The sequence below is a fragment of the Phlebotomus papatasi genome, chromosome 3 (assembly GCF_024763615.1).
Source record: "Phlebotomus papatasi isolate M1 chromosome 3, Ppap_2.1, whole genome shotgun sequence".
NCBI classification, from domain to species: domain Eukaryota; kingdom Metazoa; phylum Arthropoda; class Insecta; order Diptera; family Psychodidae; genus Phlebotomus; species Phlebotomus papatasi.
The window spans coordinates 6,255,414-6,327,502 of record NC_077224.1 but is presented as its reverse complement, the minus strand read 5'-3'; the positions used below and the strand labels follow the sequence as shown (position 1 = coordinate 6,327,502).

General features: G+C 35.0%; 3 protein-coding genes across 5 annotated transcripts in view; all 3 read right to left on the bottom strand.

The window, feature by feature from the left end:
- Positions 1-30,567: 30,567 nt before the first annotated feature.
- Positions 30,568-45,013, bottom strand: LOC129806569 (neutral alpha-glucosidase AB). The gene is made up of 5 exons (XM_055855248.1): positions 44,859-45,013; positions 44,677-44,788; positions 43,613-44,615; positions 37,149-38,614; positions 30,568-30,995 (listed from the first exon to the last, which is right to left on the bottom strand). The coding sequence occupies exons 2-5, from the start codon at positions 44,775-44,777 to the stop codon at positions 30,782-30,784; spliced, it is 2,784 nt and encodes a 927-aa protein (XP_055711223.1). The 5' UTR covers positions 44,778-44,788; positions 44,859-45,013; the 3' UTR covers positions 30,568-30,781.
- Positions 45,014-48,148: 3,135 nt separating this feature from the next.
- Positions 48,149-57,060, bottom strand: LOC129806568 (regulator of nonsense transcripts 2). Its single transcript, XM_055855247.1, has 3 exons — positions 54,956-57,060; positions 48,422-49,594; positions 48,149-48,349 (listed from the first exon to the last, which is right to left on the bottom strand). The coding sequence occupies exons 1-3, from the start codon at positions 57,007-57,009 to the stop codon at positions 48,187-48,189; spliced, it is 3,390 nt and encodes a 1,129-aa protein (XP_055711222.1). The 5' UTR covers positions 57,010-57,060; the 3' UTR covers positions 48,149-48,186.
- Positions 57,061-65,385: 8,325 nt separating this feature from the next.
- Positions 65,386-72,089, bottom strand: part of LOC129806567 (irregular chiasm C-roughest protein-like) — a 26,772-nt gene continuing 20,068 nt past the window's right edge. Inside the window, exons 11-12 of one of the 3 annotated variants that reach the window (XR_008752179.1) lie at positions 71,684-72,089; positions 65,386-66,734 (exon numbers count right to left, since the gene is read on the bottom strand). The exon at positions 71,684-72,089 is cut by the window's right edge and continues 189 nt beyond it. Coding sequence is in view for 1 of the 3 variants with exons in the window: in XM_055855246.1 (XP_055711221.1) it covers positions 71,917-72,089 (173 nt within the window). In the remaining 2 variants the exon portion in view is untranslated. Of the gene's footprint in view, positions 66,735-71,565 lie in introns of those variants that run through there. The other 2 variants (XR_008752180.1, XM_055855246.1) reach the window with 2 other exon arrangements.

The window sequence follows — 72,089 nt, the reverse complement described above, 5'->3', positions numbered from 1 at the left end:
ACTTACACTGTTTGTCTCCCATTAGAAAATTTCCCTTGTCTCCATTTGGATTAGTTTGTTTCCAATAGCAACATTTTGCACTTGTGCATTTTTCTTGTATTTAAGAAGATTTTATGATATGTTTTAAGAATTTTCACTAAACAGTAACATTCTAGAAGAGTCAAGGAGCAAATTTATGTAATTCCCTTCAGAAAAAATTGAACTCAATGTGTTGGATCTTCTGTCAAAGTTAAAGCATCTGGAAATGGTTTTGAATTAGGACATTTACCCTAATCCAAAAAAAATTAGTACAAGTACTAAATAATTTTGTTCTACAAATAGTTAAAATTACTATATATGGATATTTAGGTGTATTTATAAATTGGATCTCCCAAATTCATTAAATACCATCAATTCCTTGTGTTTAATTTCCAAAAATATCACAGCGAATATTTTAAAATATTTTCCGTTATTTAAAGTTTAAAGTATGAAATACCAGAATTTCACAAAATTCTTCTTGTGAAATATATTAAGTGAAATTAATCTCACTAGCTAACAATTTTGCAATGAAAATTGTTTTCATGGTGTCTGAAGGAGCCACGTCTAAAAATGTCTGGAAGGCCAAAAATGTGAAGGAATATGTATTAAATGACTCAACATGAAATAGGCCAACATGAAGTGTTACGAATAATTCTCATTGCCTCAAATCTAATATTTTCCAGCGAGTTAGTTACAAAAGCACCATCATTTGGTGAAATACCATCATTACAGTGGAAGTAAAACTATTTGCTTCCTCAAAATTTCAAACGTGCGGAGAGTCACATGGAGAAGATATGTTACGCAAATCCCCTAATTTATGAATTCCATTCATTTTAAACTTTAGCAACAGTGAGAATTTCCGCAAATTATCAGTTTCCTCCTTCAGTGGGAAAAGCTCAAATTTAATTTTTCCTTCAGCCCCACAAACCTCCGACTTACCCTTCCCCTGGTTGGGTAAATGTGCGTGTGTGTGTGCGGTTGGAGAGGGCCCCACTCAAGCCTTAGAGGAACTGGATGGGGATGTTTGGGGATTGACTTGACTTGTGCGCCAGTCACATTCTGATCCAATGGGCGTTGATATTTTCAACAAGAACCACGTGCTTTCCCAGCCTGAATTCCAAAACACAATTTTCTTGTGTATTAAATAAATATTTTGTCATTTTATCATCATATTTTTTTTTACCACCCACTTCTCTATCATGTAGCTTTTGGGGGAGGAAGTAAAGAAGTAAATATGAACTATTTATTCCAATCACTCCTCTCAATCATAGCTTCTCCCGAAGCTTTCGTCAAGGAAAACTGTAACTTTTGCACAGCTTTTTTCCCATCCAACTCCCTGTTTAACTTGTACAATTCGCTGAAGTTTTGGAATTTAATTGAAACTTAAGACGTTATTTAGTTTTTTGAATAGTTTCTAGTTTAAAAGTTTCATAGTAATTTTCTTGTAGGTTGTTTTGTGCCGGAATTTCGAAAATTAATTTGTTTTTATTCCGTTTCCTTTGTAAATGATTTTCTTTTCAATCTTTGAAATGCTATTGAAAAACTGATGATTTCTACGAATTTCAAAAATTATTAACCCATTCCTTACCATGGTATTATACATCAAACGCAAATTGAGTGATTTTAGATGATTTATTCCTGGGCAATTTTTATCCAAATTGCTGTCGGGAATTGATTTTTAGTAACTTTAGTTATTCAATTTCTTCGGAAAAATAGTCCGACAGAGATGAAAATACATTTTGTCATTATTTTCTTGCTTCGCTGAAGGTCATACAAAATTTTTGCTGAAAATGGCGGATGGAAAATTCGACATCCCGTCGAATTTGTTAAAATTGGCCTAGTCCCTCTTTCCTGATTTGAATTCTGGTTACCAATTTGCTTTCTTGAATAGTTACTCTATCTAAAGCAGTAGAGTTTGTAATGAATTAATGCACAGAATTTAAATTTAGTGGCCGTTAAGACGTGTGTTTGACAGGGGCTCCCCGCGCCCCCTTAATAGATAAAAAAAAAATTCTTTTCGAAAATAATAGGATAAATAAATAGGACACTAATCCCAAAATATGAACATTCTATCTCAAGTATTTCTGGTACATTGACTGAATGGGTTAAAAGATTTCTGGTGTAGGAGATGATGAACCTGTTCCACATTTTTCTAAATATTTTTTTAACACACCGCAATAATTTAAGAAATAGTTAAATTTTAGAACTTAAATTCGGTTTCTGCACTTTTTGAGTTGTTAATTGTTTTTTTTTTTAATATTTTGCTAATATTTTCATTACGTTTAGTTACATATTTATCTATATATTCATACAACGAGAATAGAGGGCGAATAAGTACACAAGAAGCAATTTTTTCTTAATGCAGTCTTGTAGAATTCCTTAAGTAAGACATTATAGAACCAAAAATCTTAACCCTTATAATGCTCTTGGTTCCGTCACTGAGATTACTATAAGTAAAGTGGCGCACTCTTAAGATTTTAAGAGCCTCTATAGGAATTTCAATAGAAAATTCTCACTTTAAGTCTCTTAAAAGTGCACTAGGGTAAAGTGATACAATTTGGACATAGTGTTACAAGTTGGACAATTCGCCGGTAAAAGTTGGACAGGGATTTTTTCTTGATAAATACAGTAGGGGAATGTTGGCATAGTTCGCACAGAGTGAATCTTCAAACAACGCAAATTTTCTCTTTGTTTACAAGGAGCTAGTTCGTTATTTCTTAGCCATAGGATAGATAATTATTAAGTTCATGAGACGAGATGAGAAATGGTAAGTTAAATATTTACAAACAAAGAGAAAATTCACATCGTTTGAAGGTTCACTCTATGCGAACCATGTCCACTTTCCTCTACTAACTTTTTTTTAAAGTACAATGAACCAAATTATAAAACTAAAGCATTAAAAATATACAAATAAAAATTAAGTACTAAATTTATCAAGAGAAAAATCCCTGTCTGTCCAACTTGTACCATGCTCCAACCTGTACCACTGTACCCTAAAAGGCTTGTCTAATACTTTGTTCTTTAAAGCAGGTATTTTGCTTCTTGGGTAGGTTTAGCGTATGAATAGTGAGTCACAGATCAGGTAATCGTCGCCGATTACTTTCTATGATCGGCTAATCGGCAAGAAATATGAACCGTGAGTGGCAGATCTGTTTATCTTCACAAACAGATTGAGAAGCACAATTACATTATGACATTATGATATGGCTCTCAGATATACTTAAACATAGGAGAAAAATCCTAATTTCAAAGCTGCCTCACTTTCAAGGGTGCCCCACTTCCCCCCACCCCTGAACGAAGTAGATGATAGTTCACAAAGCGATCATACTTCTAAAAGCGAAATAATTCTTGTGAATCTACCAGAAGTAATACCCAATAAAGAATAATTTGTAGGATACAATGAGGTAATTTGAAATCAGACCTCAATTGGATTTTTTAGATTTCAAGCACTACATTCAAGAGTAGGGGGAACTGGGGCACATTTGAAAGTGGGGCACCTTTGAAATTGGGATCAATCTGTTCTCAATCTGTTTGTACAGCTAAATTAAATCAAGATAAGGCTCAATTTTATTTAAAAATAGGTGTAAAATCCTAATTTCAAAGGTGCCCTAGTTTCAAAGGTGACGCACTTTCTTCTACTTCTTCATGGTCTTTTACTTCTTTCCCATCTATAAAATATTGAGAAAATCACAAAATTCCAATTTAGGTTCGATTCCAAATAATTGTATTGGAAAAATTGACACATAATTCTTATTCCGAACTTATAACTTAGTTTTGCGTACCAGTGAATATACGATAGTGCAGAAAACCTGTTACAAAAGCCATATGAATTACTCATATAAAATCGAATAGTATTTATAATTTAATAACTATCTTGATCAAACTGGTTACAATTTTGTGGAAATTGATCTTAAATTATTTCGAAAAGTAACATTGATTTATAAATACAAATAGAAATAGAAAATGATCACACTAATTTACAAAAATCATAGCAATAGTGGTCCCCAACTTTTGAGTCTCCAGCAAATAGTTGACATTCCTCTCGTTCAGTAATAACTTTCCCGTTTTGAGATCTCTCTCCGATTAAGGTTTCTTCTGTACCGATTCGAAGGTATTATTGGAGAGAGCTTATCTAAAGACCAGTTGGAAATTCGAACGTTTGTTTAAACGGTTTAAAGTTTAAACCGATGAGTTATACAAAAGTGAGTAAGCTCATCAAAAGAACCCTTATTTTAATGAAATTGCAATTCAAACACTCTGCTCCCTTAAGGGGGTAGTGTCAATTATAAGGTCTAAAGTGGTATATATATTTTATTGTTTAAATCGATAGATGAACTATCTAAGAATATTTAAAAATTTCAGAAGCTTGTTCGAAGTATTTTCGAAGATACAGACCCGAAGGCAATTGAATTGAATTGGCAATTATAACATTCTTTGTTTGCCAGAAGAAAAATATAGTATTTATTATTGCCTATAGTAGTGAAAAAAAATTGTTAAATTACTAAGAAAGTGTCACTATTTCTTTAAATGTGCCTGATCCAAATAAGACAGACTATGTGGAGCGAAACTCAGAGAGAACCTAAAGATTTGACCACTGCACTGATGAAAGCTTGGAGACTGAGCCGAAAGCTCTGGAAAAAGTCGATGCATTTTCCCTGAGTGATTTTCCACTTCCGACGATTTCCGGACCACAATTGATAATACTAGTTTTCACGTCGGTTTTTTCTTTACAATGAGTACATCTATTTCTAATATTTATTAACCGATTTCAATGAAGAGTTTTTTCCTATTTCCTATTTCAATCTATCAAGTGTTTTCCGGTCCAGAACTTTAAGCATAAAGACTAAGCTACTACTGTATAGGACTATGATCCTGCCAGTCTTCACGTATTCGTCTGAGAGGTGGGTCCTTAGCAAACAGGATTGCGAACTCTTAGCCGCGTTTTGGAGGAGGATTCTATGACGGATTTTTAGCCCCATATGTGAGGAGGGACGATTCCGGAGCCTATACAACCATGAAGTGTATGAGCGCTACCGAGAAGTAACTCTCGTCAAGCAAATACACCTCAATAGGCTCCGGTGGGCTGGTCATTAGGGCGTTTCAATTAGGAAAAAAATTTTTTGGCACTATTCTCACGGTGTTGTATTTGATGAGACAAGAAAGTTTTTCTTCGACGACCATATGATCAGACGCTGTTTAGAGGTGGCTGAACGACCCTCTCTGTAGTGTAAAATCCGGTAAAATCAGAAATTTGTTCTACAGAGAGGGTTGTTCAGCCACCTCTAACAGCGTCTGATCATATGGTCGTAGAAGAAAAACTTTCTTGTCTCATCAAATACAGCACCGTGAGAATAGTGCCAAAAAATTTTTTTCCTAGTTGAAACGCCCTACTGGTCATCTGGTTCGAAAGGATGAGGACGACCCAGCCTGGAAAGCCCTTATCCGGACTCTATGATTCGAGGAAACGAGGTCGCCCCAGCCTCCGATAGACTAGAATAGAATATGACCAGTGATAAGTGATAAGCCCAGAAAAGCTTATGGTAGCTAAGATTCTTAACAGTCAAACTCGGGGTGCTTGCAACTCGGAATGCGTAAAAATTCTAAATTAATAGTACACTGACCAAATTTGTTTTGCTGCTCATTTGCTTTTCTTGTTTTTTTTTTAATATTCAGTTCTTATATTTATTAAATGCATTTAAAAGAAAAATTGTCGAAGGTAAGTAAAATTATGGCGAAATTTGATTTTTCCGGAGACAAATCCTTAGGGAACTGAATGGATCGAGTGGTTGGATATCTCAGAGTGCGAATCCCTTTTAGGTTACCAAGGGTGTAATGATAACTTTTCGACACTATCGAATCAATAGTATCGATAAAGCTCTATCTGTTAGATTGAGCAAACGTCGACTTTTCACGCATTGTTAGGCCATTCATTATGACATTTTTAAAAGAATGTGACTGCTGATAAATATCTATATTACTTACAGGAAGTGCAACTATCTTTTTAAGTTTTCAGAATCGATAGTCGATAGTATCGAAAATAAGTTATCATGCCACCCCAGGAATTTTTCTGGCACGAAAGGTATTCGACTTTCGTCAAGAGAGCTTCACTGAACTAGATTCTATGGGAACTAAGACTGATAAACCCATACTTTTGAATAAGAAAATATGATAATGCATGTCTAGAAATCCTTCTTGTCGGCTGGACTGACCTAGTTCGTCTATTGAATAAGCAATATTTTTATTATTATTTCTTTTTGATTTTCTTAGATTACAGACGAAAAAATTATAAATTTAAATGTGATTGACTTAATTTCTCTGTCCTTAGGATGTTAAGCGATTTCTCACATTTTTTTTCAATTAATATAAAATTGAAAGACTTAAAACATAAAAAAAATTGAAAATTTAAAAGAGAATGTATTTATCTAGATCAGATAATCCAACAAGTTGAAAAAACTGGGGTAAAAAAAACTTTGTGGATGTGCTTTACTAATTCCAAAGCATAAATTTCACTTTAATAGAGGTACTTTGAGGCAGAATGTAGGTATGTTTTTTTTTACAAAACCAATATCAAAAGTTTGGCATAATACACGAAATATTTTTCCGCCTGAAAGTATCAAGGCAAAAATTTTTCTTTTATACCAATCATGGCTGAAGAGTTTCCCTTCAAGCAACTCATCCGTTCGCAATTCTATCTGCGTGAAGCGGAAAAAATTCAAATTGAGCCAATAAAACTATTTTTGATATGGTAAAAGACATAGGGAGAGAAACAAATAAAATAATATTGTAAGTTGATATAAAATCAAAAAAAAAAGAGAAAAAAACACAAAAAAAACTTTCGTCAATTGCTATTGGTAATTTATAGACGAACGCGCCCAAATCGATTTGACTCGTATATCACTTTGACTTTTATTACTTTCCGTTTCCAATTGTCTCTACATTTTTTTTTTCTACTGCTCGCTTCCTGTTCTTCAGATTCTTTTCATTTCCCGCCAATTTAGCGTGCCTTTATTATCCTTGCAGAGAAGAGAGAGACTGTGGAGGACTGTCTTGAGGAAGGGATGAGCCAAAAAAGATAAGTGGAGAACATCAATCGATTGTGATAACCTAATGATTTCTACCAAGGCATTTATTTGCCCTCTAATTAGAATATATCGAACCAACTAATAAACAATGACTTTGCTACGACCAATAATGCCTATATTGATGGATTTGAAGTTACAAGGGGGTCTCCTCGGGGGGTTTGAGGCGACAAGATGACTTGTGGCACGTTGCTCAAGGAGAGGCAACGAACGAAGTCTTTTCCTTATGGTAGAACAGAGAAAAATGGTTCCACTGGGAAATGGTAAGATTGTAATTAAATTTTTGCCATCGTCGTCCGTGTCACTCTCTTGCAGAATAATAAACGATCGCGGAAGTTAATTATGAAAGACGCGGAAAATTTATGATTTGCTTTCACTTTTCGCCACGAGTCCACCCAACAAATACCCAACTGAAAAAATGATTGTCTATTTGTCTCAATTTGTTGCTGGAAGCGCGCGCCAGGGATATTATTCCAATGTTGGGTGTCCCTATACAACGATGCTGTTTTCTGGGAAACCTGGTAATGAAATTTCTGTTTGACCGTGGCGTTTGGGGCTCTATGGCGGTGAATTTGTCATCATTATTTGGACCACAGGATCATTTTGAGGCTGACTCCCCTCTGGATGTTAATTACAAAAACCGCCCCCTCGAGCTTTCCACCCGGTAATTGATGCAAAATTAATTTTAAACACCACCACCAATTTACCTCATTTTTTTCCGCGCACACAACTTCTTGCATTTTACACCTTCACAGACTTTGTGTATTTTTTAATATTAAGAACTGTGCCCTATTTCTCTTTTCATCTTACTTTATACGCTGGAAATTCTCACTAGAAAGTTTCCAAGGGGCTTCTTTATTGCCATTTGAAGCACTGGTTGAATGTCTCATTTTGTCACTTTTGGGATTCACTTAAGTCGTTAAAACTAGATTCTGAATAAAAAGTTTCATTTGAACACTTGAATTAAAAAATAAAATGGGTTAATATTTTGGCTTAAAGTTTGTTGTCCAAGTTTGCTACATTTAATCTTGACTTAGGGTAACGTTTGGTATTTCGGGACACTTTTTAGCACTTTCTAGTTTCAAACAGCTTAACGACTTCTTAAATATTTTTTTTCTTTGTTGATACAAATATTTATATACCTTATTCTATCCAGAATAAGATTCTTATCGAAAAATTTTGAAAAATGCATAATTTTTTATTCAAAATAGCAAAAAATGTAAAGAAGTAAGAGTGGTATATTTCGGGACAGACAAAACTCGCTATTATGCAAATAAATTTCACCGAGCTTGATTATTTATCTTTAAGTAGAAGTTCTAAACTTCACTCTTTCATAAAAATTTTGTTTGAATTTCACTTTTAAAGTGACTTAAATCGAAAAAAATAAGCACTGTTTGTGTTGACATCTGCAAAATTGACCACACTGAAAGTCTTGTAAAAAGTGAAATGTGACACTCAGAATTCACGCGTATTTCATGCTTTAAATTAAATAAAATTTCAGAAGTTTTATGTTTCTCTGATACGCAAAGAGCTTAACATTCCATATAGAACTTAAAAATAAATAGAACACAAATATTTATAGGATATTTTATGTCTCCCAATATACCCATATTATGTCCCGAAAAGCACCTTGTCCAGAAATACCACACGTTACCCTAAAATCTTGTCTTTTCTTATCAGGCAGATCAACCCATTCCTTACCATGAATTTGTTAAAATTGGCGTCATTCCTCTTTCCTGATTTGAATTCTAGTTGCCAATTTGTTATCTTGGATAGTTACTCTATCTAAAAGCAATAGAGTTTGTAATTAATTTCAGTTTAAATTCAGTGACCGTTAGGGCGTGTGTTTGACAGAGGCTCCCCGCGCCCCCATAATAGGTAAAAAAAATTTCTTTTCAAAAAATTCATCTACTAATTTGTAGGAAAATAATCCGACAATATGAACATTCTATCTTAAGTATTTCTGGTACATTGACTGAATGGGTTAATTAAGAATATTTATCATTTTACTGCTCGAACTCAAAGAGAGAGCAGTTATCCAGTCTTTTTTTTAACTTGTGAGACGGCTAGTATAGCCAAATGGTAAGAGATATCGATTTCCGGTCTTCGACGACCCCCCCCCCCATAAGTCAACATTATCTTGCATAGTCTTTTTTGCACAGCCCCGTTCGTGGCGATTCCGGGACCGGATTTGACCATTCTCCTTTAACTGACGTGTCTGCAAGCTCATGCACTTTTCAATCGACGCGACGATAACTCAATATAATTTTTTTGGATTATCGTCACATTTTTCGGTGAGGACGCCTCTTTAGGGTAACCAGTGCGTTGGCCATCATTCAAACTCTTTCGACCACGCTGCTCACCACGCTTCACTCTGCTATCTAAAATTTTACAATGGAAATCGAAGGAGCAGACTTGCCTAAAGTAGAATTCAGTAGGGAAATTCTATAATTTTCGTGGCATTGTCACGCGTGAGGTCGAAATCTGAAAATTCCATTCGAGCTTTTTTTGTTAGATCATATGAGTTCGAAAATGCAATTCATTGAATTTTTAATGAAATCCCTTTACTTGATGATTTTATGAAAACACAGTACGTCTTGGTTAATGTTTAACAAAATTCATTATCATTTGAATTGCCAGAAATCTCAAATATGTGACTTCTGACAATGCCACGTGAGCTGAAATGGCAATATCACGGCTACAGAATTGCATTTTCGAAAAAGCTCTATTCTCTGGCAATGCCATATGGCAAATTTGGTTTGAAGAGTTTTTTCGAAAATGCGATTCTGTAGCCGTGACATTGCCACGGCTAAAAAGGTGTCTAAAGACGAAATGTTCAGCTTTTTACAATGTTAGAAAAACCTAATTCTTTCCGTACAGAAGTAGATCTTGAAAAATTTGAAAATCTATTTGAAAATCTAAAAAAGAGACTTTCTTACTTTTTAATACTTTCGCAAGATGGCGGAAGTTACATCTTGTTCGAATTTCGAAGTGCTAAAGTGTCAAAATGTGACGGTCTTCACATTGTTGTGAGGGAAAAAACTGAACAACAATCTTTACTGTTCTCGCCCCAAGTATTTAATCACTCCATAATCACTGAGTAACTCTTTTGCGAGCTTTTTAGTGTGATATTTGATAAATTTTCTCTAACTTGTTCGAAAATTTAGTATGAAAATTCGAAATTAAATTTGAATTCTTCGAATATCAACGACTTTTTGTGCAAATAGAGTTCCATTTACCTTTCATCCAAGACACTATTGGAGAATCAAAATCTACTTGTGATTGGGCTATTTTATTGGGAAAAACTAAAGAGATCACTTTCGAGGTAATGTCATTTGAGGAGGAGTCATCGAAGACTGGAAGTTGATATCTCTTACCGTTTGAATTTTATATGGGTCAAAAGAGTGAAAAAGTATTTTTAAATTAGGACCATTACCGTTTTTAAACATCTGAATAGGATGGGTGTCCAATGTAACATAATGTGCAGAGGATGCAATCAAACTGAGGAGACGGTCACTCACTATGTGTGTGACTGCCCCAGCTTATGCAACATCAGACGGGTGCTGCTAGGTAAAGCGGTATTGTCTGATGAAGACCTATCAAGATTAAAGCCGCCCTGTTTAATGGAGTTTATCCGAAAAACGGGCTGGCTTGAACCATCTTGCCCTTAACAGGGATTAATTTAACCGGGGATGCATAATGGGCCCAAAAGGAGGCCTGGGTGCAGCGGTTCCGCGAGGAACCGCCCCACTGTAATCTAATTTAATCTAACCGTTTTTAAATTAGGGCCATTACCGTTACTTTACCAATTCACCACCGATTGTGACCGATGCAGTCTTTTAGGAATTAAAATGTCTTTCAAAAGTTTTTAAATTTGTCCAAATCCGTTGAAAATCGGGCCCTCCAGGGTGGATGACCTTTGGCCTTGGATAATCCAAGATGGCGAATTAACCGGTGAAAGGTGTCTAAGTACGAAATGTTCAGCTTGACTAACTACAAAACATATCTGAAAATCATTGAAAACGCTAGGGCCTTTTGCAAAGTCGAAAAAACATGTTTTTCGAGGGGATAGAAAGGGTGGCGGGTACTTTGGGTAAGTTAGTTCGCTAGAGCATGCTGACTTGTGGGGGGTCACCGAAGACCGGAAGTCAATATCTCTTATCGTTTAGCATCCAGGATGGTGAGAATTTGAAAAAAAGAAATTGGATTGTGAAAACTGCTCTCTCTTGGAGTTCGAGCAATTAAAATTCTCTCTCAATATTAAAAGAACATTTTTAAGTGCTCGGACTCCAAGAGCGAGCAGTTTTCACAATCCAATTTGTTTTAATAAAAATGTCCCCTCTACAGAAATTGTTTAATAAAAATCTTTTCCTTTTAAATAAAATCACTATAACGTATGGGACCTATCGTTAAAATGATCTCAACCTCTTCAGACTCAGACATAATAAGTATGCCCTAAAATTTCATTGTATTCGCTTCCTAAACACCGAAAATGCAGTCCGGTCAAAACATTTTCGATTATAACACAGGTCAGGGAATATCGAGGAAGGAGTGTGATTGTGATTATCTCTGTAAGATTATCTCCGACGAGGTTGAAAAGTTAATTTACACTGAAACTGTAAAACTCTATTAAATATAAGGACTTAGCTAAATCAATAAAAGAGGAAATTTTACTCATTGATGATTGAATCTTAGAACAATAACAGGAAAGATGGGAAAGATTCTAAGCTTTTTAAAGCTTAAAAGATCTCTTACAAAAACTCAACATAAGTACTTTATCGATGTTGTGTTGAATTGCATGGGCATATAATGCCTTTAAGGACTCTCAAGAGCAAATACGCAATAGTTAAATGAGATTTCGATAATGAATTATTCCAAGCATGGCCCACAGAAAGATGCTGATAGAATTTCTCCATTTGATTATGTTGATCTTTGTCCCCATTGCACATTCTCTTTGATAAGGAGAGTCAATTAAAGATGTTTATGGGTGCAAAGAAGCGCTAAAGAGTCTGTGAAAGTGCATTTGAATTTGTCCAGGAACCCTCCGTCTTGAAACTTGATCTGCAAATCACTTCAAATGGGAAGACTTTGGAGGGCACATAAATTGTCATCCCCTCATTTTGATTGCCTCCAGAGAAGTCATCCTCCGTTTGTGAAGTGTGTGTGAGGAAGGAAGAAATAAATGGAAGATGAGGTGCTGATATGGGGTGAGTATCACACCCCTCGGCCACTTTTATTTTGAGTTGGGGGACATCATAAATAACTGGCTTGTTTTCGCCTGGAGGTGTGGGATTTTTCTTTTTTTTTTCTTGTGTTAGGGGTGAGAGAAAGTTCAAGACGTGGGTTTTTGATGCTTTGCCTCGTTTCTCTTCTGGGCAATTCCCACTTGGTGGAGTTTGTCCCAAGAGCAAAAACCAGAGAGTCTGGGCTTGAAGTATGAGGAAGCAAGAATTCTTATACAAACAGCAATCGTTTGATTTGGCGTCGTATTGGATTTTGGAAAGTGGTGTGAAGATGGAAGATGGTAAAGCCAAAAGTGATACAATTTCAATGATTCTCCTTCTTTTCAACAATTTGGGGGTATCATAAAGGCGAAAAGGATGATGTTGGTGGGGCAATTCATTGAAGAGACACGCAAAAGGGATTTTCTAGGGCGATGGATGATGGTGTTTTCCTCTCGATTTGCAGAGTCACCCCTCAAACTATCTTTTGCATGTTTTCTCTTACGACTTTTCGCCTTTGCGAATCATCACCATCTCAATGGGTCACTTTTGCCAAACACAGAGGAAGCAAAAGGCACGAAAAAAAAATGTTATTGCTCCCAGTATCATCTCTCTTCCTCTTCCGGGGGATCCTTTTTCCTGGTTATTTATTGCATGATTCCATCTTCCTTCTCTATTACTCCACGCAAGGAAATCCTTCAATGGTCTGTTGAATGGGGGATCCCCAGGAAGGGTGAGACATAAGCAGTTGAAAAATAAATTGAATAAACTGTGAATCACGCTCATAAATTCCCACACCCTGCCAAACCAAGTCACCCCCCCATATGAATGTGCCAGAGAATTGAGATCCGGTGATAAGGAGATACTGTAAAATTTTCTCATAACACCACCCACATGGACAACAAAAGCCCGTCCACCAGTCATCATTTCAATCGATTGCTCCCGGAGAAACCTCTCATGACACAAGAAAAGGTCACGATTTCGGAAAATATCTCCTTCCCTGAATTTCAAATGCTTTCACCCCATTCCAACCCCAATCCACCCATTCAATAACTATGGCTAAAACGTTCCGACTTTCTTTCTTTTTTTTTTTTTTTTGAAGAAGTTTTTCTTATACAAAAGTTGCCCAAAATTTTCAATTTTGAAAGTTTACATTGTTGGAAGGTGCTTGAAAGTGAAATAATTGTTGCAAAAATGCCACAAAGTTGAATTGCAATTTTTGTTTAACAACATTTTCGTTGAACCTTTAAATAAAGTTAAATTGTAGGGGAAACTGGGGCACCACCATACACTGCGAATTTTAATCAGAAATTCGATTTCAGAGGACAAGCCTCATAGAAACGTATAGGCATTATAGGGATGCTTGTCCACTGAAGGAATGGTCGATATAGTCATAGCTCATAGTCCAAGTAAAGCGTGTGCACATTAAGATTGTTCCCAAGAACATTGCTTTAAAAATGAAGTCTTCTACATAATTTTAAAAAAAAAGAAAAATATGTTTTGAAACTTTAATTCATTGTAGATTTATTAGATATACAGTAGAGTCTCTCAAATTCGAACGTCGTTTGGATTCAAAATGTAAATTGTGAGGTTATGTTAGAAAGTTCGTATTCTAGGTGAATGAAAATCATATTTATGTGCTTCTTCTTGAATGTTTACATACATTATTATCGTATAAAATGAAAAGGAAGTATGTTACCACTAAAACTTGCGAGAAAGTACGAGAATTTGATTCAAAGTACAATTTAATCTGACACAAATTTCGTTAGTTTTGAAAAAATCGTTCGAATTTGGAAGGGTCAAAAATACCCCCCGAGCGTTCGAATTTATGAGACTCTACTGTATTAGTTTTGTTATTCAAGTATTTTATTGGCGAAATCTCGAATCTTCTTCTTGAGTCCTCCCATCAAATTCAGTACAAGATCATCGTCGCAGTTCTTGGTTGTTTCATTCCATTTTTTCTTGAAGTCCTCGATGTTCTCGACGCGTTTAGCCTTCTTCTTCAGATCGTATTTGATAATAGCCCAATTTGTTTCAAATGGACGGAGATTTGGAGTGTTTGGCGGATTCATTTCCTTAGGTAAATAACGTACGTCGTTCTCCTCGTACTATTCTTTAGTTGCTTTGGAGTAATGGCACGACGCCAAATCTGGCCAGAAGATCGGGGGTATGTCATGGCATCTGTACAGATGCAACAGGCGTTTTTGGAGGCACTCCGTGATGTAAATTGATGAGTTCATGTTGCCCTGCATGAAAAACGCCTTGCACTGACTTCCACATGAGCAGATCGCCATTCAAACCATGCATTTTTTGGAAACTTTTCATAATTTTTGTACCTGTACTTTTTCTTACATCCTGTGCGAGACATCCATCAAGATGCACACACTAAATATAGGCATCATCTTATCGTGCAGCCTTCGAGCCCGTGTTTTAGCTGACTGACTTTGTGCATCCGTGCGACGAGGGACTGCTTGGGCCTTAAAAGTCTTTAGTCCATTCATCTGTTTGATTTTGTGCACAAGACTGGGAGAACATTTAAGTTTTTTAGCCATATCCCTCACAGATGTCGAAGGATTGTTCTTGTAGAACATGATCACCTTTTCTCCAAATCTCGATTTCCAATACCCCGTTTTTTTCCATATCCAGGTTTCTGGGATGTGATTTTACTGTCGAGGAATCTCAGAATCACCCTCCGGACGGTCTGGCGTGAGGTATTTGTGAGTTTTCCAAGGTCCGCGTAATTGATTCCAGGATTTTTTAGATACGTGTACGCGATCAGTTCCCTTCTCTTTTCCATTATTATTTTATAATAATAATGATAATGCTGGCACAACATTCCATGAAGGAACAAGGCCTTCATGGAATTAAATGAGATTCGAACCCGGGACACTTGCATCATAGAGCGAGTGCTCTACTATTTGACCAATTAAGTGCTCTTATTATTTCGTGTCTCAGTCAAAAATGAACAGAATTTAATGAGAGTTTCACCAAAAGAAAGGTAAAAACACGTGTTACAATGTTTACATACAACGAGAATTCAGAGATAGTGAAATCTGTCATAAAAATATCAAATAATTTGGTACAATCTTGTCGTGGACATGCTTTAGTACGTAATTTAACTTATTCGAAAAGACTTAATATTATGCTATTTTACTGCTCGAACTCAAAGAGAAAGCAATTATATTATCAACTTTTTTTCAACCTGTCACCGCCCTAAAGCTTAAACGGTAAGAGATATCAAGTGCCGGTCTTCGGTGACCCATAACAAAAAACGATGTCTCTGGATTTTTTTTTCTTTTTCCCCTCATCCTCCTCCATCCTCAACGATCCCACCAACACCAAGTCGAACATTTTGTCCAAACATAGGTATGACCTAAAAAAATCGCCATCTTGAATTTTTGAAGAAAAAAGTTTTTACTGTTTTTACTACTTTATGGCCTCTACACATTGGGAGAAATTTTTGTCAAAAATTGCTTTTTTGAAGGAAATTCCCTGCAGCGTTGTAGGGGGAAACGTCAAATTTCTGTCAAAAACGCAATTTTTCACAAAAAATGCTCCCAATGAGCCTGATCACAAGTAGATTTTGATTCTCCAATAGTGTCTTGGATGAAAGGTAAATGGAACTCTATTTGCACAAAAAGTCGTTGAAGTTCGAAGAATTCAAATTTAATTTCGAATTTTCATACTAAATTTTCGAACAAGGTGGGGAAAATTTATCAAATATCACACTAAAAAGCTGGCAAAAGAGTTACTCAGTGATTATGGAGTGATTAAATACTGGGGCAAGAACAGTAATCATCGTTGTTCAGTTTTTTTCCTCACAACAATGTGGAGATCGTCACTTTTTGACACTTAAGCACTTCGAAATTCGAACAGGATGTAATTTCCGCCACCTTGCGAAAGTATTAAGAAGTAAGAAAGTCTCTTTTTTGGATCTTCAAATAGATTTTCGAATTTTTCAAGATCTACTTCTGTACGGAAAGAATGTGTAGACACCTTTAGAAGATCTATTTTTCATCCGATTTGGTTAAATTTGAATTTTTTGGAAAAGCCTTGAAATTTCTAATCCGATTACATCGCAATCGGTAATAAATCGGATAAGTACCCATGAATTACCTATCTTTTTTTTTAAATATTCCTTTTTCTGTCCCTAAAATTGTTACCCATGTAGAGGCGAAACGGTAAGAGATACGAACTTACGATCATCGGAGGATCGCTCCTTAAGTCGATCTAAGGAACATTATTATGATTTTTATTCCCCAACCAACCCTTCCAGCCCCACCAAAACCATGTTTTGTTGGTTTTTCTCGAAAACAGGTCTTACGATTTCTTTTATATTTGGATATGTTTTGGAGGTGGTCCAGGCGAACATTTCGTCCAAACGTACCTATGACCCCTATGACCTAATTAAATCGCCATTTAGAATTTTCGAAACTCAAAGTTTAACTGATCTTGAAATCCGTAATGAATCGTTTGAGTATTCGTAAATGACTTGCATTTCTCGTATTTACATTTTTTGTTTGGCTTTATGCTTTTAACTCATGCTAAATACGTTCTTAACCCTTTAAGGACGATTAAGTAAATACGAGACCCTTTAAGAACGATACGGTGATCCAAAAATGAAATTTTCGCTACGGCTTTCTAAAGTTATGTTTCGCCCTAAGACATCAGAAAAACTGTTTTTTTTTTCTGACCCTCAATTTTTGAGCCTCTCGTCCTTAAAGGGTTAAATGATTATTTATTTACCAATTTCTTTATTTTGAAATGCTTTTGTGATTTATGAAACAATTTGATCTCTACGCTGAGAAAAAACGGGGGTGCGATTAACTTTTTTTCCTCATAACTTTAACACTTTTTAGGTGTAAAAATATATCAACATTTTTTAATGTTAATTTTACACCTTTTTAAGGGTAAAATCAACATGAAAGAAGGGTAACTTTAACCCCTAATACACCTAAAAAGCATAATATTTACACCGATTTCGGATCAATACTGCAGGATAAAATAAACATTTCCGGAATGTTATTTTAACTTTAATGGATTTCTCTCAGTGTAGTAGATCAGTAAGCACCAAATTCCGTAAAGCTGGGACGGTTTGCCATCTCTTTTTGTATGCATAAAGCGCGAAAAGCCATTCCTCGCGGTTATTCTCCAACCTGAAAATTATGCATAATCCCAGGACTTCCTGTAAATTTAAATGAAGTATTTTTATAAAACAAAAAAAACATCTAACAGAAAAAATATCCCAGTTTAATATTGAACAATTTATCCAGAAAGTATACTCTAACAATATTATAAAGTATTTCCACTGAAAGATGGAAACATGGAAATGTTCAATTTATTCTGTGCAATGTTCAATGTTAGTTTCCACTAACTTGAGCCATATCTGACTGTTGGGAAAGTTTCTTGAGAGACCGTCTAATTGAGGATGTAAAGTGGAGGAATCCTTTTCAAGTCACACCAATATATTGGACAATTTGCCAGTGACATACATGAAAGTCAGAGACTTTGGGGATTCGATTGAACACAAAAGAAGTACATGCACAGTGGATATTACTCAAAGGAAGTGAACGCAATTGAGTGATTTTGTACAAGGAATAAATTTACCATTTCCGAGTGGTCTTGTTGAGGTAAAACCCATCTGCCTCTAACTCTCCCAGTATTCCAGGAGTGTATCGATCAGGGGCTTTGTCGGTTGGCAAGATAGCTCTTCTGTGGAAGTTTATTGTGGATTAGACAAATGGAATTTTGCACTGTGAGAAACTTTCTCACGGAGGTCGGTACGAGTGGAGGAGAACGTCATTATTCAAAATGACAAGATTGATTTGCAATTTGAGGAGCAACAACGGAAAAATGTTATACATTTTGCCTTCTGGAGGGTGTCACACAGGCCAAAGTCTCGGAGTAAAATCTATAGGGCGGAATATGGGTTCTGGGTAATAAGGAAAAGGACACAAAGTTCATACTTTTTCGGGGATACAAAAGTTTCCTATGGCATATAAAAGTTAGTCCTTTCCTTCCACCAAATGGCATCTATCTTTCGAGTGTCTCCTTCTTCTTAAGGTATTGTCAGAAAATTGAATGGGACAAGTTCAAATCGTTCCTAGGCTGGTTTATTGGTGGAGTAATTTAATTAAATTACACAAGAAATTTCCATAGGAAATCCAACAGCGTTTTGCGTCACGAATACAGTATTTTTACTATGAGCTCCACAACAATGACTAAACTAGGTGTCCCAAAAATAAGTTTAAAATTTAAAGTTAAATATGTAATTACCTTCATAGAAGATAATCAAATTGTGTTACGCTTATTGAGACTTAAAAAAAAAACCTACGTGTTTATTATATTGCTAAGTCTATAATCTAATGAATAAAGAGAAGCCTGCAAACTCAAATTCTCTGCTTAAACTCTAATTATTTAAAAAACAAAAAAAAACATTTAAGGGGTAACATCTACCAGAATGCCTAATCATGTACTGCTACGCCGCAATTTTGTAACTAAAATTGAGGAAAAAATATATTTTTTGTGCTCCTCAATATAAACCCTTAAAAATTTCATATTTATCAATTGATTAGCAAAGTTACAAAAAAAATCACAAAAAAACATTTTGATTTTAGGCGTTCTTAAGCTTTTCCCAGTTCTAACTTCGAACTTTGAACTCCACATCGCTCCTTGGAAATTACAAGGGGCCAACTAATTTTCAGCCATTTTTCAGGATACACCATGAAAGATTCAACTTTGTGTAAATAAGTATCTCAATTTAATGACCGAACAAAAATAATTTATTTATTTTCTATTTGCATGAGCACTAATATAAACATCGAAACTTTTATATTTTTACCTTTCAAAATATATTTTTTAATGAGTTAGCTCCTTGTCGTTCTAAATGATCCGCAAATTTTGCTGAAATTAGTATGACAAGGGATCTACTTGCTTGAGTTAGCCCCCTGTTTCACAAAAAATTGAACGATGAATATATTTTATGCCCCTTTACTTTAAACAAAATTATGCGAGTAATCAAAAAGATTAAAATTAAAAAAAAACTTTTCTAATAACGAAATTTAATGACTTATATCATCTGAAAATTTATTAAATTGTCTTTCTAAGTGCATTAGAATCTCAAAATCGCCAAAAAGTGAGTTGGCCCCTTGTAATTTCCAAGGAGCGACATAGAGTACGATAGGGGAAAGCGCGCTACCTTCGGACGACTCTACCTTTGGACAATTCTATTTTTTCTCTATGTTCCTTATGAATTTCACCCATAGCTCTTTACTGACAATTTGAGGCATAAGACTAGCTATTAAAATATAATATTGTAATGTGCCAAATTAATTTACAATACATTAAAAAAAATTGTTCAAAAACAATCGTCCGAAATAGCGCGCTTTCCCTATATGTATGTTTAACTCTTTCGTCTCTTTTGGGACTCTGAGTGCCCAAAGCAGCATATGAATATTCAGTGAAAAACAATGTTTTTTAATTATTCAGAACTGAGAAAAATTCAATTCTTTTGGATGATTACAAACTAGAATGGTGTCCAAATGTAAGATATTTTTTGTAGGACCTCAATTAATTCCTGAGCTTAGATATTTTCGATTAAAAAAATGTGAAATTGGCTTGCAGCATATGCTGCGGTCCAGAAAGAGTTAAGACGTTTAGACCAAAAGGGTTCTATTGTGCTCGGATGCAAAGAGAGGGCAGAAGGGAGGAAAATGGGGCAGTAGTAGTCATGGGGTAGGTGTAAACACTGTGATTTTTTAAATTAGATATTGGACTTCAGAAGGTGAGATCCAGGGTGGATGAAAAAAATGCAACAATTTTCAGAGTACATAGCTGTCAAACCACTGCCTGGTGACAGCGATTTCATATTTTGCATAGTGGTAGTTCATTTTATCGGTTAAAAACCTACAATAGAATTTTCGATAATATTTTGTAAAACTTTTTTAAACCGTAATGGAACTCAAACGTGACAATTTAATGTCGCTCTATTTTGCAGGAAATGAGCTGTCAATCGATCAGGAGGATTTGGAAATGTGGAGGCCCAGTGACCATTTGTGGTAGGGGCCACAAAAATTTTACGTTTTCCAACAGTGCAACAGTGTGAGCTATGCCAAGTCCTAAAGCCTGATTTTGTTTTTACTACTTGAAGAACTATACAGAGAAAACAGTAGAATTACTCAATTTTTTGCTTATAAATTAGACAAGTTCACTGAAATTATATCATTGAAATTTTGAGTGATTCGAACTCTGGTTCAATTCATTTATATAAATTTAACAGATTGATACAAAAAATACGCAAAACAATAAATTTTACTAAATTCTCAGAATCGAGAACACAATACCTTTAAAAGCTTTAAAGGTACATTTAAAAGTATTTCGTGTTGATTTCATCCAGAAATATTAAGAATTAGAGTAAGAGCTCATAATTTTGAACAGTTTCTAAACTTGGACACTTTGAGGGTAAAGTTGGACACTAAAAATAAGTTGATTAAAATTATGGATTTTTATTCCAATATTTGATGAATAATGAATTATATCTAAGTATTTATTCTTTTTGGAAGATTTTAACACTAAATACGTTAAATTTTGAATATGATTTGAGATAAAATTGCTTTGTTGAAAATTCAGTGAGAGCAATTGCTTACGAGAAATATGATATGATGATTTAAGTGATATTATTAAATATTCATTGATTATTGTATTGATTCACATTTATAGTAACTTGTTGAGTTGACCTTGAAAAAATCGCGAGATAGGGGTTCGTGACATTAAATGCTCTAATCGCTAATAGCAATTTTATTTGCAGTTTTTTTTTTGTTAATAATTTTTATTTCCTGACAATTGTAACCATGGTACACTTCTTAAATATGGAGGCCCGGTGCCGTGGCCTCAAGGAACCCACCTAAATCCGGTACTGGGTACATTGTAGGGGGAGGTGGGGCTACTTTGAAGGTGCTTCGTGAGGGCCAAAAACAAATGGTCAGTAAAAAGTCAAAAGTAATCAGCAGAAAATCAAATTTGATCAGCAAATAATTCGAAATAATCAGCAAAAATTTTCAATTTTGTTAGTAAAAAGTTAAATTTGGTCAGTAAAAACTTCGAATTGATCAGTAGATATATTCGAGTTGATCAGTAAAAAATTAAAAATTAATCAGCAAAATATTAAAAATGGTCAGTAAAAAGAAAATATGGTCAGTAAAAAATTAAAAATGAGCAGCAAAAAAAATTAAAAAAGCAGTAAAAAATTAAAAATGAGCAGTAAAAAATAAAAAGTGGTCAGCAAAAAATTAAAAGAGGTCAGTAAAAAATTAAAAGTGGTCAGTAAAAAATAAAAATCGGACAGTAAAAAATTAAAAATGAGCAGTAAAAAATAAAAAGTGGTCAGCAAAAAATTAAAAGAGGTCAGTAAAAAATTAAAAGTGGTCAGTAAAAAATAAAAATCGGACAGTAAAAAATTAAAAACGAGCAGTAAAAAATAAAAATTGGTCAGCAAAAAATTAAAAGAGGTCAGTAAAAAATTAAAAGTGGTCAGTAAAAAATAAAAATCGGACAGTAAAAAATTAAAAACGAGCAGTAAAAAATAAAAATTGGTCAGTAAAAGATTAAAAGTGGTCAGTAAAAAATAAAAATTGGTCAGTAAAAAATTAAAAGTGACCAGTAAAAAATTAAATGTGGTCAGTTTGCTGCCCTTCTTTTATATTTTACTGACCATTTTTTTAATTTTTTACTGATCATTTCGAATTTTTTGCTGACCAAATTTGACTTTTTACTGCTCGTTTATTCAATGCCCTTCATGAGTGATGTCAGAGAAGAGATTTCTACGAAATTTGAGAAAAACGATGTTTGTTTAGGGATCGTCTTTTGTAACACCTGGACCGGTCAACCGTGCCTATTGTCCAGAGAAGCAAATGAGGCGGCACAGGCTCTTTCTCCACTGGAGCATATATGTATATAGCAAATGATTTATGATTCTGTGTGTGCGCTTTCATTAGTGGGGCGCCCATCAGCGAATTGTGGCTGAATTTGTAATTCTAACTCTCTGCATATTGTAACTGAGCTGTGTTCTTTTGAGGGTGGCAGGAATGGTCCATGGCGCCTGGCAGGACAACCAAACACCAAAGGGGCGGCAGTCATCAGGGGGTTTGTTCAATAATACAACAAACTATATTCTCTGTCCCGTTGTCCTTTATACCATGTACTGTCTTCCTCCTCTGTTTCCGTTTCAAACTCCTCATTTTCACAAACTGAAAATTCTCTCCTCTCCCAATGAATTTTCCCACCACCAAAAATCCCTTTTGCAGCAAAAGACTGGAGAAATTTCCAATTTCTTCCAATTAGTTTTGCACACACTGACAAATATATTTCACTTTGAGGCCGTATAGTGGATGGATCAGAAGAGGAAACCCCTTTTATGAATTTTCATGGGTTCTTTGGGTAAAATATCCTCAGTTGTCTAATGAAAAGTCTCCTTCTTCAAGGAATCTCACACCAATTTCCACAACCCAAATGATTGTTCATTTACAAGAGGCTCTCGGGGCCCCACGCACAGCATCCCACCCACAAAATGAGACTGCTGAAGAGGGTGCCAAAAGCAAAGTGTATTAACATTCTCTGATCCGAGCGATTAACCCACTTTACACTGTGTCTTTGCCCACCACCCTCAGCCCAAAACTCAATTGAATGTTTATTTCCACATAATTCCTGAGGTACACTGTTATAAATGGCAAAGTAAATTGCTAGTAAAATATTATTAGGGGAGGGTTAGGTGATTAATATGATTGCCACTCACGCTTCGTTCGGCTGCCGATCAGCCGATTTGTCACACGGTTCACTCACTTAAGCTTAGAATCATCCCCTACTGGGAGGGGGCAGTTCCACACATGAATTTTAAATTGAAACTTGAACTTATTTTTACAAAAAGGCGATAAGTGCAATGAAATTTTAGTGTCTCCTGTCACTTTCAATTGGTCTTAAGGTTATTATATAAATTTTAAAAATAATACCCTTGTTAGGGTACAAAGTAGGGTGTCAATAAATCCTGACACGACTTCTTAAAGTCGTCAGTTAAATCAGCATTTGTCGTAACTTCATTTTTGCGATTTTGGGATATATACATATTTAGAATCGGCGTCATTTTGTTTATTAAACTCACTTGAGAAAAAGAAACATTTATAGACCCATTAAAAATTATTTTAAACAAAAATTATCGTAAGTGCCCTTAATTAATAAAAATTTATCAGAATTTGTCGTAACTTCCATTTTTGGGGAAGTTACGACAAATTTTCATACAAAATTTGCTCTAATCAGCATTTGCCGTAACTTTTTTAGCTCGCTTGCGAAGCTTGTAATTTGCAGCGAAAATTTAATATTTCTCATTAAAACGTTCACAAACTCTTCCATATATCCAAAGATAGTGCGAATAATGCAACATTAAATCATTTTAATTCAATATTTGTGAGAAAAAAAGTGAGGAAAAATCCCTGCCCATCTGTCATTATTTCAAAACAAAACAAGCGATGCGGCGCACAAAATTTATCAAATAAAATTTATGAAATAAAAGCTTTTAGTGACAAGGACCACAGTTTAATTGACCAATTTAGTGAAAAAAGGCACTCATTATCACTAGAGCAATTAAAATTGATATAATGTGTTTTTGAAAATTGTCGTAACTTCCAAGATCTCCATACATTGGAAGTTACGGCTTTATAAACGATGCAAGTTACGGTAAAATATTACTGTGTTTCTTCTAACATATATCTCAATATCTCAGCTTTTAAATCATTTTATAAAGATTTTCTCAAGTTAACTTACAGTTTATTAGTGCCACTTTTATTATTTTGACTCAAAAGTATCGCATTCGGGGCTCATTTTTAAGAAAAATAATATTGAACTGAAAATTTCGTCTCCTGAAAAGTTGTCAAAAGGAAGTTACGACAAATGCTGATTTAACTGACGAAGTGTCAATAGGTGTTCTTTTCACCCTAGGGATTTATTCTTGAAAAGAGCAACTTTATTTTAAACGGTCAGAATTAAAATTGTTGATATTAAAATTTATCGATAAATTGACGAGACTATTGAGATTTTGGAGCACAATAATTCGATTGTATTTCGCTATTTAGAAAAGCTTGGATATGTTCAAAAGCCCGATACATATGGGTGCAACATCTTTTCACTAAAAAAAAAGAGAACTATAGAAACTGTATGAAGTGTATTATCGGTTATTATAGTACTTTTGGTCGTAAACTTTTAACCAAAGACCTCTTTATCCAATTCCGTAGTACAGGATTCACAGGATCCTGTGTTGTGGTTGAACGGGTATGAAGTCTTTGGGGTTAACGGCAATGAAGTAAGAGCGTGGTGGTGCATACGGTTTTGAGAGAAACAGAGAAACCTTAAAAACATCTCACTGATCTGACCGCTATCCTATCGGATGATCTATTTTTCAGAGTAACTTAAGTAACTTTTCCATATGTGATAGAAAATAAATAAACTTTTGAAAAACAATCATTTTTGATACAATCATAATTTTTTTTTGAAATGCATAAATAATATTTATGGATTATAGGCAACTCATTTGCACAAAGAAAAGTTTTAAAAAGTTTTTTTTTTCATTGTTTACATCTTATTTCTCCAATATAACTTTGTCAAGAAATTCTTGGGCGATACTGTACTTCTGAAGTACTAAATTAGTTGTAGCACTCGTACTTTTGGTCTCTTACCTCTTTTACAGACTTTCAAAAACAGTTTCAATAAATTAAATACGACAATATATATTTTTAGAGACTCTCTTTTCCAAAAGTAGCTTCACTGGTTTCTTAGAAAATCCCAAGAAGAAATTCTGTTTGCTCGTAAAACACATATAATACTAAATATCGTTAGTATGTAAGAAAGCTGCCGATAGAAATTCAAAAGATAAGCAAAATATTAAAAAAATACAGGTAAAAATAAATCTCCTGAGAATTTTTTAAGTTTTCCTAATTAGATTTTTTATAATTATTAAATAAATTATTGATTACTAAGTATGAGAAGTGCATAAAGTGCAAGAAGTGCTGGAAGTATTACAGTATTTTTGGGAGTTTTCCGAAATGCTAAAAGTGTAAAGGGCTCTTCCATACAAATTGTGGAAGTGTCTGGAAGTGATGTACACATTTCCACCCCTAATATATCCCCCTTGCTTTTTGAATTTCGGATTGATCTTAAAATTTTTCAAAGTCGACTTGTGAATGGTTTAGATCATTTGTCCTCAGGGTTGGGCGAATTTTTTACATTTTATATCATTATTTACATAGTAAAAAAAGCCTTTAACATGTGATACATTTTTAACATGTAAAATTAAAATGTAAAAAATGTAAAATTGATTGACACTCATCAAATATCAAGTTAATTTTTTTTTACTCAATCAAAGATTTCGCTGTAATCAGAAAAATATTATATAAAGTTTGTCATCTAAAATGCATGATGTAATTTACTGGCAATACCAATTCAATTTCTACTACCTGGTTAAACCAATATAATAGTAACCATCTAAACGATTAATAATTTTTGAACTTCTATATCTACATGCTCAGGGAGTTTTACAATTGTTCCGTGGTTTCTGCTAATCATAAATATTGTAAAAATCATTGAAATTAAGATGTATTTCCTTTTCTCTTCATAACGATATTTTTTTTTGGGGATTTTGCTATATACCTTGTCCGAGACATCACATTTCAGAAAACAATGTTCATGAAGAAAATTAGTGTCTCCTTGCTAACACTGATTCTGATGTAATGAATGTTTCTGTGGTAATATTCTAAAAACCATCGTGCTTTATTATTAAAATAAGACTAACGTATTAAACAAAACTTCACACAGAAATTATGATATTGTATCTATTTTTAATAAAATCTGCACAGAATCCGAGTAAAAACGATCTTAATTGCTAAACGTTGCGTTCGAAAGCTGTGAGGATTTTATATTCAATTTTAACCGTTTTGTGCTGATACTGTGCGCTCTTTATTTGCAATTTTAACATATTCGTGTTAAAGCTCTGAGTGTATTACATACAAGTGAAATCATTTTAAGCTTAAGTTGTGGAGGATTTGAACATAATATTAACCAGTTTATGCTGAACCAGTGCCGGTTCTGTGACAACTTTTTTTTAAACTTAAGCTGTGCGGGTTTTATGCAAAAATTATGATCGTTTTTACTGAAGATTGATTTAAAAATATATTTTTTGACTTTGTTCTTTGCGTGGTGCGTTCAACCCCTTTATGTTATATCAAGAACATAAGATCCTTAATTTTTGCTGCATTTCTGGAGTTTTTATTGTCTTCTTAAATATACAAGAACAGCTAAATAATTCTTCATCAACTCTTTGATTTGAAACACTTTCTTTTAACTCTAATTTCTGGTTAAATGATGATAAAAAATATATCACTGTATTATATTTGCATTGTAATTATTGAAAGTATACCAAATTGCAAGTTCTTTCACGTATCATTATATCAAAATCTTTTAAAAATAATTTATATAATTACTATAAAACATTATTAAAAAATATTTTTTAAATTTTAAAAATTGGTTGACAAGTCATGTCATTTGCATATTTACGAATAGTGAAAAAAAATCATATTTTTATGTTTCATTGCTTTACATGATTACTATTAATATTAATTTCGATTGTATTTTTTGTTAAGGGTTAAAAAATTCAACATGTTAAGGATTTAATATAGAAAACATTCTGAAATATCTATCTGTGAAAGATGGATAAAGTTCTTTTTAAAAGAAAAGTTATTTTATCACAGACAGTATGTTTTATGTGTACAAAGTCGATCAATTACTTCACATCTATGAGTTTTCTAAACGAATTTTAGTTGATGGTTTTCCCAAAAATGATTCCTTAATATTTCTCATTGATATTAGTCATGATATTGGTATTGCTTACAGGAAATGTTCAAAAGATTCAAAAATGCGTAAGGGAAGTGTACCAGGGATCGGCAGTGTTCCTCGGATCGTCAGGTTATTATCATATGGTTGCAACGATTCAAATGGATTTTTAAAAACTATTAGCTACTTTTACTATTTAACTCTCACAGGAATGCAGTGCATTAGCTCAGATTTAAGTTATAAAACCAATTTTCCGTGAGTACCTGATTAAATTCGTGACGATCCGAGGTACAGAGAACATAGTTGCAATTAAACTTATTTTTTATTAATTTATTGTAAAAATTAAAAATTCAAATGCACAGATATAGTTAACTCTTTCGCGTCCCACTTTTATTCAGCAGATGAATTCATGCAAAATTGAGTTTTTCCTAATGCTTTATGATCAAATATAATAGTTCAGAGAGGAAAAAAATTTTCCATTGCGTGAAAACTCGGAAAACCCCCGGGTCATATATGACCCTGTTGTCCTCAAGGGAAGTGTATTTACCATTTTCAAAATCTATATCACGGGCTTTTTAAGAGTTTTTTTTGCTTGAAGTTACTAATTTGGCCAAAACCATGGCAAACTGGATTGTTTTGATGAACACTGTACTCCTGGTGTTCAAGGAATCTTCCTGGTATTCCCTTGAACAGTCACTGTCACAATATTTTGAGTGGTATTTGGCAAAAATAAACTTATCCACATATTTATTCACTCACAATACAATTGCACAATATGAGACGCTTGCAGAATACTCTAAAATATTGCAAAATATGTTATAATTCATCAGATATAAGATTTGTCCAGGAGCAAGATGTCCCACCTGCATTTCACAAAGAAAAACAATGTCCCAACTACATTTCGCTGCAGGTTTGGGACGAAAACACTGTTACCCTTGGGGACTATAGGGTCATATATGACCCGGAAAATTCTACACGGCTTTTCTGGAAAATTGAAAGTAGTTTATTATATCAAAATATGCAATATACAATCTTTGGATATTCTATTTTGTATTTCTAAAGAACTTTTTGCTGAAAAAAATATATGAATATAAAAAATTTTGAAAAAGAAAAGTCATTTCACAAAGTTCGAAATTCGTGATTTTTGATCTCAAATATTTTCTTTTCCTGAATATCTGGAGTCTTGAGAAAATTAGCCAAGAATCTTACATCCTTCTATTATGATGTCGTGCACAAACCGATAGATTTCAATTAATGTAAATAGTCAAAAGAAATTGTTTTTTCCCCGGGTCATATATGACCCTAATGACGCGAAAGAGTTAAATGGATCACTAAATATAAATTAGCATACACAAAAATACCAAGTAGTATTTTGAGGCTTATATTTTCAACTAAATATCGTGCATGTCTCTTAACATTCCAATCCGGGGTGCTCTTCCCTTAATTGTTTTTTTTTTTACATTTTACATTTTTTTTACATTTTTACATGTAAAATGTAAAACATATTTGTTACTATGTAAAGGCACAACCCTGTTTGTCCTTAATAATCCCAGTTTCCCATTAACTTAGCCGTTTCTCTGTTTAATCTTTGGCTTAATCCTAGAAACGGATTAGTCAGAAACTGATGGAAATGTAACCTCATCATAATTTTTTATTATAATTATGTTAAAGCGTCTCTCGGCTTAACCCTCTAACGGATAAGACCGCCTTCAAGCGGTCTTCTCAAAAATCACATTTACAGCGACAATAAAGGTTTTATTTATTTAAAAGTGCTATAGTGTCCTCGGAAATAGTCTTATAAACATCTCTTGAAAGTTTGAACTCATTTTGACTCTTCGTTTTGTTGCTATTCCCAGTTTTGTGTGACAGGTCAGACAAAAAGCAACAAAAAATATTTGTGCAAAAAAACTCATTTCCAATTTCCATAAAAATATCGATTTAAAGTTATCTGACTAAAATAAGTTTATTTTTTACTGAAAGATATGTCATTCTACTTTGTATATTTTATTTAAAAAATATGAAAAAACTAAAAATGTGAATTTTAGAAGCAAAAAAGAGTTTCAAAAATTTTTTATATTTTATCACCTAGCGCCTAAACTAAAAGAGATAATGAAGAATGGATGGCTTTTTCGACTTTATTAGATCATAATTATCCTAGAAAACATTGTTTTAGAACTTTTTTCGCATATTAAAGAAAACTTTGTTAGAGGGTTAAGTCGTAAGTGGTCTAGGGCATAATACTTAAGTCTGAAGCCAGCATTGTTGACTATAAATATTTTTCTAATGAATATGCTACAGATTAAGCTCTCAGGTGAGCATTGGAGATTGGTTATCACTTGCCCTGATTAACGTTCCTTTGACCTTCGGAAAGTGTTTAAACCTTGATCCTGAAACCCTTCCGAAAGGGTTAGAAAGTTCTCTGAAAGTCCAAAAAGAAGCTCAACATTTCTTTGAGTTTCTCGCAAAGAAAAAAAGGGAACTTGATAAAAGACTAGGGAGAAAAGTCATCAGACTGAAACTAAGGGCTAAATCTCATTTCCTCCCAATTCAGTGTCATCTTAACGAACACCTTCCAATCTCGTCGTGTGAGAAGGTGAGAGTCCAACTGCCTTCCTGTATTGATTACGTGCTCTGGTCAGCAAAATGCCCAAATGCCAGTGAAACATTAATACCCCGTCCCACGTCTCCTGCGACAATTTCTGTCTGTCTGGAGAGAGAGTGAGGGATTCGGGATGGGTGAGGAAAATTGATATAAGTTTGCCAGTTTCCGAGACACAACAATTAAGCAACACCGCAGTGGATTAGTGATACGCACAATTATAGGCTCATTTGTCTTTTGTGTGTGGAGCAGTTGGGCAAGGAGGGTGAATCTTGATCACACGTGGACTTGCGTGAAAGATTCTTCAAAGCCACCCCCCTGTTCCCCCTTTGCTGGCGGAGAATTGAGGCAAGGAGGAAGATTTTGTGTATGAGAGGTACGAGTGTTTTCGAGGAGGGTGAAATTGTCACAACAAAATAACTCCCCCATTGAGCCCAAAACCACCCTCTTCAGCCCCTGCATACGCACGCAATTGAAATGAAGGGCCCATTGGGACAGAGGCAGCATCTCCCCCGTTGAGCACGTTCCTCTTGGGCGACACAAGATGAATTCTAATCCAAGATTAGACACATAATACGTGATAAGTAGTGCAAATATTGATTCACATTTATCCACTCCTCTCACTCTTTGCCAGTCTTTTGTCTCAGCCACGCTCATTTGGGGACTCTTCTTGACTAGCTTTCGGATCACACACAAAAGCAAGGGACCCCCTGCTATTCACGATGATAAATGTTTATTGAGAGACCAAGAACACCCTCCAAAGCTACCCCAATAAAAGAACTTGACTATTTTTGGGAAGTTTCTTTTAATCCAAAAAAAACTCATAATCATCCTTTCATTCTCTATTTTTTTCTCTCTACAAATGCAATGATATCAAAATGAAACTTAAACTTTATTCTTCAACACTATAAAATCTCTACAATTGGCTCCTCTCCAATCCCCAATCTCAGTTGAATCAATAGACACAGGGAATTAATTGGGGAAATGTTGATAAACTAATAGTGCAGCTGAATTGTCCACTCTTGTGACAAAATAACCCCAGGCTTCCGGATGATGACACTTTCACCCTGCTTCATGACCTCAAGAGTCACCGACTCGGACAATCTACTCATATCTAACGTTGCGTATTTCGGTACGTGATCCAGTCCGACAATCACAACGCGCTCCAACCACGATTTTGTATCGTAATTGGCCTTCTCATCATTTTTCCTGTAAGAGAAACAAAGACATTTTTTTTCTGCTACAACTTACTTTACCATTCAATTGGTATTCGGGGTATTTGGCTATCAACAGAAAGGACATGGGATGGATGAAATCACAGAAGAATGAACTGATATATAAAGAATACAAAGAAGAAACTTCTTTTTTTCGTTTCCTCTGAAAGTACGTAGAGTTTATTTTTTTCTAAGTCCCTCCCACTAATAATTTTATGTCACGCCTCTTAAAAGAATTATGATCTGTTGCATTCTATGCTTTTAGACTTTCAATGCTTACTAAAGGAGTATTGCAATATCCTCCAGAGAAAACTTAATTCAGATCGTTAAAGGGGTAAAGGGACTCAAAGCACTACATCCATCAAAAAATAGGCCACGCCCCCAAAACCATACTACAAAGCTCAGCTAAAAAATATAAGTTTTCATTGCAAGTACGTACTTAATAAAGCACACTAGTTTTGCGAAGGGCTCGAATGGCTCGAACTTGTGGTCCAGATGTATAGTGCAGAGTGAGGAAGTGTTAGGCAGTTGACATTCTTTTTGAAACACAACCATTTGCCAAACATTTATGATTTAAAATTAGTTGAAGATTTAATATTAGGTGAGATTCTTAATAATCTCACCTACTATAATCCTAACAAAATTTCATGTCGCTATTTTTAAAAAGAAGATTTTTCAATTTTCAAAGTTAAATAACTCAGAAATTCCTTTATGCATCGGGCTAAAATTTTAGTATGTTGTAGCCCTCGATTATACCTATCAAACAAAAAAAAACTTAAGTCGATCCATAACCCCTGACCCGAGCTATAAGGGGTCAAAGTTCGAACATTGACCGGCGTCTATCTCCGGTTCTAATTAACATATCGACCTAAATTTTACCTTTTGGTTTCGTCTCGATGAGCACTTTCAGATGGAAGTTCAAAAAGTCACCACAGGTGGCGCTGTGATAGCATCAAAATTCATCGAAATTCAAAGTCACTTTTATAAAAAACGGCATTGTGCAAGTTAATGAAATTTCAGTATGTTGTAGTCCAGTCTAGGACGTTTCCAAAATGGTGCAAATGTGCGCTGTGGTTAAAACAGAACCGGAGATATGAGGGGTCAAAGTTCACGAAATTCAAAAAATCATATCTCCGGTCTTATATGACCGATTTTGATGAGTGAGGGCTTAAACGAAAGATCTCACAAAATACTACAACTTTCTAGAACATTTGAACTTCGTGGGACCAACACCAGGGGCGCCACAGTCGAAAAACCAATTTCAATATCACATAATCTCAATTATCTCGACTGTCGCTGAACCGATTTTGATGATTACTTCGACATAATTGTAGAGCACATTTGTCTCTACATTTCGTCCATACATCATTTTCCGCTCAGACTACGCTATCACTCCGATCTTGCCGTTTAAGTGTGAAAAAAATGATTTTTCCCATAATAACGCTTTGAAATCACTCAGATGCCAATTTGACTGCTTCTACTCGACCAAGACACTTAAAATAGGATTTGAAATGAAAAGTCTCACAAAATACAATAATTCTTTGATATAGTTGAAGTTCACCAAATGAACACTTGGGGCGCTCTGGTCGAAAAAACGAGTTCAGAAACAAACAACCTTGATTATCTCGGTTTCTGAGTACAGTAGACTCTTCGATATCCGGCTGACTGGGGGACAAAATGACATTTAGGTTTTTTGAATGATCAACGGTTTTTCTATTTTGTGCAGTGTGAATTTATTTTCTGTTTGAAAAAGAAAAAGAGAATTTTCTTCATGGTGTGCTTATGTTTCATTTTTTATCACAATTATGTATTAAAAACTTCGATACAATGTTAACCCTCTAACGGGTAAGACCGCCTCCAGGCGGTCATTCTATAAATCGCATTTACTGCGATAATATTACTCATTTGAAGTTGAAATATCTACAGTGTCCTCAGTTATAGTCTTACTAACTTATTTTCTAAAGCTGAACTCATTTTGACCTTTCGTTTGCTTACCATCTTCAGTTTTGTGTGACAGGTCAGAGAAAAAACAACAAAATGTCGTTCGCAACATTTTTCGTTTTCAAATGCAAAAAAGATTGTTTTAAAGTAATCTTACTGTAGAAATAATCTTATTTCCTGAAAGATATGTTATTCTAGTTTGTATATTTCGATTGATAAATGTGAAAAAACTAAAAGTAAGAGTTTTAGAAGAAAAAAAGGAAGACCGCCTGTGGGCGGTCTTATCCGTTTAAGGGTAAAATTTTCAAAAATTACCGATTTTTTTATTTAATTGTTTTGGTTGTTCTGGTAAAATATATTATTATTTTGCAAAATATTAATCATGGAAAACAATTGGGATTACACGAAGACTGTCCAGAATAAGTAAAATGGTCGATTTCTTCGAATTAAGCGAAATTGATAAAAAAGCAGACTTCAACAGTGATGATGCGTTTCTCAATTCGTCCTTTAATGCCCCAGATCGTGAAATAAAACCAGAAGATGAGCAAAGTATTTCAAAGGACCTTCAAATTATACAAGAAGGTGATGTTTTCATAGCTGATTTGTGACCTATTCAGTAAAAATCAGTCTTATTGAAACTCCTTGAGCTTCATTAACCTCTAATAATAAAAATTATAAACGTTTTTTCCTAAAAATTATCATTTCTTAGATAATCATACAACATTCATTCATAAAAAACGTTTAAAATTAATTTATTTTACTATTTGTTCACTATTTTTCAATTAAAATATTTCAGTCTTTTTTATGCCTTAAACGGATATGACCGCCCCCAGGCGGTCTTTACCTTTTCTCACCTGGCGCTCAAACGGAAAGAGATAATGAAGAATGGATAGTATTTTTGAGTTCAGTGGACCATTAATTACCCTAGACAAAATTATTTAACTACTTTTTTTGGATATTAAAGAAAACACCGTTAGAGGGTTAATAATACTTTAATTCACTCTGGACAAACTTCATGTTTAGTGAAAATAATTTTGAATATATCAACCGCCAGTGTTTGGCAGCTGTCACCCGGATATCGAAGTGCTGGATATCGAAGAGTCTACTGTAATCGATGAGATCAAGTTGTATGGCAAAATTCTAGAGAACATTCTGGTCTACATTTCACCCGTATACCACTTTTCTGTCACTACATCCAAATTCTTGATACAGTAGAGTTCCTCAAATTTAAACATTTGGGGGGGTATAGCCCGTCTGACCAGGTAAGCGTGGATTATAGCCTAAATTAACCCCTATCTTTCACACCTTACTTTTAAGAAGCTCCCATACAAAATACCCCTTACCAAATATACGTGAAGGACACTGTTTTGCGTTCATGGTAGTTAGTAGTAGAACTACGAAAATTATGTTTCCGGCCTTGTTGCTCAGCTGTCAGCGACAAGATGGAATATTTTCCAAAACATTTTATTTGTTTTTCAAATTCTCGCAGATTCTCAGTGATTTTAGTGTTTTTTTTTTAATAATAATAATAAATGTGCGTGAGTACGTTTCGTGTAAAGAAAAGTGTCGTGGTAACTATAAACAAATTTCCAATGTTTGAAATACGTGTTTTTATTTCCTTTCGGGGGTATTTTTTAGGAGAAAATTTTTTTTAGAATAGTTTTTGCTTTTCTAAAGTGTTAAATCGTTCATCCTGGTTAAATAAAACATATCCCTATCTTTGTAGCTTCTATCAATTGTATAAAATTCGAAGGTGAAATCAGGATGTGAAATTGACAGTTTCATTCCACCGCCATTGATATCCGTGGCAAGATTCAGTCCTTAATTTGTGCCTACCATTCGGATCTTGCCGATGAGGGCTAAAATAGTGCCTAAAGCTGGCTGTTAATTAATGGCTCAAGGCTGGGTCCCCCTTATCCTGTGTCAGACGGGTTATGTAACTTAGAAAATTGAAAAATCTTCTTTTTAGAAATAGCGCCCCTAGCGGTGGTTTTATGAACTTGCGATGTTAGAAGGGGAAGTGGAATTTCACGAGGGCTTTCCAAAAAGCCCTCACTTTTTAAATTCTGATAATTAGAACCGGAGTTATGACCATTTTAAGAATTGTTTTTTGGACCCTTATAGCTCGGGTCAGGGGGGTCGGGGGACCTTAAGTTTGGTATTGATGGAAAGCCCTAAGGCCCAGCTATAACATACTAAAATTTGAGCCCGCTCGATGCCATAGGGGCTGAGCCATTGAGAAAACAAAAAAGGGGGGTCTTTAAAATGGCGGAAGGAAGGGTGGGGGGTGGGGGGTCAATGCACCAAGTTGCAATTTTCATACGATATATAACCTTTGCCGAAAACCGCAAGTCGATATCTCTTTTAGTTTAGGAGCTATTAAGCTCCAAGGAGCGGCCGGACGGACGGACGGACGGACGGGAACGGTTTTTAGTCATCCGTATATTCGTGAACAGGAACTGGCCAAACACATTTTGGCAAATAGACTGGATTGGTCAAATATCCAAAGCGGCGTGCACAGTGTAGCCCAAAACAGTGGAGAATTCTGAAAGTCGGTGATCAGTAATTTTGACACATGTTTTTACGAAGCTGCAAAGCCAAATATTCCTGAGCTGCAGATATGGTAGCAAAAACGACTCCCGTCGAGCAAAAGATTTTCACGGTAAATATTAACCCTGATAATCCCTTTTATAACCTGGAATAGTTGTCTTTTCGAAAAGAGACTTGAAGAGTGCAAAAATGCATAAAATATTGCACGTCAGAATTACGATTTTAGGCCCATTTTTTATTTTTGCCTTTTGGACCCAGAAAATCCTTGGAGGCCTGGGAAGCTGTGGTGACCCTAACTGAGGCCACCTTGCTGCCTCTGGATCCAGTTGATGTTTCCTCAATTACACTATTTTTTTTTTTTTTTTGAGTTGCTACACTTTTTATTAAGGAAGATTGTTATACAGTAGAGTCTCTCAAATCTGAATCTCTCAAATTGGAACGCCGTTTGGATTCAAAATGTCAATTGTTGGGTTATGTTAAAAAATTTATGTTGTGGATGATTGAAAATCATATTTCTGTGCTGTTTTCTGAATATTTACTTACATTACGAGAGAATAAAATGGAAAGGAAGTTCGTCACCACGAAGATTTGTGAGAAATTCTGGGCATTTGATTCAAAGTGCAATTTAATCTCACGTAAATTCCGTTAGTTTTGAAAATATCGTTCGAATTTGGGAGGTGAGAAATGTCAAAAATACCCCCCAATCGTTCGAATTTGAGAGACTCTACTGTACTGCCCAATGGCATGGGCTACGTTTACACTGTGACTGAACCAACCTCTTGAATCTAGCTACCCTTTTTATACTAAAATCCTCCACTCGTACCCTAATTCTATTCGACATTATTTCCCATGGGAAGGTGTCCAATTAGTGATTCAGGACGAACCTCTAGATAACGATCGTCTGGAGACGATCGTTAAGTGCCTATAAAAATATCCAACTATCCACTTTCGCTATCTCTAGAGTTTTCTCCAACACTTTCTATATCCTTAAGAAAGGGGCTTAATTGAGATGACCGAGGATTACACCTTTTTGATCGTTTGTCATCCTTGTCCTCATTTCTTTTCAGGATTTTATTGCTTCTTGGCGCGGGCTCTAATTTTACGACCGTCTCGAAGAGAAAGTAATCTTAAAAGCTTGTCACCATAGATCACCCACTTTACGAGTTTTCCAGGAATAGAGGGTGCCTTTGTTTTCTTAAGCCAACAAATGCATCCTGTTTTTGGCCACTCATATCTCGCCCATCGTGATTTTACGAACACCTGCCTAATGGCTTTAAGGTGTTACTTTGTCTTTAGGCTATAAATTTCTTGAGGACCAATTGCCTAGAAAACTTTCTCACGGTGCTAGACATGGTCTATCATGTCTATTCCTGAAATTTCACGAAAGAACCAACGCGATCATGAATATTGGAAAACTGAGTTGTGATGCACAAAATGCGCCACAACAAGGCCTAGGCTTCCAAGTTTGTCAGGAAATGTGAGATGTAGGATTAGCTATTAGAATATAATAACCATGGATGAAATTCATTTAGTAACTTGGAAAAATCAACTTTTACGAAGCTGCAAAACCTTCTTCTAAGTACCAAAAACAAAACAGAAAAAATCGGTTATAGGTGATACGTGATAAGGGTAATAGGATATAATAATGGAAACTTACTTGGCAGTGAGTACGTTGTCCTTGAATTCCAGATTTAGGTAGGTGTACTTCCCGTTGCGGTAGTCGTACGTCTTCTCGTCATCCAAGTAGAGAGTCCCTCGGGCTGAGTGTTCTTTGTCCAGAGCCACCATCAGAGTCACCGGATCATGCGTCATGAGCGTTGCTGCTCGTCGGATACGTTCCTTCTTCGGCAAAATCGTTCCTCCGCGTTGGTAAACCGGAATCTTAAGATTGGTCACGGGAACAGTTTCAAAACCGGCCGTTGTGATCTTCCTGAAGTCATCGACGTCATACCAAAGATCACCCTGTTTCTTCCCGTCGACTGACGGGAAGTACACGTCCACCTTGGACACTCCTTGCTGAAGAACCGGACGAACGAGTAGGACATCTCCGAGGAGGAATTCATAGTCAATGGCATAGGTCTCCTTGTCCAGGGGATAGTGAGTTAGAAGAGGACGCATCACAGGACGCCCGGTGCGTTCGTGCTCGAAGAACAGTGTATACCAGAAAGGGAGGTAGCTGTAGCGTCGCCGGATGGCATCCCGGACGACCATCATTGTGGCTTCCGGGAAGAGCCAGGGCTCCCTCCGACGGGTATCAATGTGAGAGTGAGCTCTGAAGAAGGGTAAGAAGGCACCAGCCTGGTACCACCTTTCGAACAATTCCGCATCGGGATTGCCAAAGAATCCACCGACGTCGGCTCCACAGAAACTCATCCCGGCCACTGCCTCTGACAGACACATCTTCACCGAAGCCTGCAAATGACCCCATTCAGCTGCATTGTCTCCCGTCCAGATCGCCGCGAAGCGCTGACTTCCTGCAAAGTGAGCTCTGGACAGAATGAAGGGTCTCTGGACACCGCCGCTGCGACGCACCAGGCCATCAAAAGTCGCCTCGATGTGCTTATGTCCGTAGAGATTGTGCACATCTCGATGTTCCCAGCCGCCAAAATGGATGTTGTCCTTGAGCATTGTCACTTCCGGACCATTGAACACCGAAGGTTCATTCATGTCATTCCACAAAAAAACGTCCGCAGTCGTCGTATCGAACTTATCCAATTGATACTGATCCGCATAATACTGACTCACGTCCGGATTGAAGAAGTCGGCATAGCTCGTTGCTCCTGGCCAGCACCATCCTTCATAATCTCGCTCATCCTTGTTCTTCACGTAGTAACCGCGATCGGTGCAGTCATTGTGGAAGAAGTAGCCAGAATCGCGTTTGATGTGCGGATCAATGATGATGACAAGATGACGACCACGCTCCGTGAGATTCCGGATCATATCCAAGGGATGCGGGAATTTGTGCCCGTCCCACGTGAAGTACTTCTTAGCGTCTGTGTACTCAATGTCCAGCCAAATGGTGTCCAACGGAATGTCATGATCGTCGAATTTGTCGTGCACTGAAGCAACGTCAGCTTCGTCATTGTAATTCCAGCGGGATTGATGGTAGCCCAGGGAGAATATCTAAAAGGCATTTTTTTTTGTTACGAATCAAAAGATTCACGATGAAAATTCCGTTAATGCATTTTCTAAGTTACTGCTCAGAAAACAAGCATGGCAAAGTGTTCCAGTGATCCTATAGATTTGCTACTTGATCGAATTTACAAAAATCAAAAATTGGTAAAGGAATGATCATTCTTCTAGAATATTCTGGCATGAGTTACAAGTGTTACAAGCATTCTAAGAAACCAAAAATGTAAATACGACAAATAACAGCCATTTACGGATACTTTACCGATTCATCACTGATTCGAAGACCTTTCCAAAAAATCCAAATGTAACCAAATCGATTGAAAAATAAGCCGTTCAGAGTGGTTAAACCTTGACCATCAAATATTCAAAATGGCGGCTTTTTTTTAGGGTATAGATATGTCAGGACGAAATAGTCCAGAGGTGTGCAAGAACCGTTTGAAACCGAACAAACGTCAAATGGAACTTGTACGTCAATAGTCAAAACATTACGTGAACAAACTTATTTTGACGTTTATTCGGTTTCAAACGGTTCTTGCACACCTCTGAATTAGTCACCTAAACTACCTCCAAAAGGCATTGAATAAATGAGCAGTAAAAAGTTAAAATTGATCAGTAACAAAAAAATTTGAAACAGTGATATTATCGTCCAAATTTTGGCAAAGGGAAAATAAAGAGCTTTACACTTTATATGGAACTATTTTAAATGTTAAATTTATAAATTAGGTCCATTTTTGTAAAGATTTAAGGTTTTTACTGATCATAATTAGATATTTTACTGCCCATTTTTAATTTTTTGCTGCCCATTTAGAACTTTTTACTGCTCGTTTGTTTTTTGCCCCTACAAAATATATCCAAAAATAAAAGAAATAGGTGCAGTTTTCGAAATAATCCGAAAAACATAGCGTTGGGAGGAATGGACGGGGTGGAGTAAAATAAAAGTCATAATGATCCCTGTGTCAACTGGAGTCCACCGAAGATTGAAAGTTTGTATCTTTTACCGTTTAGCCTTCATGTGGGTAACAAATTACGGACAGCAAAAAGAATATTTTAAAAAGATAGGTAATTTACGGGTACTTAACCGATTCATTACCGATTGTGACCGATGCAGTCGAACTGGGACTTTCGAGACCTTTCAAAAAAAGCCAAATTTAACCAAATCGGTTGAAAATAGGCCTCCTAGACTGATTCAAAAATTCCTTCAAAAATTCAAGATGGCGATTTTGCTCATATCCAAATATAAAAGAAATTGTATTAGTCGTTTTCGAAATAATCCAAAAATACATGGTTTTAGGGCTCTGAAAGAATGGAAGATCGGTCAGATCGACCTCTTCCACTACGGACAGCCGAGCAGGCGACATCATCGCTTGCTCCTCCACCATCAATTGCCCAGAAACCAGCAAGTCTCCAGGACCTCAACTACCAAGACTCCAGCATCACAGCCACTAGCAATCCGGCAACCCCGTAAACCAACTTTCTCATTGCATCCACACAGCTTTTCCCCAAGTTCCCATTCTCAACTACCCGGTAGAGTGCCCCTTATTGGAGGACACAGTGAAGTATGGGACATGGTCCATGCCCCCAACGGAAGGACTGAAGTGAGGAAGGGCAGGGAGTAGGGAAAAAAAGAGAATCCGAATAGAAATTTTAGAAGAACGAAGAAAATAAATGATTATCTTATCAGCAAAATTCTGTCTCCGAAAAAAGTCATTTTTGATGAAGCCTTAGCTGTATTGGCTAACCTTATTACTGATCGGTTACACAACCGATTTGAACGTTTTTATAAACCACTCAAAATATTGCTCAAAATAACTTAGGACTAATAATAAAATCGACTCCAACAGATGCATTAGACTTTAGAGATAATTCAGGGCGGCTGAAAAAAATGCAACAACTTTCAGAGTGTATAGCTGTCAAACCGCTGGAGACAGCGGTTTCATATTTTGCATAGTGGTAGTTCATTTTATTGGTTAAAAGCCTAGAAAAGCATTTTCGATAATATTTCTTAAACCTTTTTTAAACCGTAATTAAACTCAAACGTGACAATTTAATGTCACTATATTTTGCAGGAAATGTGGAAGCAGCTATCGTTAGGGTTCTTCAAAACCTGAATGTAATTAAACTTTCTATTTTTCGAAACATAAATTGGTACAGAGATACTAGTAGCATTTTAAAATGCTTTGGTGAAGGTCTAAAAAAAATTGCTTCATCCCTAGTCATCGTTCTTAAAGTGAAGAAGCAAATTGAACAAAATCTGCGTCACATTTGCAAACAAACGATCTCTAAGACGCATAGATCGCAAATAACCATGAAATAAATATTGTTAAAGGGCCTCTATATGTATAGCCTTAAAAATCCTGAAAAGAAAGAGACATCGTCGATCTTCAAAAAAAGTTATGCTTGATCGACGAAGGAGTAAATTCGCTTGCACGTTCATGGTCAGTTCCAGAATTTCATTTTCTCTGATAAGAAAAATTTTCAATTGAGCAATTGATGTGGAAACAAAATGATTGTGTCTATCTGAAGGAAAGATCACACGATAATTTAGTTTTAGACGTTCGAATGATCACCTGTAGTCAAGGACCACCTATTTGAAGGTCTGGACTTCCTTGAAAGACAAATTACCGCTTTCCACTCGGGTTTTTGGGCAATACCGTCAAAACGATTGCTAATGTGTTTCTGGAAATTGTCCTGGAAGGAGTGTTGGAGTCGTGGACAAACAAAAATTTTAAGAAAGAAGGCTCACATTCGTGCAAACTGCGATAGCACTTCCGACAGACTTAAGACTATAATTAAGTCAAAATAAGATCGTATTGAACAAAACCGATAATATTCTAAAATTTTGATGTATTTACTACCATTTTGACTGTATTTCAAAAAACGTGAACAAACAATGAGGATTACAGCGCTTTAGTTTGTTGCATTTTTTTTCAGCTTAGATACCTAGAGTTTTACCTCCTCTTACACTTTTCATTGAAATAGAAGCTACAAAAGGGGGTTTAACGCGATCTCGATTTGTAGACACTGAAAGGAAGTGTTGTAGGGCACTGTTTGGCTTTGAAAGAAACATCTAACAGATATCCTTTTCTAGAAATTCCTAGTGACTCTACATCACCAGAGTGTTTCCGAAAAAAGTAATTTTTAGCGAACCCTTAACCGATATCTATGGACTTTTTTTTACTGCTCGAACTCCACGGTTAATCCCTCGATTTTATCACCCTCCAAAATTTCTAGCTTCCACCCCGCGGAGACCACATTTCTCAACAAATCTTCACATTTTAGACTATTTTTGTGAAATGTCGTCACGCTGTTTGTCCGTCTGTTCGTCTGTCCGTCCGGCAGGCGTCAGCTCTAGAGGCTAAACGGTAAGAGGACATTTTGTACCTTCGGCGGACCCCATGTAAACCGCCCCAAGTATCGTAAACATGCCCCTGATTTTCCCCCACCCCTCCTCTTTCCACCTCAAAACAAGTTTTTTTTTATTTGCTCGAAAATGATTTTTTCCGGTTGAATAATTCCGGTTTACGGTTTTTCAAGGTCAAAAGTTAAAAAAGCTCTAAAGAGCACGTTTATTAAGCGAATGGGGTCATATACGGGCTCGTTGGAAAGATCTTGGAATTTCCGACAAAACCGAACCGGTTCTGAACCGCTAATCAACCGGTTCATAACCGATAACTTATTTTTACTTGAAATTCAATTCTATTGCTCTTGAGGTGTATTTTGAACGCTGTTTTGAGTGATTTATAAATCGGTTCAAAATTGTTCTCAACCGGTAGTGAACTGGTTATGAACTACTAATAATTAATTTTTGCCGGAAAATCAATTATATTACTCTTAAAATTATTTTGGAGATCTTTTGAATGATTTAGGGCAAAATCACATCGGCAATAAAATGCTCACCGTATATCGTTAATAACCGCATTTTCTAGGTGAAAATAATATAAGAAAATTAAATAAATAAAACAAAAATACGACAAACGGTGAGCAAAAAAACTGGGAAAGTGCCCATGCTTGATACCATTGGAAGCTTCGTAATGACTAAATTTTTCCTATGTTTCTCGACAAACGTGACTTTGCAATTTATTTTAAAAACTGGCAACTTTCCCATAGTTTTTAAAATATGGTTGCGATGAGTCACATATATGTTATATTACATAGAAAATTTAGTCATTACGAAGCTTCCAATGGTATCAAGCATGGGCACTTTCCCCTACAAGAAATTAAGCGTACAGTTTTTTCACTCACAGTTTATCACATATTCGTTTTATTTCTTCAATTTTCTTATATTATTTTCACCAAGTGCCACCGAGTATGACATAAGGTAATACGGTAATGGAAAATTTGCGTAAAAATTGCAATGAAAATGCATAAATTAACCAACTACGGTGAGGCTACGGCGAGCATTTCAGTGTCAATGTGATTCTGCCCCTATGAATAAATCGGTTGACAACCGGTAAACAGTAGATGATGCGAAAGTACTTTTGAAAGAATCTCAACTACCAAAAGCTTATCTGGGCTTATCTTTGGTGTTTAAATACAAAAATTAAAAAGACTCTAGAGACCTTATTTCTTAACCAATTTGGACAAGTTTAGGTGCGTTGGAAAGGTCTTGAAATCCTTGGGATACTTGAACCGGTTCCAATCGGTTATGAACCGGTAATTAAATTTTATTTTAAATTAAATTGTCTAGCTACTTTTGGCCAATTTTGAGGTGACTTGCAGATGGGATAAAATTGTTTTGAAGCGGTAAATATTAAAAAATGACTCAGCAGCAATTTCAAGACAATAATATGACCCTTGTAGTATTATTATCTGTTTAAAGAAGCTCAAGCAATAAAGCACTTTTTTGTTGGAAAACAATAAACTTCTCAATTTCTTAATTGCTAGATAAGTTCAATTAATATTGATATGGGATATCTTTTTGGATTGCAATTTCGTTTTTTCTGATATTAGTGAAATTTTCCACAAATGCGCATTTAGGATTGCACTAACCTGGGGCAGAGGAGCTGTGCCAGTCAGATCTGTGTACTGCGTGAATGCGTCCATTGGAGTGGGCCCCAGGAGGACGAAGAAGTCCACAATGCCACTTTCGGACATAAAATGGGCAGCTAGGGGCTCCGTTTGACTAGATCCTCGAGACACAAAGTTCACAATTGACGACATGACGTTCTTCTTGGCGTTGGAATTGTAGATGTCCACCCAAGTTTCTGCGGCATTCTGCCAGAAAACTCCCGCGGTATTGCCCTCCCCGTGCCCGTAGATCACAGGGATTGAGCCGTAGAGGGCCATTGGACTGTCCAGTTCGTACTCAAAGACGTCCAAATTGTACAGACGATAGGGTTCAGATCCCAAAGTTGGTTTCAGAGCGAACGAATCGGCATGTTCAGGGATTCCAAAGAGAACCTCTGCCTCGGGGAAGGTAAAGTCCATGGCAATGGCTTCGGGGCCATTGGGTTTACTGTCGTGATGGGACTTGAAATTCTCTTCCCAAGATCCAGGATCATCATCTTCGGAGCTCTTGGGCCTTTCGATATTGTTATCTTCCTCTGGAGCTCCCTCAGGGGCCTCCTCGGCCTCTTGGGGCACAGGTTCAGGCTTCTTCCGGAGATGTTCGAATTTCATGAGACCCTTGGCATTGGCTGACACTTGCAGCACTTCCCCGTGGAAGAAGTCAATCCGGAAGGGAGATGCCACGAGAACTGCGCGATTTGGCCCTGTTTCTACCTCAATGGTACCCTCACCCTTCTTAACACTGACACTCTCTGTGGCTGGATTGCCATTGAGGGCATCAACGACGCGATACCGAGGCTTTAAAGGGGATTTCTCATCAATTTCCACGTGGAATTTATTCCCTTTCAAACCAACAACTTTCAGCACAAACACTTGATCATTGTCTTTGTTCAAGACATCTACAGTTACATGGTCAGGGAATGTCTTGGCTGTGGACAATTGCAATTCGTAGGGAGAATCCCCTCCCTCAACTTTCCGGCAGCGTCTAACAAACATTCCCTCAATTAATCCCCCAGGAAATTCTTCAAATAAAATTTTATCCTTACCTGCAGAAGCTACTTTGATCGCAAGTCTTAAAATTATTCCTATCTACTCCGCCGGCGAATGTGACCAGGAGCCCCAGGAGCCCCAAAACTAGGAACCTCATTGTGTTTTTTCCTGTTCCGGGAAGGAAATATTTATCAATGAAAATCTCGCCTTTCTCTATCCCAATTACCATCCAATTTACCTTATCAGCTACTTAAGGATGTCTAGAAGTCTATCTTCTGACCACCTATCCACTATCACTAATAATTTCCACGGAATTTCACTCCAAAAAATGCTTCAATTTGCGCGAAAGCTCCAATATTCCGGTGACAAAAAAGCATAAACGTCATCGATGTCAAGCTCGGAGTGCCATCTATCTGCGAAAAGCATTCCCAGTATTCGAAATCCACCATTCCAACCGTCAAAGCAAAACACCGTGAAAAAGCTCCAGGACCAGGGCCGTACTCTCTAAAATCTAAGAATTTGTTTGATTTTGTGGGAAAAGCCAACTCTCCGTGTGGAACTCGCCTATTTGGTATCCACGATTTTCGATTGGAAAATTTCTCATCAAAAACCGGTGAGAATTCTCGAGTGGTATTCCTGATGAGAATTTGATTAATTTACATAGAAAATAAGCAAATAAATCAAAATATCGCGGTTTTTTAAGTTTTGCAAGGGGGAGATATTAGGGTCGGAAGTGGTGTACTCGGTAAAAACTTTTGGATACTGACCAAAATATTGGAACAAGTTTTCCTTGAAAATTTTTTTTTTTGGAATCAGGGGTGAAATGATAACTCTGTCTAATTGTCCCATCGCTAGTGTCGAGTGTCGATTATGGGCGATCGAGACGATAACTTGCATTTTTTGTCGCTAGTGTCGATAATTATCGCCACTAATTTATCGACAGCTGTGAAGCTGTCGATTTGTACTCTCAAAGTGAAATTTATTGAAAGTTTAAGGTTTTTTTCGGCAGTAAAAATCTTTTTAACACTTTTTAATTTATCTTTATTCTTTAGAAAAATTTCACCAAAAAAGCTGTGGAAATTTCCCAAGAAAACCACAAGGAATTCTTAATGAATTTTCAGTCTTGGAAAATTCGTTAGTTTCTTAGGGAATTCCCAGAGAATTCCTAGAGAAATTTCTGTAAATTATTTCCTTTAATTTTTCATGGGATTTACTCCATAAATGTCAATATTTCTGTAGTGAATTTTCCCCTAAATATCTGCAAGAATTCCCTTATTGGAAATTAGAAGGGAATAAATGAAGAAATTACTTTTCTGGGATGTGGAAATTTCCCAACGAAATCACAGAAAATTCCGTTCGATTTTTTGTGATTAGAATTCCCAGGAAATTCCCAAATAATTCCTTCAGAGTTTTCCATTGATTGTTTCCTATAAAATTCCTTAAGATTTTCAACAGAAATTTCGTTATTCATGGATGGAATTTTGTCCTAAAAATCCCCGAAGATTCCACATAGGGGAATACGGACGAAATCACTGGAGAAATTTTACCTCGTTTAGAAGCAGAAATTTCCTATGGGGATCACAGATATTTCCCAAGGGGATTTTCAGTTTCGGAAAAATCTGTAACATCCTAGGGAACTTTTGATGATTTCTTGTGAAAATTTCCTTAGGTGATTTCCAAAAGAATTAGACTTGAATATCCTTAATCCTTTTGTAATTATTATAGCTTATTATAAATATTCATCTTTTAAAAATTGTTTATTTAGAATATATCGTGTTCAATGTTATTGAGATTGTACAAGAAAGGCATATTCCTCGATATTGTTTATGGGGGATAGAAAACAATCTCTCTGTATATTTCACCGATATTAACTCTCAACCAACAAAACACTTCATTAAATATTTAAGTAATTATTTATTGTTTTTTTTTTGTGGTACCCAGAGTTGTAAAAGAGACGAAATACAGCTGAAAATGAAGTGCTTGGAAGTCTTTGGAAGTGGGAGTGTTCGAAAATAAAGTTTTCTCTGTTTAATTCTTAATTTTACAGACTACTATACGCTATTTTTAGATCAGATTTTAAATTCGAGTTGCAAAAAGACATAAGGAACGAAAAGATTCCTTTGTAGTATGTTAGTCGAATTTTGGAAAGGCCTAAATGATGGACTTCTACAGAAAAAGCATTTTGGGTGTTTATTATCATGTTTAAATGACGGAAAAGTGACTTGGGATGATTTACTTTTCAAAGTAACTAAAGTAACTTTCAAATAAGGAGCTCAGAGCAAAAGAAACGCTATTATAATAGGGAAATGCATACGATTTAGAGTTGTTTGCTCCGCACACCTAAAATGTCACAAGAAACTTTTAGCCAATAAAAAATGATCAACTTTTAAAAAAGAATATTTTTGATACGATCTTAAATAATTTTTTTGAAATACATAAATAATATTTATGGATTACAGGCAACTCATTTGCAAAAAGACAAATTTTAAAAAGCATTTTTATCATTTTTCCACCTGATTTCTCGAATATAACTTTGTCAAGAAATTTTTGGTTGATAATTTCTGAAGTTCTGAAGTGCTAAATTAGTTGTTACACTCGTACTTTTGGTCTCTTACAGACTTCCCAAAACAGTTTCATAATTGGAGTCTTGCTTGCTGATTTGGGTGTTTTCGGGTTAAAGCGCTTTTCCTGATGTACGTCCTCTTTTGGTTGCGCTTTATTGGTTCTCTTAATTTTAGTGAAAATTCTTTTTTTCTTTGGAATCGTTGTTTTGGTCACATTCTTCATCCATTGGTAATTTTTGTGTTCATTTCGCTCCTCCGAGTTTTTTCTTTGCATTTTTTTATTTCTGCATTTTTGAGGTTTTTTCTCTTTTTCGTATCCTTTTTCTCTTTATTTGACCTTCTTTTTGGTATAATTTTTTGCGCTCCTTTTGAATTTATTTTAATATTCTATTTTTTTTTAATACTGAAGTGAATTGAACTCGGTGTGACGCCACGGGCCTAGCTGCTCCTGTCACATCTACCTTGAGCATACTTCGGATTGTTTTTGCAATAGGGCTTTTTTTATATCTACTTGATTAGCAAAAAATTAAAATATCGTTATCACGACAAAAGACTATACAGCCTCTGAAGCAGCATTTCCGCCGTTTGGCTTACTAGGCTGGTCATCAACGCTAAGACGGCGACGGACGCAAGAAAATGAATGCCTTATTGTTTTATGGATTTTTGTATCAATTGTGTATGCTTAAGTGTAATAAAAATATTATTATTATTATTATTCAATCATTCATTTACTGCAGTATTCAGTTTTCTTGCGACCAAAAACATCGGCGGAATGTCAAAAAACGATTTCCACAAAGAGTTCCACACGAAAATCTCGCGTGATTCTCTCCGATATTCGTGGATACGGAGAGAAGGCAGGTGGGAAAAATAGGCGAAAATGTCACGGACAGAAGCTCGCGTAAAATCTTCTGTCACAAAATGGAGGATACAGGCCCAACTTTCTCAATAAATTAGTAAAAATAACAATTTTTTTGCCGCGATAGATTTTATTTTACGAATTCTCTAACTGAAAATCAAATCTGCGTCCGGAGCACCTTTCTGATGTTTGAATTTTTGGGGTTTTGCCGATTTCTGCTGACGATTCTGGGCAGCACAGCGTTGAGACTGAAGCAGAGACTCTTGATAGTCTTCCTCCTCAATTCTCTCAGTGATGTTGAGTGTCAACCTGCAAAAGTAAATTTTTGGTCAAGATCTGAGTCAAGATCCGGAAAATCCTTCAAAAAGCCGGAATACTCACCTTTTAACTTTCTCATTCTCCTCCCGAATCTTCTGTTCCTGCAGCTTCAGATTCTTAGCCAAGTGACTGTCAGCCGGAGCGGCAAATGTCCTAAATTGCTGCTTTCCCGCCTTATTCCCGCGCATCATCAGCACAAAAGACACTGTATCATCCTCTTTTGGCTGCTGTTCCTGCATACTCAACTGCTCATAAGTCTTCTTCCCGGTTTTCGCCATCATCGGCACGGGAATGTCCTTCGTGCTGGGCTTTGCTGGATCCCTGAGCCGTTCTTGATAGCTATCCATAGCCATCCTCTCGAAAGCCTGTTCAAATTCCAAATCTTCCTGAGTCTTCTCCGGCGTCTTCCTTCCCTCTTCCTGCACTTCCATTTCCTCCATTTGCTCACCATCTCCCTCCTGATCCCCATCCAATTCTTCAGTCGCCTCCCGACTGCGACGTTCAGTATCATCATCAGAATCTGCCACAGCCTCTGAAGTCTCCTCAGCAGTATTTTCATTATCACTGTCTCCCTCATTGATCACCTCCAATTCACTCTCTGCACTCTCACTCAGTTCATTGCTATGCAGCGTCGGATACAGCTCCAGCTTAAGCTTCTCCACAGCCTCCTTGGCCTGTTCATAGGACGTAAAAAGCTTCAGCTTTGGCCTGACATTGGCAAAGCAATCCCTGTACATGTGCTCCACGAGAATTGGAAATAAATCTCCGCTGGTGTCTGTCTCAAAAACAGGATCACTCTTCTTGAACCAGAAATACTGCTGAAAGAAGAGCAAGAAGTAATCCAGACCCTTGCGACTGGAACTATTGAAGTACTGCCCACAAGAGTCCAGAAGGACACAGGCCAACTTCAGCCTGAACAAACTTCCCGGGGGATCCATAACGGACACCACAGAATGGTCCATTGATACTCCCAGTGAAATGATCGAGTAGAGAGTATTGAGGACATTGTGGCTATCGATCAGGCGATAATTGTACAGTTCACCCAGATACTTGGCCATGGCGATGCGTCTTTGGGCTAATTTGGGCGAATGGATCTCCAGACCAGCCCGAATGTCCTCAAAAACACAATCAATGACCTTTGCCATCGCTTTGTCTTGGTAGGAGCTCAAACCCGCGACTAAATCTGCCAGGCAGCGAATCAGATGATATCGGATGTTGTAGGCTTTGGATAAGCATCTGAAAATTGAATCAGGGAAATAACATTGATTGAAGTAGGCTGCAAGGTGCCCCATTAAATACAAAAGGATGGAAATCATTTTATCAATGGGGGTCCGTAAATCGTCGGAAGTGGAAAATCACTAACAAGGGAAGTACTCGAGTCATCAAATTCATATAAATCTGGAGCTTTGCTCAACTACGCAGAAAGGCATCAAATTAAACGTGGTTATGACCGGAAAATTCGCCATTTTGAATTATTGAAGGTCAAAAGTCAACCACATTGGAAGGATCATTTTTCACCCTATTTGATTAAATTTGGATTTTTTAGAAAAGTATTGCAAATTAGAACCCGGCTGCATCGGTCTTCATCGGTAATGAATCGGTTAAGTACCGAGTTTTTGATTTTCAAATACTTTTGTGATTTATGAATCAATTTTCTGGCTATATGGACCCGAGTGAGTCCGACAGCCTTACATAAAACAGAAGAAGAAGAAGAAGAAGAATCAATTTGATCTCTAGTATACAGTAGACTCTCACTCAATCGGCTCTTTTTCAATCGGGCGGAAAATTTTGTTGACAATTTTCACGTTCAATTATGAAGCTAATTTGCTTAAATTCGCTTTAGTTCTTCCTAATTTATCGTGATCCTTTATAATTGAGCGCTTTTTGTGGAATTTACAAAGGCTTTGACGCCGAAATCTATCGATAAACCGGATGACATTTCGCCCCAAATGCCCAATTGAGAGAGAGTCTATTGTATCAGTGATACCAAAAGATTATGCAAAAAAACTAATTCACGGTGAGCTCTATCTCGTGAGTTCGAGCATTCCGCAAAGCTGGGACATTTTGCCATCTCTTTTCTTATAAAATACTTCTTACTCATTCCAATTTACTTTTTCATTGATCGAATTACACATCAGAAAAGTAGCAATGTATCGGTCTTTAAGAAGCGCACGCTGCCAATTTGGATTTTCTTTTGTGATTCTGAAATTTTAAAAGGCAATTTAATAAATTTACAGACAATTATAGAGACCTAATTTGCTATCTATGATACACTGAAAACAAAGTCTTGTTAAACGGGAAAATGCATCATGTTCAAATTTTGTCAAAATGATTTTATTTACCAATTTGACAAAACTTCCTTTTGACAAACTTTTAACAAGATCCAATTGGCTGTCGATTTGACAAGATTTCCATATTGGTTCTGTTCAGTAATAACCTTTCGAAGAAGCCAAGTCAAACCTATTCGAAAATCTATCGGAAGCCTAAACCGCAAGTTCTCATTCTCACCGCTAAAGCGCGATTGTTCTGCCATTTCGAATTTCGGTATTGACACCACAATCGTCAACAAGGTCAACGACCGAGTGTAAAAGTTTGCTACAAAAACTGTTTCTTTGTGTAGTTTTGTTGAATTTCAGGATGTCAGAACGTTTGAATTGCAATTTAATTAAAATAAATGTCCTTTTAACGAACTTTCTCATTTTTTTTAAACTGATCGGTTTAAACTTTCGAACTTCCAACGGGTTTTCAGGTAAGTTCTCTTTGATTTACAGTAGACTCTTGCTAATTCGGCTCGTTTGAGATCGGGCTACTTTTTAATTCGGGGGGGGGGGGGCAGATAAACTCGAAAAAAGTTTGTTGACATTTTTCAAGTTCGATTATGATTATCAAATGAAGAAAATATGCTCAAATTTGTCATTATTTGTCTTAGTTTTGATGTGATTTTACATTTTTAAGAGGTTTTCTTGAAATTTATAATATCAATGAGCATGTAAACGCAATACGAGTAATGCAGATGAACAAAAAATCGTTGCATTTCAAATAATTTGAAGCCCGAATTTCTCTCTAATTCGATTGACATTTCGGTCCCAAATGCCCGTATTTGAGAGAGTCTACTGTACCTTCGAATCGGTGCAGAAAAAAAACCTCAACCAGAAAGAGCACTCTAATCGGGAAGGTTATTACTGAACGAGAGGATTCTGTATTGAAGAATATGCTTTTGACAAACTTGTTTTGTTAATTTGACAAGACTTTATTCCGGAGCAGAAATATTTTTGAGAGTAACGAGATCGAAAGTATTCGATCTAATTGGAAAGCCTAGTCATGCTTTTTCTTTTAAAATCAAACCATATTTCCGATTTGTCACATAAAAGCCTATCGTAAAGTTATTTAGAGTAAGGGCAGAATCACATTGACCGTAAAATGCTCACCGTCACCGTCAAAGCCCTCACCGTATTTCGTTGATTTACGCATTTTCATTGCAATTCTTACGCAAATTCTCAATTACCATGTTACATTATCTCATACTCGGTGGCACTAGGTGAAAATAATTTAAGAAAATTGAAGAAATAAAGCGAAAATGCGATAAACGGTGAGCAAAAAAACTGTACGAAAAACTGTAGCAAAAAAATCCTACAGTTTTTTTTTGCTCACCGTTTATCGCATTTTCGCTTTATTTCTTCAATTTTCTTAAATTATTTTCACCTAGTGCCACCGAGTATGAGACAAGGTAATATCGTAATAGAAAATTTGCGTAAGAATTGCAATGAAAATGCGTAAATCAACGAAATACGGTGAGGGCTTTGACGGTGACGGTGAGCATTTTACTGTCAATGTGATTCTGCCCTAAGATGTGTAAAATATCTGGCAGATTTATGAGCAGGCTTTAATGCAAACCTGAGCTAAAATAAAAGCCGAAATGAATTTGGTGGTGCCAGTTGGGATTCTTCGAAATGCCGCGAAAATTCACGTAGAGAAAATGAGAGGTTTTTTAATGTGAAAATTGTTTGATTACTTAAAGTTAAGTCATTTTCACAACAAAATCCTTTTAATAATTTATTTGAATAGAGTTATTTGAGTTAATTGTGAATAATTGTCAATATTACAACACAATCATTGAGATGAAATTTTGATCTGGAAGACTCATATTCTTTTGAGCTGTCCCAAAATTCAGAATAGGTTTGAGAAAAACCCTTTTGTACAACACTATTTTGGTTAATAAGGAATGCAAAAGTACATATTACAAGAAGAGACACGATCTGCTAATAAAGATAAAATAGAAAAGAAACTATTTTGTCGCATTTTAGAGATTTTTTGCAACAAATTTCAGATTTGTCAAGTGAGTTATTTGTGTCTCTAGCTTTCTCTCACAGTTGAATTGCGCGCGATTTAAGAACTTTCCATTTGAAGTGATATTTGCATTTAATTTCTTTGTATTTCTGCAAGATTCAAGTAAAAGGGTGTTTAGTGAACAGCTATCCGTCTTCCGACAAAGATATCAAGAAGATAATTTATTTTATGACAGTTTTTCTTTCTATTATGTCTTTTTGGCGCAAAAATATTCATCATGGCACCGTGAATAAGCGGGATTAGTGTTACCAGCACGTCAATCTGCAATTTCCATTAGAACTATCAACACAAAATTTCCGATACTACACGACTTTTAATAAGCACAGGTCTGCTTTAAAGCCAAATTTTACGGGTTAAATTTTGTCTTGGTCTATTTTGGGCTTGATACGGTTTGTAGGCCTAATGCCCTAAACATACTTACGACTTAAGTCGGGAAACGGGTTAGCGTAATTATAATCAAAATAATAATCACATTATATTTCCATCAATTACTGATTAACCCTTTAAGGACGACTGGATCACCCGTGACCCATAGAGAAAATAATTTTTCCTGACTATCTGAAGTTATTTCTTTCTAATGTTTGTACATAATCATGAAGTAGAAAGATGTAGGAATCTAGGATATTTTTTGCAAATCTCCAGCTATTTGCTATATAAAAAATATTTGAGCTCAAAAATGACGAATTTTCAAATTTTCACATTGGTGCTTGAATTTAAATATTTTTCATATTTCTATTTTTTTAAGCAAAAACCTCTTGGGACTAGAAACTATAATAACTATACATAATAGTTCTCAACAAAGTAAAAATTATAGTTTATTGGTATTTTAAGGAAAGCTTCATAATTTTCATGGGTCATATATGACCAAATCGTCCTTAAAGGTAAAAAACACCGAATTTGTCTCTAGTGGATTTTCGAAGATTTGAGGTTACACTGTTTCATGTTTTTGTTTATGTGTACGCAAAATAGTTAATTATTTGTGTAATATTGTGTGATATATCAATTAGCTGAGATTTCCCAGTGCAATACTGACTGAAGAAGGTGATATTTTGATAATTTATAAGATACTTTTGCGTTATGTTGTAAATTCATGACTTTTTACTCTTGTACATGACTTCAAAAATGGGAAAAAAATTTCATGATCAATGACCCCGAAATCATCCATATATTATGCCCGGAAGATAGCGATGATGCCGACAATCTTCTCCTGAACGAAAGCGATATAATATAATTGGAAGAAGACGTGGAAGAAGTGGACTTTGAAGTCTTCATCGAAAACGCATCAACTCCGGAAGAACTCCCGGATCCACAGCAATGTGCAACTGTACGTCTCAAATTCCCAGAGACAAACAACATGGCACCTACCCATTACCATCAAACATGTTTCGAAGAAAACTGAGGTGCACATGGTGCTATCAGAAAAAAGGATTATAAGACCAATTGTATTTGTGAGGCATGCGACATTAATCTCTGTGTTACCTTACCATTGAGAAATTTGTTTCGATGAATATCATAAAAATTAAAAATAAAGCAAACAATAATACATTTTTTCATAAAAATTATTGTTTTTGTGTACCAGTCTTCAAGATTCTTTGAGACCAAAAATTGAATGAAATTTTTTAAAATTAATTTTTCATCGTTTTAATTTTTACTCGTACTCTAAATATTTTTTTATTATTACAAATATATTCAAGTTATTTATCTTTTAAAAAATAACAGAGCAAACGAGTAAACTAGTGGTCTGGAAAATTTTGTGTTTTTTTTTTACCTTTAAGGACGATTGGGTCATATATGACCCATAGTTTTCCAGGACTCCTAGGGATGGGAAAGTTTCTTTTTAACCATAAATCTTTTATTTAAGCTAAAATATCGAGGGAAATTTGATTTCATTGAATTTCGCTCAGCGGAAAGCTTCTGGTTCTTAAAGGGTTAATCCGTCTCTCGGTTTAAGTCCTAAGTATGTCCAGGAAATGAGGTTTATACGGCGTAACTTCCCTAATGTCTTAGCCAGCAAGATATTTGGAAAAAAAATGAAGATTGGATACAATGGACTGGACACAATAGTATATTCGATTTTGAAAAATAGTTCAAAAGGCTTGCTATTTAATTTAGAAATTCGTGTAAGACGGCGGTGGACATAAATTTTGCTGTCTGACGACAAATTGTAAAATGATTTCCTGATTTGGCAAAGCCTACTTAATTTGTCAATTGATGTGTTTAATTTTGGAATATTGAAGTAAATTTTCTTACCTTATGGCATAATCACTGATCTCTTTGTCGTCCCAGTTGATCCTCCGCATCATCTTGATGATCTTGTCCACATTGGACTTATTGAGAGCCTCAAATACCAAATACCGGATGTACATCTGCATCGGAGGTCTCTGTTTCCGCACGATGCCAACACCCTCTGGTGGCTTCACCAGGTAGTACACACTTTCGATCTGTGCCGAATGCCTGGAATCCAGTGCAGTGACCACCTTGAGGCGCATCATCTGCTCCAGGTAGACATTGGTCCTGAGCCGACTCTCTGTGCAGTTGTAGAGATACGTGCCGCAGACTTCCAGGAAGGCACATGCCATCTCAATGTTGTGATGCTGGAAGTCATGCAGGAGGAACTTGAGGCAGTACAGAGCTTCAATCTTCGAGTACATGCCGAATTTTGTGAGTTCCCCAATGAAACGCACCACCTTGATCTTGCTCTCAATATTGATCTGATCCTTCTTGAGAACGTGGTAGCGGAAGTCATTTTTGAGGAGCAGAGCTAGGTCTGTGGCCACGTCCGGAGACACAATGTTGACTGTGGCCACGAAACGGGCAAACATTGGAAGGAGATCTAGGCGAGTCCGTTGGACGCCAAAGAGGACTTTGGCCAGTTTCTTGCGGTTGCTTTTTGTGTTGAGATGCAGGAGGAACTCAATGGCTGCGGAGTCGATGAGTTCCTTGTTGACGCAGTTCATGAGATTGTGCGTGAATGTCTCGAACTGATGCTTGGTACTCTGGGCAGGATGGGGAGCTGAGATTTTGGGCAGGGGCTCTTCTGGAGGGGGCTCAGGCGTGGACGGAGCTGGGATGTCAGTGTCTAGCGGAGGCTCTTCTACAGCCAATTGATCGGGTTCTATGTCCATGTCCAGGACTTCTTCGGTCATCTGAGGCTCCTCGGGAACGATTGAGGGCAGTTTTGGGGCGAAATTTGGCAGGAAGAGTCGCAAATCCGGAAGATCAACGTAGAAGCTCTTGGTCTCCTCATCACCCCAAGGATCCAGTCCCTCAGTTCCTGGATCTGCACACTCGAAGATGATCCCTCCTGAGGACTCCTCAGATTGCTTAGGCAGCTCCGGAAGGGGTTCATTGAGCAAGTCTGAGAGGGTTTGAGTAGAGGAAAGGAGCTTTTCGAAGGACGATTGCATAAATTCAAGTTTCTCCCGGCGTGCATTGGACACTTCTCCCTTGGACGACAAGGCATTCTGGCAGGTCCTCTCCATGGCCACCAGTTCCTTATGACGCTCCTTCACGTGCCCCTTGAGCGCAGTATAGTAATCCCTCAGCAAGTTCCGGAGATTCTGCTGCTTGTCCGGAAGCAGCAGAGTCGATGTTGGAAGGACCATCTTGTGCTTCTCAGCCAGATCACTGATCCTCTTACTCACCAATCCTGCATACTCCTCTCCGCAATTCTTGCAAAAGGACAATATAATCGAAAGATTGGCAAATTCCTCCCGATCCTGCTGAATCAGCGACACCAGGACATTCCCCAACAAAGCCAGGCCACTTTTATTGGAAAAAATCCCCACACTGACCAACTCAGCAAATAGCCTCAAGTCAACTCTCATTTTGCTCGGATTCACCAATTTATCCGTAGCTTTGATATTGAGAATCTTCTGCCAGTGCTCAAAGAAGAGCTGTGAGAATTCCCCATAAAGCTGATGGAGTTTGCTGCAGAGTGTGACCATTGCAGTGACATCGGTTGTCTTGAGCTTTGCCTCGACAATTGCAGCACAAATCTCCGAGATGTACTTGGTCAAATTCAGTCCAGACATATCCTTGGACAGGGATTCCAACTGGGCAGCTGTGAATTGTTTCAATTTCTTCACAAAAGCCGTATTCTTCTTCACATTGGAATCGAGCTTGAAGAAGAATTCCTCAGAGGGACGAACACTGCCCGTATTCTCGGTCCTCAGGGCACTTTTCGCAGCAATCCGATTCTGCACTTCCGCAATGTAAGCCTTAACATCTTCAATTTCCTGCACATCTTCACTCACAGAGGCTTCTTGGGCCTCAGAAGTCTCTTCCACTTTTTCCTGCACCATGTTTACATTTTTATCAGAGAACTTTTACCACGCTGAAGAAAAGACAAAAACTGACGTTTAACTTGAAGCTCGGGAATTGCTGTTTTGTTCACAGCTACTGCAATTGATTGAAAATTGTAATTATGTTCCAAAAACATTAGAAAACAAGAAATATTCAGAGAGTGTGAAAGAACCTTTCCATTGTATAACATTAAATTAAAAAACAAAAATGAAAAAAAATTAAATGAATTAATATTAAAAAAAGCATGTTTGCGTTAAACTCACTTAACCCATTCGTACCCATCGATTAATGTATTAATCAAAAAATAGACGATTTTTGATTATTTATTTCTGCGCAATTCATGTCCGAATTTCTGTCGGGAATGGATTTTGCAATTACTTCGAAAAAATAGTCCGACAGCGATGGAAATACATTTGTTGTTCTCTTCTGTCATGCAAAATTTTTGCTCAAAATGGCGAACGGAAAATACGACATCCCGTCGAATTTCTTAAAATTGACCTCCATCCTCTTTCCTAATTTGAATTCTGATTGCTAATTCGTGTTCTTAGATAGTTACTCTATCTAAATCAAAAGATTGTGGGAATAAGCCGACGTTAATTGCAATCAATAATAGGGAAATCCGGAAGCCGTCGGGAAGAGACAATCACTCAGGGAAACACATCAACTATCTCCAGAGCTTTCGGCTCGGTCTCCAAGTCTTCATCAGCGGTCAAGTCTTGTAATTTTTTCACTAAGACTCGTTCAGGGTTTTAGTCAGGATTACAACAGGACATGAGAGGGAACGGAGGCACTATTCTTACACTGTGTTTTTAATTTTTAGTAATATTTGGCACAATTTTGGGTTTTCTTCTTCGTCTTGTGTCTTACTGGGAATTTCTCTTTGTTAGCACTGATTTGTAATTGTCTCTTCCCGATGACTTCCGGATTTCCCTATTATTGATTAAATCAAAAGAGTTTGTAATTAATTAATGTACAGAAATTAAATTCAGTGACCTTTAAGACGCGTGTTTGACAAGGTTCCCCGCGCTCTCATGATAGATAAACTTTTTTCTTTTCAAAAAAATCATCTATTAATCTGTATGAAACTAATTACAAAATATGAACAAACTATTTCAAGTATTTCTGGTACATTGACTGAATGGGTTAATAACATAATAATAATAATGGTGGCACAACGTTCCACAGAGGAACTAGGCCTTCCCGAATAAGAAATTTTTTTCTTATACAGTGATGCGGTTGTCAGTCCCATGCCCCGTGGAATCAAGTGCAGTTAAGCTCACTGGATGCAATTCAAACACCTTTAACGCCAGAAAATTTCCTGGTGACCTAAAGGGAATTCAACAATATTTGCATCATAGAGCGAGTGCTCTATCACTTGACCCATTGAGTTCCTCCACTTAATAAAAAGGAATATTGTAAAACCCTAATACAAAACATTTTAAATAAAGAAGTAAGTGCCCTCAATATTAAGGCGTTATATTTAGGAGAACGCATTAAATTAACGTTTTTTATGACTCCGAGTATTATCCTTCTGGAATATGAAGTCTTGGCGACGGTTTACTGGAATTAAAGGTAGCAGACTACCTCTGGCTGTGAGACCTTCAATATAATCCTGACTTTTCGAACAATGCTCCAAATCATATGAGCGCAGAATCTTCAAATTGGATTCGAGCTCTGAATATCAAAATCTTGCCGTGGCCACCTGACCTCTTGAACTCCTGACTTCAATCCAATTGAAAATATTTGGGGGATTCTTGATTTCCATATTTACGTCGATATTCGCCAATACACTTACGTTTTGGAAGAAGAAACCCCTTTCAAAATAGATCACATTGGAAACCGACCACAATCCATACCTAAAATATTCCAACGGCATAACTTTCATTTTTTCTGACTCTTAATATTATTTACTAATAGTACTTAGCTTATATTTAATAATTATTAAAAGATTAGATCAGTTTTAGTATGTGGAGCTACTTTTGATATTAGATAATTTTTGTCCAAAAAGCTAATTTTTTGACTGATCCTTAAATTATTATTTTTTTTAACCCATGTATTTACTCAAATTTTTTTTAAACTATTCTTAGGTTTATATATGAAACTATTTCAGTCAATATAACTCGATATTACAGCGTTTTCCCAGTCCAAACCAGGTATATTTAAACTTACGAAGGATGTATTTAATTTTTTAAACGGTAGTGTTTTAGGTGACTTTACGTAATAAAAATTGTACAAGTATTATGGTTGTAGTGATATAAGTATTGTCGTTTTGTGAATTGATATAAATTTATATATATTTTTTCTTATAAAATTACAAAATTTAAACTATATTTTCTGAAATTTTCAACTAAAAATCTTTAAAATTCAGCCGTTCTGTCCTTATTTTCGGAGACTTGTTTTGAAAGAATATGTTTTTCCTTGGACAAGATTTCTCAGAGTGTATTCATCAGAAATAAAAAAAACAAAATTTTATACAAAAAAAAATACAATTTTCGGCTTATTTTACACCAAGTTAAGATGTTAGGGAAAAATGCTGTTTTTTCTTAGAATGCACGACCCACGTAACTGCTAAAAATAAGATAGTAATTTTAAAACCTGACTATAATTCTTGCAATATTATATAACATTCCCCATGTCTTACTTTTTTATTTACTATTTTTATCCTTTTTTACACAAGGACATTCCTGAATACATTGTATTTATGCATGGGCTACTGATCCATGCAAAATATTGTGGGAAACGCATTCAGTGGCTATTACATCGTTCAAGATATTCAAAAAATAACCGTGGGTAGAAAAAGAAATAATAAAAATATTACTGTATTTTATTCAAATTTGTTTTATTTATTATTTATAAGAAACAAACTGAAAGAAAATTTAGCTTAAAAAATTTCAGATAAGAAAAATCAACTAAATCAATTTAACGATTCAACTAAGCCATATTAAACAGAAACAAATTCTGCCCACAAAATTCAACTTTAGAAATATTAAACTAAAAATTTTCAACTTAAAAAATCAACGGATTAAATTGAACTATAAATATTCACCGAAAACTACTATACGGTAATGAATGTACTCCCATGACACGCGATAATCGTAGTAATTATTTTTTACTGTGTAGTCACAAAAAAAACACACAAGGTGAACTACACAGCTGAAGATACAGTCACAAAAAATAGAGATAACACTAGTAGATGATCTTTCCAAAGATTAGGGAATAATGTCATCCCACCGGGAATTTTAATATGAAAGGACTGCTGAAATTATTGTATATCCAGTGGCTTCTCTCGAGACCACTGCGGTTGTACTTTAACAATAAATCTACTGACTGTTTTTGGTCGTTTTTCGGTGTAATGACAAACCGCGGTAGGGTAGGATACTCAACAAATTTGTCTTGGAAAAGAGCAAAAAATAAAATTTAAACACTGAAAAATATATTACATGCATATTTTGAAAAATTCATAAAGTTTGATAGTGAAATTGTGACTGAAATATACCTCTGTATCTTAGCTGTTAAATTATTTTCTAAATGCTTTTTCAAGTTACTTGTCATTTTATTAGTAATATTTTTTTTTATTTTGATTTAAAAGTATGGCATTCAGAGCTCACTTTGAAGAAAGGAAGTTGAGTGACAGGCTTCTGTACAGTAGACTCTTCGATATCCAGCACTTCGATATCCGGGTGACAGCTGCCAAACACTGGCGGTTGATATATTCAAAATTATTTTCACTAAACATGAAGTTTGTCCAGAGTGAATTAAAGTATTATTAACATTGTATCGAAGTTTTTAATACATAATTGTGATAAAAAATGAAACATAAGCACACCATGAAGAAAATTCTCTTTTTCTTTGTCAGACAGAAAATAAATTCACACTGCACAAAATAGAAAAACCGTTGATCATTCAAAAAACCTAAATGTCATTTTGTCCCCCAGTCAGCCGGATATCGAAGAGTCTACTGTACTTAGTATACGTAAGAGAATTTATATAAATTAACTTTTTTATTAAAAAAAATTTTTTTATAATTGTTTTTTATTATACCAAAATATGTGATAAAAAAAAACTGAAAAGTCATTTTCTGTCGGAGTTCAACCTATGCAGCTTGGTGAGTAAAATTTATTTTTAAACAATCCTTTGTAAAACCATACGTAAGAATCATAAAATACATGTGTATGCAAACCTTTACCAACGACACCACTTTGTGGTGAGTTTTTGTATATTCACCACAAAAAGCTCAATTGACGAATGCATGGCTGCTGGATGTTCCGTTTTTACCATTTGGCGGGAAAACGGAAAGCTTCTAACGAATGAAAAGCTCCTCTTGAAGCTTTCGTTTCCTCTTGTAATTGGTTATTGGAAGAAAAAACCTAATTATCAGTTTAACTGCGAGAAAACAAATTATTTTATATTTATTTAACCCAATATTCATTGTCGAACAATATCAAGGGAAGATGGAAGGAAAATTAAAGAAAAGAATCAGTTTCATTTCATAATATTTCTTTATTTTATAATAGTTCTTTGCTCACTTTTTCCATCATCATCAATATTATGATAATTATTTGAAAGGTAATGTATATAAAAACCAGAAATATTTTTAATCTTACTCCTAAAGCTTTCATTCGCTAAAAATCTAAAACCATTTAATTGAATAATTTTCTCTTCTTACATGATTTTACTATGATTTAATTAATTATCTTGTCTAAAGTAAGATTTCATATACATGTTTCTTTTTCCTATTTAATATATTTAATTTAATTTAATTCTGTTTACGTTTCTTCATTTCTCACTGCAATTGAATCGTACGGAATTGACTCATGTATAATTAATTTTTTTTCTTTCTTTCTTCATCGGAAAAAAGAATCAATCTTATCAAGATATGTACATGATTACGATAATCGCTTCTTTACTTTTTTGGAGGATCTCTTTCATACTTTTCTTCTTCGTACAGTAATTGATAGTAATTTATAATGCTCTCTAGAACTATCTTTATAAAATGGATCACTTATAAAATACACATCATCAGTAGAATTTTCATTTCAAAAAAGTCTATCTACAGTTTGCATTTTTTTTTTCTTTTTAATTATTCTCTCAATAATTCCCACAAATCAGTCGAGTTTTATATTTATTTCTTTTTAGTAGATTTTTCTTCTTCTATTTAAATATTCTTTAATTGGAATTTCAGGAAAGAACCGGGAGGGACTTGTTTACGGAAAATACTTTACGCATGAGAAAATTAATTAATATATAATGTCCATTATTTGCACATGTGGGCAGACTATAAAATACCACGAGAATATAAACTAGCATAATTTATGATTTTAAAGCAAATGATAATGATTTTCAGGAACCTAAATATTAGGTTAGTTATTTCGATGCAAAAATCCTTGGCTTTCAATTTTCGAGTCAATTTAATTTCATTACAAAATGCAATTCCATAAAATTCAACAACTCTCAATGGTTGGTTGAGTGACCATGCCTTTACTCAGTAAACACTTTTTATTTTATTCCTTTGAAAATCACTTTGTGGAAATTCTTTCTCTTTGCAAATTAAAACCTGAGTATTTTATGCTCTTCATCAGCACTGTTTTATATTCCTTTTGCCTTTTTTTCCCTGGAAGCTTTCCCACTCTTCAAGGATTGAGATCATTGTGGAAGTTCTTTTTTCGTCGTTATCAGTTTATCGTTTTTTTAATAAAAATAAAATCATAGTCACTCTTTAAACAAGGTATTTAGACGATACACAGTTGTTTCTTAAGGGTTTCTTTACAAAATTGCCTGGAAGATGTCTTATGAGAATTGTATCTTTGTAATAAGGCATTGCAAAATGAGTTTTTATAAATTCCCTTAAAATAATTAAATTTTTAGAATATTTTTAAGTTCTGGCCAATCAGAGAATGCAACAGGACCAAAATATTTTATAGGATTAAATATTTTAGGCCTATCGAGAGCTGTGATTGGATAGAGCTTGAAAGCATTCGAAGCATGGAAAGCTCTAGCCAATCAGAGAACGCCTGGTGACTTAAATATTTAATAGGAGGATTGTATGGGAGTGTAGGGCACCTCTGAACAGGGGTACCTTTGAAATTAGGCTGTCTCTCCTATTTTTAAATGGAATTGAACCTTATCGTAATGTATATTAGCTTTACAATTGGTCTGTAGAACTAAATTATATCAATTTAAAGTTCAGTTCAATTTGGCTATATGGACCCGAGTGAGTCCGACAGCCTTACATAAAATAGAAGTAGAAGAAAGTCGTGAAGTGTTTTGCGTCCGAAAAAATTTGATCCATCCTTCACCAGATACTAAGGAATTTATATTTATTTAGGTGAGTTACCACCATTCGTCAAAAATTGTATTTTTGACAGAATTTTGACGTTTCCACTTACGGCAGTGCGGGCGATTTCTTTCAAAAGAGCAATTTTTGACGAAAATTGCTCACAATGTAGACAGCCTTACACAAATTAATTACACAAATATCAAGTTGTTTTTTTTTTAAGATTTCCGAAATAAATATTGCAATATGTTTTATGGCCTCTACACACTAGAGAAATTTATATCCATAATGAAGCAAATTCTCTACGTCAGTGTAGAAAAAACTCTTCAATATGGACATAATTTTCTCTAGCGTGTAGAGGCCATTATCCTCAATTTGTATTACGATTCAACGCAATATACGATTTCTTATACACTCTGAAAGAAAGGCCATTTGAAAGGAGAAGTTTGTAAGTCTTCTTGTCAAAAGTTTGTCAAATTGAGATCTTTCGAGATTACAATCCCAGGCTTTTGTTAAATCTTTCTGAAAATTTTATATTGAAGGCAATAACTCACTTGACGAATTTTTAACAAATATTTTGAGAAATCATAGTAACATAATGAAATTTGTTGAAAATTTGTCAAATAAAAATCCTCAATATTAAATAAGAAAAGATTTTCCTACATCTTTTGCCAATGAAATATTTTTAATCAACAATTTTATAAAGTTTATTAAATATAATTGAATTTTTTTTCAATTCAGACTGCGTAACGATATGTGTTTAAAGTTTTGTGAAATTGTTCGAAAACAAAACCTTGTTAGCGTCCGATTTGACGAAGCTTTTTAGTACTTCATTATATGAAAACCAATCCAATTCTCAAATCTATAAGAAACATAGTTACATACTTTGTTTATAAAGTGTGTAAAAATATTTGTCAAAAGTTTGTCAAATTTAATTCCTGACATAAAAGAAGTGTTTATTCAAATTGCTGGAAAACAAAATCTTGTTAGCTTCCAATTTGACGAAGCTTCTTAATACTTCAAGATATGAAGGCTTATCCATTTCACAAATTTTTGACAAACATAGTTAATAACTTTTCCTTTTAAAGTGTGTAATAATATTTGTTAAAAGTTTGTCAAATTTAATTCCTGATATAAAAGAAGTGATTCTTCAAGTTGTTGGAAAACAAAATCTTGTTAGCTTCCGATTGGACGAAGCTTTTAGTACTTTAATGTATTAAGGCTTATTCATTTCACAAATTTTTGACAAACACAGTTAATAACTTTTCCTTTTAAAATGTATAATAATGCTGTATTGTTTAATAAAGTTGTATAAAACATAATTTCATTTCAATTTCAATTTAACGTTCTCGATTTAGTTTTTGATTTAACGAAGCTTCTTAGTACTTCAATATATAAAAGCTTATCCATTTAACAAACCTTAACGAACATGTCTACAAACTTTTGTTTTCAAACCGTGGAATAATGTTCGCTTAAAGTTTGTCAAATTTTCTGATACAATAAATGATTTTGTCAAAACGTTGGAAGACAAAATTCTGTTATTTAACAAATTGATTAAACTTTTTCAATACACTTTTAATAAATTTAGCCTTAAATTTTTTCTCTATCTGAGTAAGCTAATTATGTTAAAAGTTTTCCAAATGCAATTATTCTCATACAGATCTCCAACAAACTTCGTTAAAAGGTTGTTTGACGAACTTGCTTCTGTTGCATTGAAATTTTGAAAAGTTTCGTTAAATAATTCCCCAATAAGATTTTTTGACGAAACTTTTTGACATTTCATGTGAAAGAACCAAGTTCTAACAAACTTTTAACGAACTTTCGATCTACGTAAACTTTAAAAAGCTTAAACACCTTTTCAAAATTATTTTCCTTACTACAAAATATTGTGGAGCTTATTACAAGCATTTTTCGGTAAAAATACTTGAATGCAAATGGCGGGAAAATGTGTATCGTCGAACTACCTTGTTTTATCATCTTTGCAATGAAATTGATTTTCTCCTTAAGTTTTTGTCTTTCTTTTACTAAAACTATGTACAAATGAATATCAATTCTTCAGCTGAATCTTTGTCATTTAAATTGAAAGTGATGTAAAGCACACGATGATAATTTATAGAGATTTCTTTTTACAATTTCTTCTTCATTTCTTTTTTTTAATATGAGACTATCTTACAGATGAATCGTCATCGTTCTACCTTTTTTTTTGTTAATGCGAGAATCACAACAAAATTTTTCTTTTTTTCATTTATTTAGAACAGGCCTGAAGGAGGCAATAAGATTTTTTCTCCTAAATTCATTTAATTCCTTAGTCGTTTCTTTTTCTATACTATTTACAGATTTTTTTTGTTTGAAAAATTTTTCTATTGATTTAGACAAGAAGGTGAAAGTTCATTTAGAATGGGTATACATCTAACAATTTTTCTTTTCACTTTTTTTAAATTTATATTCCCAAAAAAGAAAAACATAATGGGAAATTTATTTAAATAGTTGTTTAGATGAGAAAAATATGGCTTTTATCTCTCTTTGGAAAAGGAAAAAATATACTAGAATATTTTGTCCTTTGATAGAATATTTTTTTTATTAAAAGAAAAAACAACAAATTTAATATATCCTCTTTTCATTTCTACTCATCAAATTGTAGTTTAAATACTTTTTCGTAATTTTTTTTTCTGCAAAGGCCACGTAAATACTTGTGGGAAAAACTACGGTAAATATTGTTAATAGTTCTTTCAAAAATTGTTTGTGGATCTCTCATTTGAAATGTTTATGGAGCTTTTTTTTCACTGTGGGGAGAGAAAATGTTTACATGGAGGGATTGCAAACATTTTTCGTCTATTGTAAGATTATAAGCAAAGAATTTACTGAGACAAATACAGCACAGAAAATGCGAGCTTTGCTAGAAATGATACTTTTATCTTTTTTTTTTATAAAACTGCATTTGTAAAATTCTTTTAATATAGCTTTTTTGTTACGGATATCTCCCGATGAATATTTTTCTCATAAATTTTCTTAAAGGGAGAGACACTTCATCAATTTTAACATAAAATTTCGATGAATATATCAATTCACTATCATTGTGATTCAAATGATAATCTCATATCAACACGCATAATTAATACATTTTCAATTTTCTTGGCAGAATTGATTTAATTTACATAATATTAAGGCCACACGATAATCCTCATTTATATACAAATTCACATTACATCGTACTTACAAATAGTTTTATTATACTTTACATTACCTTAATCCATAAGCACACACGATAATTCATTTTTTTTTCTTTCGTTTTAAATCACTATGCAAAATACATTTTTTTCTCACTTTCTGAGATTGCAAAATCCCTCATGATATTAATTCATATCAATTTATCATCTAGAGAAATATCAATTGAAAATGCATAATGCAAATATACTCGTTCTTCTGTCATCAATGCACTTTGTCAATTCACTAACAAGGTGGCTCAATTCGTTGGAAAAATATTTAAGATATTCAACATAGAGAAATTAATATAGCAATATTACTAAATGAAAATTCTAATCTACAAGTCAAATGAGAAAAGTTCCTTTATCTTCTCATTTTTCCTCTGCATATAAATTTCAATAATTCCTCTCAATTAATAATTTTTTGATTTATTTAGTTTGAAATTTCTATTTTGCAATTTAGCAGCATTTAATAAAATTCTTTTAAACTTTTATATCCTTTGATGAGCCATTTTTGATATTCCTTTTTATTAATTCTAATTTTAATAATAAAAAGAATTTTCTAAATTTCCTACACAGACAAAAATTTTTTGTAAAAATGTTGGTAAATGTTTGTGAAATCCTATGGCAGACTTACGAAATGTTCGTAAATCGTATAACCCTCAAACAAGTTCGTAAAAATTTATAATTTTTTCACAAACTGGCCTCAATTCTGAGACCAAAATCAAGATCAAAATTTGAATCTGTCAAATATTTCCAAAATCAAGATTTCGCATTCTGACGCAAAGCATTTATGGAACTTAAAATGTCTTAACTAAGAACTAAGATTTCAAGATTTTCCACACTTAACGAAACGTCACATCTGACAAATATCTTCATTTCTCTGTTGAATTTGTTGAAATTTCGTAATATAGGCCTCAATTCTGAGACCAAGATTAAGATCAAAATTTCAAGCTGTCAAATATTTCCAAAATCAAAATTTCGTATTCTGATGCGAAGTAATTATGGAACTTAAAATGTCTTAGCTAAGAATCAAGATTTCAAGATTTTCCAGACTTAACGAAACGTAATTTCTGACAAATATCTTCATTTCTTTGCCGAATTTATTGAAATTTTGCCATATACATTAGAAAAAAAATTACAGGTTGTATTAAATAATATATGACAGAATATTATCGGGAATAAAAGAAGTGAACACAAAACTTGTGACATGTGATAAACCCTAAAATGCTTATTCAAGATGTGATTCTTTTGCAGGTATTTTCACGGTCTTGTACTTCGAAACGTACATCTAGAAATACGTACCATTACGATTAAATTACAAGATCAAATATAGCATTTTTTATAGTCATTTTCTCTTTTTGTATCATCTCTTATTCAAATATTCCTCATCATAAACAATTTCTGCATGAAACTCTTAAAATTATTACTATCTTGAAAATTCCAAGCACCTCCGAGAGGTTCTTGGAATTATTTCAAGAAAACAAGAAATCTAGAAATATTGGTTCCAGAATTGCAAATATTGATATCCACACGGTTTGTGTCTTGGATTTCAAGATTCCAAGACATTTGACAGATTTGACATCTTGGTCTTGAATTTTTTGATTTCAGAATACCAAAATCTTGAAATTTTCTTGATCTTGATCTTGGTCTCAGAATTGAGGCCATTGTTCGTAACATGATCACTTGACGAGCATTTTTTGTACTTTTGCAAACATTTGTTCGTAACACTGAGAGAAATCCGAAAAAGTTAAAATAACATTCCGGAAATGCCTATTTTACCCTGCAGTATTGATCCGAAATCGGTGAAAATATTATGCTTTTTAGGTGTATTATGGATTAAATATATCCTTTTCTTGTTAATTTTACACTTAAAAAGATGTAAAATTAACATTAAAAAATGTTTTACACCTAAAAAAATGTTAAATTTATGATGAAAAACAGCTTATCGCACTCCCGTTTTTTCTTCAGTGAATATTATGCTTTTTAGGAGTATTAGGGGTTAAAGTAAACCGTTTTTCATGTTATTTTTACCCTTAAAAAATGTAAAATTAACATTAAAAATGTTGATATACTTTTGAACCTAAAAACTGTTAAAGTTATGAGGAAGATGAGTTAATCGCACTCCCGTTTTTTCTCAGTGAAATGTTCGTAAACACACAAAAAATGTTCGTAAAATTTTGTCATTTGTTGGCAAATGTTCATCAGGCAAACAAAATTTACGAACGAATGACATAATTTTACGAAAATTGTTTTTTGTTTACGAACATTTACGAACAATTGTTTGTAATAGTACAAGAAAGTTCGTCAAGTGATCATGTTACGAACTGAGTTTGTGAAAAATAATACAAATTTTTCGAAATTGTTTGTGGGTTATACGATTTACTAGCATTTTGTAACTCTCTCATATTAATTCTAACATTTGTTACGAACATTTTTACAAAATATATTTTTCTCTGTAAGTGACTATTTTGAAAAATGTGATACCTAACCTCAAAAAAATACCAAAAATAAAATTTCTGAACCCAACCAAACGAATCTCATTACTGTTTATTTTATATTAAATTCGCAAATTTTCTAATTATTAACAATAAAAATTGAATTTTGAATAATTAGCTCGTACAATACATCATTGCCCCTTAACCCGAGACACTTTCCTCTCTATAGAACTTTTAATGTCATCGAAATCCTTGATTGGCTAAAGTATTAAAAGCTTTAAATGCTTTTAAGCTTTAGCCAATCACAGAATACAATGGACCCTAAATATTTTATAGGATTGAATATTGGATAAAACTACCCAAGAAACATTTTTTCATACATCTCAAATTCTTGAGTTAAACCAACCGTGGTTCATATTTGAGAAACTTGACCATACTTCGCTTCTTGGGTAAATACACAAAACTAAATCAGCTTAAATTTTTTCTGTTTAAAGCTGTAAGTTAAATCTCAGCATTGCTATGTGTCTCTGTGATTTCATAATTTTATAAATAATTTCTTTACGCATAGAAGTGTTCCACGATCTAACCTAAAAAAAAATTGAAGGTTAGAATCAGATTCCTATGAAAAGCCAGAGTAGTATTACCAATTCTTCCTTCTTAGATTAAAATATTCTGAGCACATAATATTGGATATTTCAAACATTTTTTTGTTCCTGCAACTGTATTAAGTCTTTACCTCAAAAACGCTTTTTGAGGTTAGGGTTTAAGTTTAATTTGAGACATTTTAATGAGGAAAGTGTTCCGACCTGATTCAAATTTCTTAGAAAAAAATGTAGCTCGTATTTTGAGGTTAGTACAACCGTTACAATATAACCTCACATTCCACAGAAAATTTCATGAAATATTTATAAATTCGATTTGTCATTTTATTTTTCTCGCTGTCTGAACCAATTTCAACTGTAAAAATAATTCCAAATGGATATTTTATCTTCCAGTTTTTGAGGTTAGATACAGCATAACCTTATATTTCAAAATAGTCAATTTTCGTAAAAATTGCATTTTTGATAGAATTTTGACGTTTTTGTCTAATGACCTCTACACAGCAATTTTTTGTCAATAATTGCTTTTTTGAAGGAAATTTCCTGCAGCGTTGTAGGGGGAAACGTCAAATTTCTGTCAAAAACGAAATGACAGAAATTTGACATTTCCCCCTACAAAGCTGCAGGGAATTTCCTTCAAAAAGGCGATTTTTGACAAAAATTGCTCCCAATGTGTAGAGGCCATAAAGCACTTCAGGCGATTTCTTTCAAAAAGCAATTTTTGACGAAAATTTATCATAATGTATAGACGCTTTTAACCAAATTCGCTTTTAACCGATTTGACTGTCCTGTGTTTAATGAAATCATTATCTAATCCGAAAAAATCAGACTACAGTAGACTCTCGCTAATTCGGCTCTTTTAAGATCGGGTTACTTTTTAATTCGGGCGGCAGTTAAATTCGAAAATAGTTTGTTGACATTTTTCAAGTTCGATTATGATTATCAAATGAAGAAAATATGCTCAAATTTGTTATGATTTGTCTTAGCTTTGATGTGATTTTGCATTATTAAGTGGTTTTCATGCAAACTGTAATGTAAACTCAATATGAGATATGCAAATGAATAAAAAATCGTTGCATTACAAAAAAATTGACGCCCGAATTTCTCTCTAATTCGGTTGACATTTCGGTCCCAAATGCACGAATTTGAGAATCTACTGTATCTTTGCGCTTAGATCATTTATTAGACATTTTGCCAATAAACAATTCGAAGTGAGTGCCACTAGTGGTTTGAGAAACTTTGGTTTTTTAGAAAAACTCTAAGGTAAAAGACAACTTTTAATTGCGTACCTTAATATAAAAAACGTCTTATAAACTTGAGATATAACCTAAGAATCGTATTTGAAACAAAAACGTGACGTGAACACTGAACACAATAAATTTGGATTTGTAAACATCTTTTAGAAAAAAACACTTGCAAGAGTGAGCGAGATAAACGACAACAGACCTAGATGTCATTCACTCTGGCTGAAATGTCAAAAATATGTTTACAAAACAAAAGTTATCGTGCGTTGGGCATTATTCCAATCACGCAATCACTTTTGTGAATATGATTTTGACGTTTCAGAGACAGTTGAGAGACATTTAGTTCTAGTCATCTCGCTCACTCTCACAAACAATTTCGAAAACATGTTTATGCCCAACGCACAATAACTTTTGTAAACGTGTGTTTTTGACATTTTAGTGAGAGTGAATGAAATCTAGATCTAGTCATCTCGCTCACTCTCACAGAAAATTTTGAAAATATGTTTACAAATAAAAGTTATTGTGTGATGGACATTATGACCAACGCACAATAAATTTTATTTTGTAAATATATTTTTGACATTTCAATGAGAGTGAATGAAACAGAGAACTAATCATCTCGCTCTCTCTCATAGTAAATTTTGAAAACATGTTTACAAACAAAAGTTATTCTGGGTTTTTCATTACAAAACAAAATTTATTGTATTCACCTTTTTCACGTCACTATTGACATAAATTGAGAAGCTGAAAGAAATTTATTTCGAGGCTGAAAAATTTTAAAGATATCCATAAGGAACATTCAATTAATAAATTTCACGTCATTTTCTTTAATAAAAAATTGTGAAAATTACAATGGAAAAAAATTCACAAGAATTCTTGGTCATTAAATAAATTTTCAAATACAATATCTCTCACCGTTTATGCTTAATTCATCCCATTGATGTTTGGAGTGAGCCACCTTGTAACCTTTCACTGTCGTTGATGTTACATATTTGCACCTTTTTTTCTGTTAAATTCTTAGAGCACTAAAGTCTTAGGGAGAAAGAGGGGGACCTTACAAGTAGACCTTTGTATTGTCTTTGACACATAATTTAAACCACTTTACTTTGGCTCTTGGGCCATCATCACATGATGCCCTCGGGCCGGGCTTAGACGTGCGTCGCAAGGGCGCCTGTCTTCTTGAGGTTCCCATTAGCAGGCAAGATGAACTGGCCTGAGGGGCTGGCAGAGACCTGGGTGGGCAGGAGGGTGGTGGTGCTACCACTACCCAGGCTCCCTACACTGCCCAGACTGATTCCGCTAGAGCCTGAGGTGGTGGTTG

Excerpts from the sequence above, each read along its gene's own strand:
- LOC129806569 (XM_055855248.1), bottom strand. The coding sequence starts at position 44,777 with ATGAGGTTCCTAGTTTTGGGGCTCCTGGGGCTCCTGGTCACATTCGCC. Across the intron at positions 38,615-43,612 it reads GCACAGCTCCTCTGCCCCAG|ATATTCTCCCTGGGCTACCA; the intron begins GTTAGTGCAATC and ends AATGCCTTTTAG. Across the intron at positions 30,996-37,148 it reads GACAACGTACTCACTGCCAA|GAAAAATGATGAGAAGGCCA; the intron begins GTAAGTTTCCAT and ends TTTCTCTTACAG.
- LOC129806568 (XM_055855247.1), bottom strand. The coding sequence starts at position 57,009 with ATGGTGCAGGAAAAAGTGGAAGAGACTTCTGAGGCCCAAGAAGCCTCT. Across the intron at positions 49,595-54,955 it reads ATCAGTGATTATGCCATAAG|ATGCTTATCCAAAGCCTACA; the intron begins GTAAGAAAATTT and ends TTCAATTTTCAG. Across the intron at positions 48,350-48,421 it reads GAGAATGAGAAAGTTAAAAG|GTTGACACTCAACATCACTG; the intron begins GTGAGTATTCCG and ends TTACTTTTGCAG.